At 33.6% G+C, this 63,748-nt stretch overlaps 4 protein-coding genes across 8 annotated transcripts in view; 3 read left to right on the top strand and 1 right to left on the bottom strand.

The window, feature by feature from the left end:
* Positions 1-1,911, top strand: part of LOC111391138 (exosome component 10) — an 11,952-nt gene extending 10,041 nt beyond the window's left edge. The window contains exons 9-10 of the mRNA XM_023016288.1: positions 950-992; positions 1,598-1,911. Coding sequence (XP_022872056.1) covers positions 950-992; positions 1,598-1,675 — 121 coding nt within the window. The 3' untranslated portion in view covers positions 1,676-1,911. The remainder of the gene's footprint in view (positions 1-949; positions 993-1,597) is intronic.
* Positions 1,912-13,768: 11,857 nt separating this feature from the next.
* LOC111391139 (RNA polymerase sigma factor sigC) lies at positions 13,769-18,072 on the top strand. The gene is made up of 7 exons (XM_023016289.1): positions 13,769-13,962; positions 14,640-14,800; positions 14,961-15,524; positions 15,612-15,842; positions 16,283-16,423; positions 16,523-16,723; positions 17,601-18,072. The coding sequence occupies exons 1-7, from the start codon at positions 13,869-13,871 to the stop codon at positions 17,883-17,885; spliced, it is 1,677 nt and encodes a 558-aa protein (XP_022872057.1). The 5' UTR covers positions 13,769-13,868; the 3' UTR covers positions 17,886-18,072.
* Positions 18,073-22,940: 4,868 nt separating this feature from the next.
* LOC111391136 (protein YIF1B-like) lies at positions 22,941-31,705 on the top strand. Of its 3 annotated transcripts, none has more exons than XM_023016283.1 (6): positions 22,965-23,040; positions 23,272-23,364; positions 23,719-23,891; positions 24,086-24,184; positions 24,271-24,422; positions 31,089-31,705. In XM_023016283.1, the coding sequence occupies exons 3-6, from the start codon at positions 23,721-23,723 to the stop codon at positions 31,474-31,476; spliced, it is 810 nt and encodes a 269-aa protein (XP_022872051.1). In that variant the 5' UTR covers positions 22,965-23,040; positions 23,272-23,364; positions 23,719-23,720; the 3' UTR covers positions 31,477-31,705. The 3 variants fall into 3 exon arrangements, with proteins under 3 accessions (XP_022872049.1, XP_022872051.1, XP_022872052.1); XM_023016284.1 differs by having other exon boundaries at positions 22,976-23,040; positions 23,245-23,364; XM_023016281.1 differs by lacking the exon at positions 23,272-23,364 and having other exon boundaries at positions 22,941-23,040.
* Positions 31,706-45,063: 13,358 nt separating this feature from the next.
* On the bottom strand, positions 45,064-52,085 carry LOC111391144 (ATP-dependent 6-phosphofructokinase 3-like). 3 transcript variants are annotated; one of them, XR_002702070.1, is made up of 14 exons: positions 51,815-52,085; positions 50,698-50,744; positions 50,540-50,579; positions 49,921-49,983; positions 49,699-49,836; positions 48,506-48,664; positions 48,321-48,374; positions 47,703-47,771; positions 47,126-47,255; positions 46,559-46,812; positions 46,132-46,180; positions 45,908-46,062; positions 45,256-45,623; positions 45,064-45,153 (listed from the first exon to the last, which is right to left on the bottom strand). XR_002702070.1 is itself a non-coding variant. In XM_023016296.1 (14 exons), exons 1-13 carry the CDS (start codon positions 51,914-51,916, stop codon positions 45,453-45,455), a joined length of 1,431 nt encoding a protein of 476 aa, XP_022872064.1. In that variant the 5' UTR covers positions 51,917-52,085; the 3' UTR covers positions 45,182-45,361; positions 45,446-45,452. The 3 variants fall into 3 exon arrangements, 2 of the variants coding, with proteins under 2 accessions (XP_022872064.1, XP_022872063.1); XM_023016296.1 differs by lacking the exon at positions 45,064-45,153 and having other exon boundaries at positions 45,182-45,361; positions 45,446-45,623; XM_023016295.1 differs by lacking the exon at positions 45,064-45,153 and having other exon boundaries at positions 45,182-45,623.
* Positions 52,086-63,748: the final 11,663 nt, after the last annotated feature.

Consider the following 63,748-nt stretch of genomic DNA (forward strand, 5'->3'; position numbering starts at 1 on the left):
ACCCCAAAAAAAAAAATTTCCAGATGAATGGTAACTTGTGAAAAATACTGATGACCAGGTGCTCATGAAAAGTACCTATGAACAATATAATTTTTAGAGTATAGAAGAAGCAACAAACACAGAGAACAACAGTAAGGTAGTATAACAGTTCCGCTTGTTTTTTCCCTTTTTGCGAATAAGAATAAACTAAAACAACAAAGAAGCTTGATGAAGGCAGAATTTGATGTTGGTTGTTGCTGCCCTTTGGGCTAGGTGTTTAATGGTAGATTGGTGGTGTATTTGAGGGTGCTTATGGATGTGGAGAATAGTAGAGGCAGTGGCTAGGTATTTGTGTGGGCTTTTGGAGGATGACATCACTAAATTTTTGAACTTGACCACTTATCAAAACTTCAAGAACTTGTTTGCCCAAGGGAATAGAACTTGCTCATACCAAATTGTTGTAGAACACAATTGAATATGAACGAGATTGAGAAAAAAAGATGAAGAGAGAGGAGAAAGAGAAGAAGATGGAGAGAATAGAAAGAATTTAGAGGGGAAAAAAAAAGTTATAGGTTTTTCAATATCAAATTCTAAATTATTACAATGCATAAACCCCTTTATATAGGTCTAAACTAGTGGTAAGAAACAACTAAATAATTCTAGAGAATCTATTTAATATAACCCTAATTACATTGCCTAAAATAATTATCCAATTTGGAAAGTATTCCATATAATATATCTTTTAGGATTCCAAATAACTTCCTAAAGCCACAAATTTGACTTCCAATTTTTTCAAGTTCTACTTTTAAGGTCAAAGTACAGGAGGTCAAATATAGGGTTTAATGTCACTACAGTAATAAAATAATCAATGTGTATTGCTGTTTCTATATATATTGTTTGCATCTGTTTCTTTCTGTTGTGACTGGTTTTCTTTTGATCTTTTCCTTACTTGAGATATATATATTTACAGTGCTGAAATATTCTTTGGTGGCGACAAAGGTCCTCCTGACAAGGTAAGCTTTCACTGTTACTGAAGAGTCTACTAATGCTATCACTCATTAATTCAAACCTTTTTTTTTTGTCGATCCAGTGTTGAACCCCAACTTTTTAAATGAATATCCTAGCATAAAGTTTCTTGTTATGGGTCCCTCGATGCAAGTAAATGTGCATGTAGTGTACTGAAAAGTATGGACTAGTCTTAATTTCTTCTTTAATTATAAGATCCTTATTGGATGGCTAATTAAACTATTGCTTTTATCATTAACTAAATTATGTACTTCTGAAAGTAGACAGAAATTTTCTTTATTTTCTGTTATTTTTACATCAAATATTAGTGTTGCTTCGCATTTTGGACAAAGCCACATGTAAATGCATAAAAAAACTAGAATAGCTATAAATTAGATCTTGCGAGTTCTTAGAAGTAGAAATCTTCTTTGCCTAAAATTTGGAAACTTCTGGCAAAATGCTTCAAATTAGCAAGTGTATGTGAAGTTTATTTCATTTACTTTTGTTTGTATAAGAATTTCCCCTGCCTATATGGATAACTATTATCCCGTCCAAAAATGTTACTTTTTTCCGGAGTACTATAGATCATTATAATTTCATGGGTCACACGCAGGTTTTCATCATTGGGCCAGCGAAGCAGGTTAGGAAAGCAGAAGCAATGCTAAGGGGAAGAATGCTGGAAATGTACTAGACATCATAATACACTGCTGCTCCATCCAGATGTCTTTACAGTAGCACCACCCTAAAAAGATGGATTTAATTGGCTTTGCACTCGTTGCCATATGAATATGTGCATAAATAAATTCTAAGCTATAAAAACTAAAAAGTGACAGATGAAAATTTGCTCATGTTAACTGTTCAGGTTTGGAATAGGTGATTTCCAATTATCAGAACCAAGTTAATTTGAATACAATTACTGCTATATCACTTGATTGTCCTGTACACTATAACCCTACACTTGCACTGGACCGAAATACTTGTCTGCCTGTCAAGGTGGCGGCTATTGCTCAATTGAGGGGTGGGAAATGATCTACAATGCCGTTGTATGATCTTGGGTTACTCAGTATTCCTCCAGGCAACTTCTTGGCAGGCAAGTTGGGAACATTTGCCTCTAGACAAGGTTCTTTAAGAGCATTTCTATTTCATTATGGATTGCATTCTAAGTGACATTTAAATAGAAATATTTCTGATCTACTTATTTTCCTAATGGATAAACAACTTAGTACGAATAGCATCTTCTAAAAAGAAAGAAACAAGAGAGAAATATTAAATTATGGCGATTCATTCCGTCTAGAAGTCTTCACATCTAGATTATTCATTTGATCATGTCTTATATTTTGTTGCTACGCTATTTGAAAATAGTCATGGACATGTTGCATTGAGAAAATAACCTTTTCTACGAAGTCAATTTTAACTTCTATTCGACCACCTTTTTAGTGCAATTAATGTTAGCTTTGGATATGCTTTAAGTAGTCATTTGTGTTTCAGTGTGTCTGCATGTGTTTTTTACAGTGGACAATATTAAAAAATAAAATGTATTCGTTACATTTAATACAGTTCAATTTCCAAGATGAAAAAAACAGTAAAAGATGAGTTTTAGTTTTCGAAACCATACCGCATCCAGTACAGACATCATGAATTCAAGGTTAAACTCTCAACTTTTTAGGTTGGGTTATGCAATTTTTTGCCCTTTTGCTCGTTGGAGGCCTAAGAAAAGCAAGTGGCGCTAGAATCAATGACCCTGTCCACGCCCTGTCACAGGGGCATGTGACAAGCCCCTGTTTGTTTGTGTAGCATTTCCCATTCCGATCACGACAAGCATATTGTTGCTTTTAGTACACAATGTACTTCATTTCGATCACTACAAGCATATTGTTGCTTTTTGTACTCAATGTACTTCTCAACGGCTATAGTTTGTAACGAATTTTTTTGGGGGAAAAGAGAGTTTTTATTCAAATTTTGGTCGTTCATTTTCAAATACACGATCTGTTTTCATTTAATTTTTCGTCATCCATTTCCAAATGATTGATCTCTGTAGAAGAATTTGCTCCCAAAAAAAAAATAAAAAAAAATGTCAATGTTGTGCATAGCACACTAGCACATTTTCGTAGTTTCTTGCAACAATGATATATATACACTAACAAGCTGATAGCTCTTGCTTCTGCCAAAAGTAGCCCTCGTGGTTCCAAGAATTCCTTAGTTCTAGTATGCCTCACGATTCGCTATAAGATTTCTTTCCAAAAGTATAAAATGAAATTTTAATATTTAATTAACTTATGCAAATGCCAATGTTATAAGGCACAAATTATGTACTTCCAGTCATGTTATTCAAGATCTAATTGAAAATCTGAAATTTGCAATAGAAATGAGTTTTCAGAACAATGAAAGACTTCCAACCAATACCCACTCAATAACCCATTTTAACCTGATAGAAATAAACATAAAACTTTCAATTTTTAAGAGAAAAATTCTACAGGAATTTTGTATGAGTTTGGTTAGGAGCCCTTTGATATATATAGAAAGACAATTGCCATACAACTTCCATCCATTATGAAAGTGGGTGGTTTTCTCCTAAAATAACTTCCTCGTATAATCAAATTTGAAGTTATTTAGACAGTTAACTAACCCACCATTTAAACTTTAAATTAATTTAACTTTATATTGTCAATGTGGGCCACAAACGATTTATATTCTTTTACTTCGTCCACATGTTCAATGGTTAACTTTAAAGTGGATACTTAATATGATCATATACTAAATTGCCAATAACCAACTCATATAGAAATTTATAATACTTGAATCATGGAGGTTGTGTTCTAATAATCAAATATTTCCTTCCATGCATTTTAAGTATGTTTACTTCTAAATGAGTACTTTACTTATGAACGAACTTCCTATAAATCAGTCAGGGTCCATACTTTAATAACAATGAATATCCATTACAAAATTTAAGTGCACTTATAGAACGATTTCAAATACAAAAAACGTCAATTTTGAACTAAAATCAAAGTATTATAATGAGCACACAAATCCCATATTCTCAACATGAGCTTTATAAACTTGAGTCGGCAAGCCCTTAGTTATGGGATTTATAACCATAAAATCTATCTTGATATACTCAATGACAACTTCATTTTCTTTATATGATCTCTAACAACTAGATACTTTATGTCGATATGTTTTCGACTTCCAGTTTTGTTATTTCTTGAAAAAAAAATTGCAACCAAATTATCGAAATAAATCTTTAAAGGTTTCTCTCTATTATCGATAACTCTTAAGCCTTTGACGAAATTTCTCAACCATAATACTTGTATTATAGCTTCATAGCAACCAATGAATTTTGCCTCCGTGGTAAACAATGCAATTATAGTTTGATTGTTGCTTCTCCAAGATCCAACTCATCCAATTAGACGAAAAATGTATTCTGAAGCAGACTTCCTTATGTCTACACATCCAACAAAATCTAAATTCGTATATCCAACAACTGCAAGATTGTCGGAATGCTTGTACGTGAGTTTGTAGCCTTTGGTTCCCTGTAGATATCTCATCACTTTCTTAGCAACTTTCCAACGTTTTATACCCAGATTACTTTGATGTTTGCCTAGCACCCTTACTACAAATGCAATGTCGAGTCTCGTATACATCAAATTGACAACAGAAGCATAGGGTATAGAAGCCATGTACTATTTTTTCAATTCATTTAATGCATAATAATTCTGACTAAATTTATCACCTTTGACAATGAGTTCTATGCTTGATGTACAATCATTCATCCTATATCTTTCCAAAACTTTTTCAATGTAGACCTTTTGAGACAATCTTAATGACCTTTCAAATCTATCTTTATGAATCTCTATGCCAATGACAAAAGGGGTTTCACCTATATCCTTCATTTCAATGTTTTGGCTAAAAAATTGATTTGTGTCATGTAGCAATCCCAAATTACTACTTGCAAGTAAAATATCATCTACGTATAGGTTAGAAAAATGTATTTGCTCCCACTAGTTTTAAAATATATGCACTGATTAACGATATTTTTCGTAAAAACATATGAAGTAACAACATTATGAAACTTCAGATATCATTGACGGGAAGCTTGTTGTAGCCTATATATAGATTTTTGCAATTTGCAAATCATGTGATTTTTTTTATTACTTGCAAATCCTTCAGGTTGTTTCATGTATACTTTTTTTTTTTTTTTAAATCCCCATTCAAGAATATTGTTTTCACATTCATCTGATATAACTCCAATCAGAATGAAATACTAAAGCCATNATTTCATTTATTTTCTAGATTAAATGTAAATTTTACTTCAATACATTTATTTCCTACATTCAATTTGATTTACTCGCCATTAGTTCAACATCTATAAATGAGATGACAAAAAAAACTATACAAGTAGCAAAATCCATTCAACGATATTGATAATTATACAATTACAAGACATTTTCAAGGTATCAAAATGCGTATTAACTTATTTTCATTAATATTATTTTGTTTTAAAAATTATACATTAATTTTTGAACCCACAACACAAAAAGTTTGGGTCCGCCCCTGACTAAAGCCGCTATAATTCTAAACGAATGTTTCTTAGAAATCAGAGGAAATGTTTCATGGCAATCTATACCTTCATTTTCAGTGAAGCCTTTGGCTACAAGTTTGACCTTATATCGTTCTCTACTATTAAATGCATTTCTTTTTGTCTTATCGATCTATTTACAACCAATGGGTGTATGTCCATCGAGTAATTCAACGAGATCCCGAACTTGGTTTTTAGCCATAGATCACATCTATTCCTTCGTGGTGTCATACCAAAAATTTGAGTTTTTCCCTTCAAAGGCATTTGAAAATGAGCTAGGATCATTTTCAAGTCCAACATATGTATCGAATTCTTGAAGATATATAGCATAATATCTAGAAATTGCTTATTTTCTTATTCTAGAGGATCTCTTTATACCTACTACCTTATCTTGATTTTGCATATTTTGATTAGTAATAGATTCTGCATCAAGGGGGATTCTCTTTCTGCATTTTCCTCATTTAGTAACAGTTGTACTTGAGTTCTTTATTTCGATAGGAACCAATATACCCGGGTTCGAAGATGACCCAACATATTCGTTTATTTTGTGAAAATCAATATTTCTAGGAAATTCACTCCCACTCACTTCATGATCCTCCGGAAATTTTACATTTCTAGCTTCGACAATCCATGTGGCGTATGAAGAACAATAGAATCTATAGCCTTTGGAGTTCACCGAATAGCTTATAAAAAATCTGCTAACTATCTTGGGTCCAACATCTTTATATGAGAATTGTAAACCATCACTTCATCTGGACAACCCCATATGTGTATATATCTTAAACTAAGTTTCAATCCATTCCAAATTTCGAATGGTATTTTAAGAACTGCCTTGGATGGAACTTTGATTAAGATATATATGCTAGTTTTTAAGGCTTCACTCCACACATTTAAAAAGAGACTTGAATTGTTCATCATGACCATAACCATGTCCGTTAAGGTCTTGTTTCTTCTTTCTACTATACTATTTTGCTATCGTGTGCTTGGCATTGTATATTGTACTACAATGCCTTGTTCTGCTAAAAAATTAGCAAATGGACCGTCTATAATATACTCTACAATGTATGACCTTATAATTTTTATTTTTCTTTCCTTTTCTTTCTCTACTTCTATTTTATAAATCTTAAAAGTATCTAGTACTTCATCCTTGTGATTTAGAAGATAGAGATACAAATATCTTGAATCATTATCGATCGTTTGGACAAGAAGTGTGAAAATGTCCACAAATATCTATGTGAATAATCTCAAGAATGTCTAAACTCCTTTTGACACCTTTAGAAGTCTTGTTTGTCTATTTTCCCTTTATGCAATCAGTAGAAGTCCCATAATCAGTCAAATCAAGAGTTGGTAACTTAGATGAGTTTTTTTTTACAATAGAACGCTTATTGCCAATACCATCACCATGCAGTTCAGATAAGTTACACTCATAAGTGGGATTTAAATCAAATTTATATAAATTATCAACCAAAACACCATTTTCAACGATGACTGAATAGTAATTAGGGTAAAGCTTTTGTTTTTGAATACAAACATGAAACCTAAAGGTGCTAGTCTTAAAATAAAAAGTAGATTACGAGAAAAGTCAGGAACATAAAAGGCATTTTTAAGATCCAAATGAAAACCAGAATTTAAAAATAATCCAATGGTTTCCACACCTTCAATAGTTGAATTCAACTGTTTCTAGAATATACTCTTCATTCATTTGGTTGTGGTTTCCTTAAATCCAAAAAGCACTGCGTAGTATTGACATTGTGAATTGTAGTACCTGAATTAATCCATCATGTATTGTTTGGATCATTAGCCAAAAGAGATTCATGACACACTAAATAAATAAAAATTCTTTGTTTTCGAGCCATTTCCTATACTTGAAACAATCATTTTTCATATGCCATTTCTTCTTTCAAAAGAAATAGACAACCTTATTACCTTTTTGCTTCATTGGCATCTTACTCTTCATTTCAGGACCATATTTACCCTCGTTCTCATTTCTTTTATCATGAGTTGTCAGATGAGCAGTTTCCAACTTCTCGTTCTTCAACTTCTTTTTCTCTTGAACGCACATTGTCAGGAGTTCATTCATAGTCCACTTTTCCTTATGTGTATTATACAATATTTTAAATGGACCATACTCCGTAAGAAGAGGGTTCAAAATGGGATGAATAATGAATGATTCGAAAATCTCTATCTCCAGGGATTTAAGATAAGCAGCAATGTCTCTTATTTACATTACGTGCTCACGCATACCTTTAGAATTGTCAAACATCATGCCTGAAAGCCTTTTCATTGAGGTGATGGCCAACATTTTGTTAGAACTTACAAATTACTCTTTAATTGTCTTTGTAAAATCCTTGGTCTTATCACATTGAGGGATTGATCCCCGTATACTTTTACAAACATGAGACTCAAGCTTAAGCAATTGGATCTTTCCCCCTAATCATACAGTAATCTATCCTTTGGCGCACTTGATTCTGTAGGTATGAGTGATTCATCCACACGGAGTGCCAAGTCTAGATCCATACACCACAAAGTAAGGAGAATTTTCTCCTTCCAATAAAAAAAGTTATCATCACATAGAATTGGAATTCAAATAGAGTCATTGAAAAAAACTAGAAACCGCATAAGATAAATATATACATTAATGCTATGAATACTATCTTCATATTGAATTAATCAATGCTAATTCATTATGTAAATTCAAACCTTATTGTGGGCAGAGGTTGTTATTAAAAAAGTAGATTACGAGAAAAGTCAGGAACATAAAAGGCATTTTTAAGATCCAAATGAAAACCAGAATTTAAAAATAATCCAATGGTTTCCACACCTTCAATAGTTGAATTCAACTGTTTCTAGAATATACTCTTCATTCATTTGGTTGTGGTTTCCTTAAATCCAAAAAGCACTGCGTAGTATTGACATTGTGAATTGTAGTACCTGAATTAATCCATCATGTATTGTTTGGATCATTAGCCAAAAGAGATTCATGACACACTAAATAAATAAAAATTCTTTGTTTTCGAGCCATTTCCTATACTTGAAACAATCATTTTTCATATGCCATTTCTTCTTTCAAAAGAAATAGACAACCTTATTACCTTTTTGCTTCATTGGCATCTTACTCTTCATTTCAGGACCATATTTACCCTCGTTCTCATTTCTTTTATCATGAGTTGTCAGATGAGCAGTTTCCAACTTCTCGTTCTTCAACTTCTTTTTCTCTTGAACGCACATTGTCAGGAGTTCATTCATAGTCCACTTTTCCTTATGTGTATTATACAATATTTTAAATGGACCATACTCCGTAAGAAGAGGGTTCAAAATGGGATGAATAATGAATGATTCGAAAATCTCTATCTCCAGGGATTTAAGATAAGCAGCAATGTCTCTTATTTACATTATGTGTTCACGCATACCTTTAAAATTGTCAAACATCATGCCTGAAAGCCTTTTCATTGAGGTGATGGCCAACATTTTGTTAGAACTTACAAATTACTCTTTAATTGTCTTTGTAAAATCCTTGGTCTTATCACATTGAGGGATTGATCCCCGTATACTTTTACAAACATGAGACTCAAGCTTAAGCAATTGGATCTTTCCCCCTAATCATACAGTAATCTATCCTTTGGCGCACTTGATTCTGTAGGTATGAGTGATTCATCCACACGGAGTGCCAAGTCTAGATCCATACACCACAAAGTAAGGAGAATTTTCTCCTTCCAATAAAAAAAGTTATCATCACATAGAATTGGAATTCAAATAGAGTCATTGAAAAAAACTAGAAACCGCATAAGATAAATATATACATTAATGCTATGAATACTATCTTCATATTGAATTAATCAATGCTAATTCATTATGTAAATTCAAACCTTATTGTGGGCAGAGGTTGTTATTACACAATGAATTTACAAAGACTTTAGTAATATCAAATACAAGTATTTTCCATACATGTGGGCCTAGGAAATTTCTTGTTTCGGTAATTAATAATTACTTTATTGCAATTAAATCCTTAAGATAATTATTTTCATGTGTGGTCATATGATCATCATATTAATTAACTACACTTTATGAGATGTCTCATGTATCACAAAATAATCTTTATGTGATTTTATGTTCCATGATATAAAATTATAACTAAAGATACTTTGACTAATCTTAAATTATAATAACATGTCGAAATTCCAAACAAAATATTCAAAATATTTCTCAAATTTTAACAACCACACCATTTATATTCTTAAAATTTCCAATGAAGAAATAGATTGCTGCTTAAGCATAGTAATAAAAATTATGTAATCATTAGTGTTATTCGAAATTAATGCAATTATCATATTATAACTAATTCAAAAGAACAATATGTGTATCACGCTACCACATGTACACTGCCACACATCAAACCATTTTTTTTTAGACAATCCGATTCCATTAAAGAATTAAATGCCATGAAAATTCAAACCAAAGATAACATGGTTGAAATTGCATAATAAAGGCAGAACACAAGCATTTTAATTCCAAATTATGATATGCTACATTGGCAATTATTCCCCCAATGTGCATCAATTTCTTCAAGATGTGATGTGAAAGGATGCATAAATTCTGCAACTAATCCATATTTATTTTAATAAATTAATCATTAATTCCAACTCCTAGCCTTATCATCACATGCACGGAATGGCTAGTATTTGTAGAAGCCAGATCCACTATATATTAGACTATGAAAATATAATTGCATCACTTAAAAACATAAAATATGCCACAAATTTATATTTTAATAGTCGTTATATTCAAAGGTTCTATATGCATTCATATACAAAGGTTTCTCTCTATATATTTTAATTAGAAAATCTGAATAACAAGCATGAATGATGGCTCTAATACCACATGTAAGACATCAATTACGCACCTCTGGCCATGTTATCCAAGATCTAATTGAAATTTTGCAACAGAAGTGAGTATTCACAATACCAAAAGTCTTCAAACCAATACCCATTTATAACCCCCCCCCCCCCCCCCAACTTGATGAAAATAAACACAGGACTTTCAATTTTTAAGAGAGAAATTCTATAGGAATTTGAACGGGTTTGGCTAATGATCCTTTGACATGCATATAAGGACAAACACTATACAACTTACTTCCATCCACTGTGGAAGTGGATGATTTTCTCCTGCAATAACTTCTTTCCGAAAATCAAAAGGAAGTTATCAAGAATTAACCCAACATTTAAACTTTAAATTAATCTAATTTTATATTGACCATGTAGATCACAAACGTTTACAAATGTAATGTCTTCATTAAAGTGAAGACAAGGTTGAGAAGGGCATTCTTAAATTGGCTCAACTTCCACATCACCAGACTAATCTTGTCAACATAACCCCTTTTTCAGATTCTAAGCCCGCCCGACATTATAAATGATCAAAAGTCAAAACAAAACTTGGGAATCCAGAAACCACCTAGATTTCATAATTACAAGTTATTTATAATTTTTTTCCTTAATTTTTCAAAATAAGCACAACAAAATGGAGATTAATTACTTAATCAGTAAAATCTCCCATCCCTCTCATCTCATTTAATTAACAAAAAATTTACACACCTATCACATACAAGTCAAAAGATCCACTAATGAAAATTTGGAATTTGAAATATTCGTGATATAGAAGCGTATAATTTGTTAAAGAACAAATGAAAATTAAGAAAGGAAAGGAGGTTCAAGAAGAAAAGAATAGAAGGCAAAGAGAAATAATCTTTATTCATGATCAGGTAATCTACTTTATTGAATAAGCCCCTCTATTTACAAAATAAATAAACTAGAACAGTTAAAAATGAAGCAAAATTCTAATATACTGTAATTGTATCAAAATATCAAAATTAATTGAAATTAAACTCTATTTTAAACTTCTATTTAGACTATAACTCTATATCTTTATTTGTATCTTAATTTCCATCATTTTTCCCTGGTTGAGAGAACTTGACTCCGACAAGGTGGATTGGAACTTCATACTCTAAGAAGGTCAATCTTTTGTCTTGATCACAGGCATGTGTTGAACCATAGACAACAACATATGGCTAATCTCGTGCAAAGGAGGGTGATCTTTCTTATAAACCAAATATAGAAAAATGATCATGTAACGTCAACTAAAACTGTAAATCATCCCAAAGAATATGATTTGACAAGGGAGACGAGATGGAGCTCCAAATAGCAAACAATCATATGACTCATCTTCAACATCTTCAATCGATTGTGCATAATGAGGAGCTCCCGAAATTAGCATTGTAGATTGGCCTGTAGAAAAAAATGATTGCATTAATCGGTGAAGCCTCCATACCCATAGACAGTTGAGAGACTAGGTAGGCTCGAAGGGACAATTCCTAGAGCTATTCCTAGGCAAAAAGAGTTGTAAGGAGGTCGAATAGCATGTCTTCAAGAATGTTGTTCGCTCCAGACTCGAATGGGCCCAGTTAGGGAAACAATTGATCTATACTGAAAATATAATTTTCATTCAAGTGTGATGGCCAATCAAATTGATTATCTTAATATGAATGTTCAAAAACTCTCTTACAAGTATGTTTAGAAAACCGAGTCAATGAGACATACAATAAAGATTAATAATCACTGTTATAGTCTCCTAACCTATATTGCACATAAAAAGTTCAAAAGTTTAATGACTAAAAATAATTTGTCATTTTAGCATAACATGAAATTTAGGAACATTGACAACAAAAGGATGAGCTAATACCATATTCATGTAATTAGTAGGCAATAACATAATGTCAACAGGAAAAATTTTCAATTGAATAGTGGCTTGAAAAATAATTTGGTAACCCGGAGAGTATTATGTAGTTGAGATAATACTAAAAACAAAGTCAATGCAAAAGTTATATAAAAGAGTAGGCATATGATCTAGGATATATGGAATGTTTGACCTTGTGGGTAATGTTATAAATAATTCCTCAACTATGTTAATGTTAATTTTATCGACTATAGGCGTGATCACAAAAAGAGACATAATAAACCGTTCTGGACTCTCAACTTCTATGCAAAGGGAAGAAACAATTGTACTATAAATATCTAAACAAACCCCTAAAATTTTTAGAAATTGCAACAAGTAAAGTTCGATCATGTTTGCATAATTCAATTTCGTATCAAAGCAAGTCGTCTTCCTTTGGCCGGACAACTACCCTTAAAAATTCTAATAAACTATAATTATATCAAAATATCAAGTAATCCTATCAAATCTAATTGACATTATACTTCTATTTAAACTATAACTCTTTATCTTCATTTGTAACTTGATCTCCATCAATTGGACTTGACTTCATGCAATGTTGTAGATTTTCTTGTACAACTTTCTTTAGGATTCGACTCTACCCATCATTAGCTCCTCTTCACAAGATGTTTCCCGAATGTCAAGTGCAACGAGTTCGGATCAAGTTGGAGCCTGGATCTGAGTTGTCATGAGGCTCATGAATCCGAGTTGGAGAGTTGATGGGCTACGAAGGGATCTATACCCAAAAACCATTTGAGGACCCATTAAGGTGGGTTCCAGCATTATTACTCTTACTAAAACTTGACGTGCTGCGAATCCTCTTAAAAGATATGGTTGCCTTTAAGAATGCGATTGTCGTCAGCTCATGTCGTAAGATGTTGAATTAAGCCCCGCAATGAATGAAATTTCATCTTTGTAGGATTGTCAATATTGTAACAAGGGCATCTTTGAAGTTTGGGTAGGGTTGTTAGCGAGCCGAAACTTGAGGCTTGAGCTCAGCTCAGTTAAAATTGTTGAGTTTTTTTGGGGCCCGAGCAATAGCTCGTCCAAAAATTTTAGGCTCGAACCAAGCTTTCAACTCGAGCCTTTTCGAGCCGAGCCAGGCCGGCTCGGCCCCTTTTTCTCCCTCTCTCTTTTATACATATATTATTATTTTTTTATTTTTTTTATTTTTAATAAGGGCTCGCGGGCTGGCCAGGACAAAGCCCATGTCTCAAAAATGGGGCTCGGCCCGATCTTTAACTCTAGTTTATCGAGCCTTGAGCTGGCTCGAGCTTTTTACGAGCCGAGCGACGAGCAGTCTAAGTCGATGAGCCCGATTTACATCCCTAATTTCGGGCAAAGTGATTGCACAAATAGTTGGAAAACAAAAAAGAGGGGAAAATGAAAAAATCTTTCTTTTCTTGTATGTTGACCACTTAGCTCCAGATGGGGAATAAGTGGCTGAAAGCTGACAAGATTTTCATATCCACCTACAATTACTCATCAATCTTCCATTAAATTTTGATGGGCAATCTGCCTCTGTTTTCTTCCCTTTGGAGATATGGGTTTTAGGTTGGATTTCAAATGGAGGAGTCTCTCAGTCCAGTCCCTTCTCTCCACTAGTTCATCATCATCTTTGCCCTCCTCCTATTCTTGTGAGTAGTCTATTTTTTTCATTCTACTGCATCATTTTATCCTTATGCGAACAAAGAAAGTTGGGTTGTGGTAAAAAAATTTATTATCGTTATGGTAACCCGACTCGTTAATTTATGGTATACTTGCTTTATGATAAGATTTGGGTTCGAAGTTTTCTTGCTCCCTTGACAATTTTTTGCACTTCTATTGATTGCAATTTGCTATATTTTGCAGAGTTTAGTTCAAATTATTGCTACTGTACTAACTACCAAGTTTGATGAGTTTACTACTGGGATTAGAGAAGTGGGCTTTAGTGTTTTTTGAACTGAAGAGGAATGTAATGATTAGAAAACGAAAAGGAAGAAAATGGGAGGTTAATGAATTTTTTCCATGAAACTGAAATTAGAATCAACAGTGAAAAAATGTTACGAAACTATACAATATGTATAAAATCACAGGAAGGTATTGCCGGATGACGGATTTATGTGACACAATTCAATTTAAAATCCCTCTGCATACATTTTGAAGAAACAAATTATGCGTATATTTTTTCCTTTTTCCATTTTTGGGGGCAATTGTCGTGTATGTTGTTTAAGCTGGCCTAAAGTTGGAACTGTGCTGCATGGTCAGTGTTCATATCATTGAAATCCCTCCAAGCACATGCTTTGTAAAATACCCCTTTTTTCATATAATACAGGCAGAGGAAAAGGCAGAGAGAGTACTTACTTAACAAAGTTGCCTATTACATCTGTTGTCTATGGGGAGACTGAAGCTCTAATTGATCCTTTGGGGCCTCGTACTTGTTTGACTAGCCCACAAATTTTGGAGGACAATTACTTCGGAAACAAAGAAATAAAGGTTACTTCTCTTTCTTTAATTATCTTTGCACTGTAAGTAACATATCAGGTGCTTATACTTGCCAATTCTTTTTATTATTATTATTATTATTATTATTATTATTATTATTATTATTATTGGATTCAATATGTTTAACTCACTTGTACTTTTGTTTGTTCAGATGGATCCTGGAAAGCAGTCGCGAAATGGCTTATACAGTTTGAGTGATGATAATATCCAGATGTCCGCTGAAGAGGATAAGCTGCCATTTCTTATAAGCTTACAAGCAACTGAAGCATCACATTTTAGTTTGTTGATGAAAAATCTTGATAAGTTGGAAAAGATGTTTTCCGATTCTGATGTGATAACTTTGGAAAGAGATATTCTGCAACAGCTAAAAAGGCTCGGAGCTCTTAGATTATTCCATACATGTCTATCCCGGGCCCTCAAGTCCTCAACTTTGCTTGACTTGTCTGATGGGCCAATGGAGCTTGTTGAAGAAACAAGGATAAATGAACCAGTGACTGATCATGAGGGCAAAGTAGTTGTTCAATCTGGGAAAAAAGAACAAAGAAGATTAAGGAGAAAGAGAGCATTGGAAAAGGGCAATGATAGTTCTATGCTGGAATTTTCTTCCAAAACCATTCCAGGGAATAAAATTTCCTCTCGAAGAAGACACTTGATAACTAGAAAGAAAAAATTGAAAATTACCAAGAACGAGGCAGAAATGTCAAGTGGGGTTAAGGTTGTTTCGGTTTCTCTTAAATAAGCACTTGTTTCTACTGGACATTGTCCTAAGCCTGTCTCACGGTTAACTATCGTAACATGACAGTTGGTTGCAGATCTGGAAAAGGTCAGGACTATGCTGGAAGAAGAAACGGGTCAAGTGGGTAGCTTGAATAGCTGGGCAGAAGCTGCTCGAGTTGAAAAGAAGACACTGCAGCAACGTTTGCATCATGGTTGGCAGTGCAGGGACGAGCTTCTTAGAAGTACACGTTCCTTGGTTGTGTTCATTGCAAAAAATTACCGCGGACTTGGAGTGGCCTTTGAAGATTTGATTCAGGTATCCTGTGTGCATCTTTTGGTTTGTGCTCTGTTCTCTCTTTTTTCACCCATCGGAAAGAGGTCCTTGATTAATGCAATCTAAATATAAGGATCATGATTGAACAATGCTAAACACTTGAATTGAAGATTTTATAAATTTGTATCATTTCATACAAAGAGTTTTATTACATGTCAGCATTTCCAAGTAGAACAAGTGAGAAAGGGGAAAGAGAGAGACTCGAAAATTAGCATGGATTTTTGTAGTTGCAATTGACATGATTGCGTTCAATCTTCCAGTAGATGAAGCTATGGATGGAGCATTTCCTAAAAAATAATTCATGTAGATTGACATCAATTATTTGGGAAACAATACTTAGTTGGTTTTTATTTTTTTATTTTTTATCTTTTTTGGTTTTGTATTCCCAAATATATGACCTTGTATATCCCAATGGTCTACAGGCAGGAAATTTTGGTGTCTTGCAAGGTGCGGAAAGGTTTGACCAATCAAGAGGATACAAGTTTTCGACCTATGTTCAATATTGGATTAGGAAGTCAATGTCAATGTTAGTAGCACGACATGCTAGAGGAGTTCGAATACCTGTATGTGATTTTAGTTCTTGTGACATTATTTATTCATTATAGATTCATACACTACACGAAAAAGCTGAGTGTCCATTTTTTTACTCCTGTTTTCCACAGTTCATGTTAAGCAAAGTGATAAATCAAGTACAAAAGGCTCGAAAGTCCCTTCGTAGCAGCCATGGAAAACATCCAGATGATACTGAAATAGCCAAGTTTACAGGTCTATCTATAGCTAAGATTACATCAGCTAGCAAATGTCTCAGAGTTGTAGGTTCAATTGATCAAAAATTGGGAGAAGGTATTAGTGCAAAATATCTGGTACGTCAAATTTAAGTTTCTTCTTTCATCATGGTTCCCTACTGTCTTGTTAAGAGTTAATGAATTTTTTATCTGAGATACATGGAGCGCTAAGTTTATTTATTGCTTTGTAGAATTCTTGTCTTCAAATTTGCACCAAATGTATGCATCCGTACATGTTTTGAAGCACACGAATCATCCATGTTATATTGTAAGCCATGAAAATTGTGAGTCTGGTCTGTATATTACTCATTTTGAAAGAAAAAATATGGGGAGTTCATCCATCATATTTGTTGGCCATGAAATGTCACCATTCTTCTCCATGGCTCCTAAGCCTATTAGTGTATTAATTGTTTCTATTTATCGTTTTTTATCCTCGTGACATGTTTGGGGTGAATGATAAAAGAAAAACGTCTAAGAAGTTCTCAATCTATCATTGGATTCTAATTTGTAAACAGCTCTCTCTCTCTCTCTCTCATCATACATTTAAAAGGAGTATTTTTTGGTTTGATTATGAAGACGTGTGTTTCATAATATGCTTGTCTCAAGCTAAGACGTACCTTTTCTGATGCATCCTGGGTCTCGTGTCCCCCTTGTGGCATGTTTGGCAGGGAGGATTGGGTACTATTAGACATGGAAGAATGAAAAGCTTAAATCTTGTTCATTAACTGCATACCAAACAGGGACCTGGTGCATGATGCTATATTAATGCATCAATCTTGAAACCCCAGTCTGATCAAGCTTTGTGTTTTTGCGTCTAGAATTGTGATTCTGCTGACAATTCATTTTGCTAGCTATGTTGAAACTTGGATAACAAATTTCTTCAACAATTCACAGACAGGCATGTTTGAATAATGGATTTTTTTGTCTGACATGGTATTTTGCAATTGTCATGCAGGAAGTTATGCCCGATACCTCAATAATGAGCCCTGAAGAAACTGTAATGAGGCAGCAAATGATAGAGGGTGTTTATACACTTCTCAATGGGTTGGAAACAAGAGAGAGGCAAGTAGTAATCCTAAGATTTGGAGTGGGAAATTATCAGAGAAAGTCACTCGAGGAAATTGGGAGGCTTTTTTGTGTAAGCAAAGAGTGGATAAGAAAAATAGAAAGGACAGCTCTCACTAAACTAAGAAAAAATGGAAATTCTCTCCAAAATTTAAGCCATTATTTGTATATGTAGTTGTACACATTATTAAATTGAACTCAAAAGTATAATAGATAAGATTTTAGCCTCTTTTTTTTCCCCGCTCTTTAATACCATCTGGTATTGTGTAGTCCACCTTGCTAGATTTATCAGTTGCAAGACAGTGTATTTGTTGGGATTTTGACTTAGTATTTTCTAATTAAAATAGGATTATGTTTGTATATCCCATAGATAATTTAATTTTTATTTTTCTGATTCCAATGGGATTGTAATGGGACTGTTTAAAATCCCACATTGATTAGAAACAAAAATCCAATTCTTTTGTATCCCTACGATAGAGACTTACGTTGCACGTAGGATCCGTTTGATAGCATTAAATATCATGAAAAATGTTACATTCGAGGAATTTGTTTTCTACTTAACTGTTTGATACGAATGTGAAAATGAAGTTCGACTTTCAAGGTATAAACACTTAAAGCATGTTTTTGGCCAATTGAGTGGAAATCGACATCTTATGGTTTTTATGATTTTTTCTTTTCCAACTTACATAAAATTGGTTTGCCCTTTTCACCATAGCAATCAATTAAACGAACCCTTAGATTTATCAAAATCTCCCAAATGAGCAAAGGCAGGATATTGCAACCGTTTTCAATTCTAATACCGTTATTTGACCTAAACTTAAGATGCTCGATTTGATTTGATTCAATTGAGTACTTTTCCCGATCCATAATCAAGACAATGTGTAAATTTCAAAGAGGTAATTCTATTTTACTCTAGTGTCAATTTATTAATTATTCTTTAATTTTATTTAATTGTGTATCCAATTTCATCTCTTGAAGTAATGAAAATTAATGACATATTAGTGTATGCATTTTTATAATGGATAATTATATTGTCAATATAATTTTTATTTGATACACTACATTTTTAATTACAATTAAGCTCTTCAATCTTTGTTCATAGCAACAATTATTTTATTAACTTTTTTTTAGTTGAATTCTTATATTCAACTATATATTAATTATTACGTCTCATTATTGATGATGATTTATATTAAAAAAATTATTTTCATGCTTTCAAATAAGGAAAAAAAATATTTTTCGCACTTTTATTTATTTATTTTTAAAAATACGATGAAAAAATAAATTATTTTACATCATTTCAACGAATTTTTGGACATAAAACCATTATTAAATACTAAATGTGTTAACTAATGATAAGTTTGAGTATAAATATGACATTAAAAATCGTTAGGGACATAAGTGCTATTAATAAAGATTAAGAACTTCAATTATAATTTTTTGTTGGTTTTTTTTTAACAGTGCACACAAATAAGAAAAAAAAAAACACAAACCACACATTGTCTCTAACATTAAATTAAAAGAAAAGGATGAGAACTTCCTTGAATTGCCTGAATTGTCAATAATGGTCTGGTGCTATGATGTTGGACTTGATTGATACTCCTTCTAGTTTCTTCGCCAAACTTGATATTTATCCAGTTACTCCTCATCAATGTTGGTTTGATTGTTTCGCGACATCATATTCCTGAAAAATCAAATTTTAGATATTAAATACATGGAACAAGTGTTATTTATCTTAAACATCTAATAACCAACTTGACTACTCAAAGACCCAAGGGAAAACGAGATATGGCTGATGGTTCCTAAATAAATTGTAAAAATAAACTAAACTATCCTATAAGTAAAAAATAGAGTAAGTAAAAAAAAAAAAAAAGTCTTGGGTTGCCTCCCAACTTATTTATAGTCATTAGCTTGACTTTGGTAATTGCATCATGGAACTTTAAGGAATGCTTTGGATGCCCTGCCCATTTTTCTTCTCTTGGCTTTGCTCCACTTTTCGTTATTTTTCCAAACCTCGTCATTGTTATTTTCAATGTAATAGGATCTTTTCATACCATCCAATTCAAACTCAACAGTGTAGATTTCAACCTCCTCATTGGACTTAATCACAAATTCAATCTCTATACAATCAATGAATTCGGAGGAATGTACGTTGCTTTCATCTTCATTAATTTCTACATCTTCGTTTGGTTCCTTTGTGATCAAGTTGTCATTCACTTCAAGCTCTTTTATCATTGAAATTTCTTTGGATTGAGTGATTGATCCACATTCAAGATCCACGGACAATGAGAAGTCTTTCTTTTCAACCCCTTCGAGTGGATTGTATTTCCACCTTTTGAATTCACTCTAGTACTTCCAATCCCCAATAGGTCCGTTGCGCTCTTCACCTTTAACAAGTGTATTATAGTACTTTACAATTACCCTCTCATTCAACAGAGGCGGACCATTTCCCATAAGTATGATGTCCTCATCCTATTTAACAGGCACATAATCTCCCAAAGGCATGTAGTTTTCATCAAATTTGTGAATCGCTTCTTTTCGATATCTTAAATAATGTATGAACCCTAGAAGCTTTACTGTTCGAGGGTTGGTGGATGTATGCCAACAGTGCTCAGTGTAATGCACCCCATAGCAAATTTAACAGAAGAGATTCTCATCATGCACATAGTTTGTATACATGTTGAGATTACTTGTTTCAACTGCTCTGCTCTTTTGCCAATGTTGGAATCATGCATATACTATTGAGTAGTACCTAGAAAGAATACCAAAAAGATCAAGGTGGGTAACCAAAATAGACAAACTAGAAAAAAAAGAAAAAAAATCTAAATTAAAATAGAAATTACTTGGTAATAATATTAGTAAAAATCAAATTAACAATTCCCGACAACGGCGCCAAAAACTTGCCACGTGTTTTATGCAATGTGATTTATACCGCAAGTATACAGTGTCAAGTTTTGTAATATAGTTTTGAAGTAAAAGTGTCAAACCCACAAGGATTGTAATTTAATTTCTACCAAATACTATAATTGGGTAGCTTCTATTTCATCTAGACGAATGGAATTTGAAATCAATATTGTTAACTAATCTGACGATGATTTTGGTGATGACTTTAAGGGATGCAAATTATACGAATAAATCAAGATGGAAAAACCTAGGGAATGATTTCACCTAACTATCAATTACAATTCATTTATGTCTAGTTATTTTAATCAATTTTTCATGTTTAAAAGCAAGAATCCTAATATATTTCTCAGCCCCTCTCTCGAGCTCCGACTATAAATTAATCTTAAATTTCAATTCCAATATCTCAATTCCAAATCAAAATCAAGAATTTATTGAAGTCTCGATTTTTTTATGGAGTAAGCTTCATAGATTCTATATTTTCTACTAAAACACATAAAACCTATGTTGTGTCAATCCTATGATCATGCCTGAATTTGATCCATTTGACATCTTTCTTCATCCAATTGACTCTTAACACTCTTGGATCTTTTTCGTGAGATTCGACACAACTTTTGAATATTTGTACTTTAGTCCCCAAACTGTGAATTTCTTACAATTTGGCATTTTTCCCAATTTCGCCAACTTTTGCTTATTTTATTCAATTTCATCAACTTATATCACAACATCAAAACATACATTAAAATGTTCTAAAGCACTCTTCATGGTATCAAAATAATGAATTAAGTGGTACAAATATAATGATTATCGAGCATTCATCGGTCGCTAATGAATAGTCTTTTTTATCCAAGAGAGACAAGGATATCCTTGGAAAAGGATACCGTATGACATCTCGTTAGTCAATAAGTTTTTATGACAAAGGGTGTGTTATTGTTAGTGGATCCACGATCCAATGCTGGGGTGTGCTTGAAGTTTTTTGGTATATGTAGTGATGTTAATGAGTCGAGCCGAATTGGCTCGCGAGCTAAAACTCGAGCCTCGTGTTTGGCTCGAGTAAAATGATCCAAACTTTTTTGAAAGCCTGAGCTGAGCTGAGCTTTTACCTGGTCAAGAAATCTAGGCTCGGCCCTAAAGTTTAGGCCTTAGAGCCGAGCAGGCTCAATTTCTTTTATATATAATTAAATGGTAGCATCGTGCTGCTTTTTTTTAATAGGCAGCAACATGTTGCCTTTAACCCTTCTTTGTTATAAGGTCCGTGAGCTCGAGCCTGCAAACCACACGGGCCGACTTTAGGTTTTTTCGGGTTGTGTAACGGGCGGTTCGAATCGATGAGTCTGATTGCCATCCTTAGGTGTATGAAAAATTCTGTATAATTGTACAAAATTTTCAAATAGTTGAATATTTTTCCATTTATTAGCACGTGATATTTCTTCAATTTTGGAGTTTTTAAGTTAACTTTGTTACTTCATACATTTTATCTGTTGTGTGTTTCAAATAAACTCTCTAAATAAGGATACCATAAATAAATCTAAAAGGGATTTGCCCTTTGAAATTATCAAGGTTTCGACCCGATTAATATCTAGAAAAGGATGAATAGGTGTATAAGATATTGCAAGCTCTTGATTAGAAACAATAAACAGGACAGCACTTCTCATGTTAGGTCCTTAATTAATCATGTCAGTCCCTTGATTGAAATGATAAGTTACTTGAATAAGATAACCCCTTCTTCTTAGAAGAATCGCGTTAAAAATAGTAAACTCTTCGATCAAAGTGATGTAGTGAATTACGATGTTGCTCTTAAAGGTAAAAGCTTTTATTTTTCTCATTTAATTGGTCTCTTGGTGCATGCATTTGCAAATCACTAATGTTAATCAAACAGGGTTGCTGACACGATTTTTATAGTCTTGTCAAATACTCTTGTTTGGGTAACACATCTCTTTTGCAAATTCATTGTGTCTACATATTCATGCGTCCACTCTAATTATTTTTTATCTCATTTTTTTGCAGTTTCTTTTTAAAATAAAATAAAAAAGAAAAAGATTTTTTTATGACAACACTTTAAAGTGATTGAACATGTTATTTTGTGATTGAGTACTAGTAAAACAAATGGACATGAATAAAGTTTTCATTGACTTAATTTAGAATTTGTTTGAAGTACTTGATATAAGTTTTCGTATGCATCATCTGCTCTATACACACTGAGTTCTTGCGAGTGAGTCTAGACCAAATGCAACACTTCTAAAATTTTAGGGTCAAAATGCAAATCACTCGAAAATCAAAGGGCACATGTAGTTCATTCAACTCAAGTTAATGCCGCGTACATATAAAAGTGAAAAGGAAAGAAATGGAAAACAATCAAATACAGTGCGGACAACCGAGTCCCAATTTCCAGGACAGATCTCTCCATTTTTCTCTCCAATTCTCGCCCGGTATGGATTTTCAACTTACCAATTAGTCCATTTTTCTTCTGCTCTGAATCATGGATATAATTATTGTAATAATTCTGGAAAATAAATACCAAGTATCCAGCAATCTACAGTGATTTTTCTGAATCATTTTCGATTGATGTAATGTTTGAAGGACGGAATTTTTTGACGTTTTGTTGACTGTAAGAAATTTTTAAATTCTTAAAGATCCCTTTGGGTTTGAATGATTTTCAGAATATTTTGGGGGGAGACACATCAAATTTGGAGTTTGCTTTTTCGAGAAGAAAACCACTGATTCAATATCTGGGCGTTTTAATTGATTATTAGGTAAATCGCAGAACTCAAAAGGGAGATTAGAAAATTTTCTGTATGTTTTATGTGTTTTGGTAGTGCAAATCGATATAGCATACATGGTTATTATAAATCTCGAATTTATTTGCTATTCACTTGATAGACGAGAAATAAGCTACGTTTTTTTACCATGTAACAATTCTTCTTTTTAACTTGTGTGGGTGGAATATTGGTGATATAGAGGCTTATATGCCCACACACATATAATATGTTCATTTATTTGAGTTTTAGTTCGTTTTTTTTTTAGATTGTTCTGTATAATATGCCAGTATAACTTCTTTCTTGTTTGGGTTTTCTCTTTCAAATTCTCTTATTCATGTCCTATTGTAGAAATGTATGATAATCTTGGAGCACAACCTGGGGTGCGGTTACCATCATCGAACACACAGCCAAATCCGTTTGGGGATACATTCTATGGTGCTAGTTCTGGATTTATTAGAGGTGGACTGGGTGCTTACGGAGAGAAAATCTTAGGATCCAGCTCTGAATACGTGCAAAGCAATGTAAGAGCTCACAGGGCTTGTGATTTGAAATTACGGTGTAGTTTTGAAGGGTGTTGGATAACTTCCAGTGTTCAACTTTGTATAGCTTTGATAATGCTGATAAATGTGATCTTGTTTTTTTATTATTTATGCCTCGCGGAGTTGGAATTTTATTATAATATTTCCTCCTTCTTTTTTGTTTATTTGAATAACAGATTAGCAGGTATTTCTCTGACCCTCAATACTATTTCCAAGTGAACGACCATTATGTAAGGAATAAATTGAAGGTTGTTCTTTTCCCATTCCTTCACAGGGTAAGAATTTCTTCCTCCACATATTTACCTTGTACTTGTTCTGCTCCATTTCGGAAGCAATTCTATCGTTTCATTGATTTATTCAGGGCCATTGGACAAGAATCACTGAGCCTGTGAGTGGTAGGCTCTCCTACAAGCCCCCAATTTATGATATCAATGCTCCAGATTTGTACATTCCATTCATGGCATTTGGTACCTATGTTGTCCTTGCTGGCTTGTTATTGGGTTTTCATGGAAAGTAAGTCAGTCAAGCCATCTCATTTTTCTTTTCTATAGACTGTTATCGTTCTTTGTGAAGTAAACCTCTTGCTTTATAGCTTGGAGAGAATACGAGTAGTGTAGTTGAGAAATGAATTCAAAATATCTAGATTTGATGTATTCCTCTTTCGTAGGGCCATCTTGAAATGGCCACCTTGGTGTCGTAGATAATAAGAATATTATCCTGCCTTCCCATCTCTTTCTGCCTATGTCAGTCTGTCCTATTGTCGAGTATTCACGGAAAGTAAATTTGGACAAGCTACCCTCAATTTCTATTGTTGGTATTCTTAACAGTTCCTCCTATCTTCCCCTGAAGCCAGGTTCCTTTTCATGAGAAAATGCACAGCATACTTTAAAATCGAGTTGATTCATCAGTGTTTTGGCTATTCCAAACTTCACTTGGAAGTTTCAAATTTTATTGAGAAGACAAATGCACATTTTTTAATATCTTTTGCTTGTAGGTGAATACTCACCGATGAAACTATGCCCTCGTTTGGCTCCCATTCTCTTTTTCTCTCTTGTTTTCAACCATACAATCTTCCATAAAATAATATTACACGTGAATTGAAAACTTTTCATTCTTTTTCAACCACACATTTGTTAAAAAACCACTATTTTTACCATTAAATTTTGAAAAGAATGGGGGCCAAATAGGGGCTATATTTAACATTATTGCCTTATGCTACTATATCAAACTTCTTGTTAAACAAGGTTAAAGAATTATAATTTTTGTGCCACCAGGGGTGGTACTACATTTTTTTTCCTTTTCTCGCTCTCTTTTTCTCTAATGGTTGGTTCAGCATTTAATTTGCCATACTAAAACGTTTACAAGTTATATAAAATAAATGGGAATAATTCCTCAATGCCGCCCGTCCCCGTCCCTGTCCCCATTCCCCATTCCCATCCTCATCCCCATCTCCATCTAGGAGTGGGCGGTTTGATATAAAATCAAACCAACCCAACCCAATTAAATATTGGAACCCAACCCAACTCAACCGAATCAAGTCTCGGTCGGGTTGGGTTGATCGGTTTGCACAAAGTGTAATAAAATATACTCAAATAAAACCGATACGTCATCCAAATAAGATTAATATTTAATAAAGGTACAACCATCCAAATAAATATTCACCCAACTACAACATACAGTTTACCAATGTCATATTAACAAGGCTTTGCAGTCATTGTGCAACTAGTTATTATAAGGATAGTTATAATAAGATTATTATAAGTATTATAATCTACATGCTCAGATTGGCATAAGTTACATGTTCATGGAAAGGTACAACATTCTTGACCAAAATGCCCCCTTCATCCTCCAAAACTCCTTCCAATAGATCAAAAGGTTAGCCGTTGCCTTTTGGTACTTCCCTTTGTGGTACCATGATCTCTACGTAATTTTTCCATCTCAAGTTGCTGTATCCTCCTCAAAATCCCTTCCACCTGTTGAACTGGTATCTACCTAGGAATTCTTGATTGCTGCATTACCACGATAAATTTAGATTGATGGCTGCTCTAATTCCAAAATTGAAGAGGAAACAAGCTTAAACCAACAAATGATAGAAAATAATGAAGAAATAAAGGGACAATAGCAGAGATCGAAGTAAATACTAGAGAATTAGCGCTTTAGACTTAAATCACAACAAATTAAAATTTCTGTACTAGAGAATAAAGTTCTTCAATCAATGTTTTTGTTGAATTTTCACCTATACCTAGGCTTTAGAAACCTAAGACTTCAGAACAATTCTAACTAGGAAACTTGTATCAATAGGAAAGTCCAAAACCCAACGTAACTCGAAAAGTTAAACCTGTAGGAAAATTCTAGAACCTACTATAATTAGGAAGTTTAAATCAGTAGAAACTTATTCTAGCTAAAACTTAAAAGAAAAGGAACAAACAAATTTAATGTGTCAAAACTAATCCAAGAAGGATTAGGGAAAAAATCCTACCCTACATAGCTTCATGAACAATACATAATTTCTTCAGATAGGATTTTGAAGATGGTTTGCAACTGTACCTTCAGATGACCAAGAGCATTTTGGGCTCTTTGGTCAGCCGTGGATGCTTCGAAATCAACATAGAAAAGATATGGGAAATACCTGGAAGAATGTGATGTCTGATTAGAAATAAATGCTTGCAAAGTAATAAAATAGCCAGATGTTTAGAGATGTGATTGGTAATCAAGCGTCTATTGGAACCAAGTATGTGTCTACTATAACAAAATGCAGTACACTCATATGTAGACATGTTTTTGCGACTTCATTTACAAGATTAATAACAAAAGATCAACAGTTTGGTGAGCATTTACTTGGGAAATCCATTGGTACCGTCATCAAGTGTTGGCAAAGTTTGCTTCTGCAGTGGACGGCTTTCAATCTACATAGGCAGAAAATTAACACTGAATTTGAGACATGGACAATAATTGACCAGAGACGATGCTTGCAGGATCAAAGGAAAGAAAAACTCACCTTTGTAAGGTTAATATTCCTCATGGCGAAAACGGCAAGTGCTTTGAAAAGCATCCCTGGACCTTCCTCGAGTGAGAAGACTATACTTGTCTGATAAATGAATAATATGACAAATAACTAGTTGCACAATGATTGCAAAGAGGGTTGTAGTTACACAATGACTGCAACTAAATATCCAAATAAAATCGATACGTCATCCAAATAAGATTAATATTATAAGAATTTTAACAAGGCTAGAGACATAAATTTTACTTACAAACAGCAGGAATAACAAAACCAAGCTCAATTACATTAATATATAGCAAAAGTAATTCTGTAATACTAGAGCTCTGCAGTATTAAGTGTCCTGTTAGCATAAAAACTGTAAGTCAGTTCTACAAAGATAAAAAAACTGATGGAAACATACAAATCATGAAATTATTGTCAGATTAATATGGCTACCTCAAAAGTGAAAACATGTAAAATGAATGAATCATTTAGCATTGGACCCTTGGTCATCTTCAGTTGAATTTGAATTCATTGATTCTAAAAGTTCATCCATTTGGTTGTAATGCTCAACATCTTCCATACAAAAACCATCCAAGTTCGGAGAAGCTTTCAACCAATTTTGAGTGCATACTAAGACCTCGACCATTCTAGGACTCAAGGAACTACGAAAAGGATCAAGTATCCTTCCTCCAGTACTAAATGCACTTTCTGATGCAACAGTTGAAACTTGAATAGCCAACACATCTTTGGCCAAATTCGACAAGACACCATACTTATTTCCGTTCACCTTCCACCAATCTAGAACTTCAAAATCCTTATTCTCTATGCTTTCACGAGCATCCAATAAGTATCGTTCAACATCACTTTTTATCTCAACCTTATCCTTAATTGCTTGTTTTTCCATAAATCTAGAAAGACGAGCATCACTCATAGAAGAACATCCTTTATAAGTATTGATAGAACTTGAAGACTCCTCAGTTGATGCTTGACTACTTCCATGAATACCTTCATGACTCACATACCACTCATAAATAGCCATCAAATTTGCTTTCAAAGATTTCATCATGTTACTAACAACTTCCCAATCCATATATAGATCATTCAAACAATATTCAACATAATCCATTTTGTATCTTGGATCAAGAATAGTAGCAAAAAGCAATAATTGATTCACATTTTCCATTTTACCCCAATACTTATCAAACTTCTTCTTCATGTTAGTTGCCATTTCACCCAACGAAAAATTTCCACTTTATATCCATTCATCCAATTCGATTACAAGATTACAAATTTCATGAAGATAAGCACAAGCACTCACTTGCAATGAAGCACTAAACTTCAAAGTCATGTTGAAGAAATTTTTAAGAAATTTAACAAACACGGATGCGCTTTCCCAATCTAAATTTGACGGAAGTCCACCCCTTTTTCTACCACTATAATCTTCTTGAAAGTAATGCAAATACTGATCATCCTCTTCTTCTAACCTATCGAAAGTTTTTTCAAATTTCAATGCCGTTTCCAACATCAAATAGGTAGAATTCCACCTAGTTGGAACATCCAAAAACACAATAGACTTGCAATCAATTTTCTCTTTTCTTGCACACTCCTTCAATTTTTCATACCTAGAGGGAAAAGATTTCACATATTTGATTGCATTGCGAATATTCACAATAGAGTCATGTGCTTCCCTTAACCCTTCACTAACAATCAAATTGATGATGTGTGCACAACATCTCAAGTGCAAATATTTCCTATCTAGAATACATCCACTACTACCCCAAGAAACTACCTTTCGCCTAAGATAAGAAATGGCTGTGTCATTGGAGCTTGCATTATCAACAGTGATTGCAAAAATTTTCTCTACCCCCCAATCATGCAAACAAGACTCAATCATTTTTCCAATTGTTTCTCCCTTATGATTTGGAACAACACAAAAACTCAAAATACGCTTATTAAGCGTCCAATCAAGATCAATGTAGTGTGCTGTAAGAGACATGTAATTAACATTCTGAATAGAAGTCCAAGTATCAGTTGTAATGGAAATCCTTTGACGATGAAAAGAAAAGGCATCTTTCAATTTCAATTTTTCATCTAAATACAACTGATAAATATCTCTAACAAGAGTCCTACGAGATGGAGCCTTAAATTGAGGACATGCTACACTACAAAAGAGCCTAAAACCACGAGCTTCAACAAACTTAAAAGGTAATTCATCCAAAACTATTATTGTAGCACATGCAACTCTACACTCTTCTTTGCTTCGACCAACAGCAATAAGATTGCTACTTCCACCCTCTTTCTTGTTCTCAAATGATAATGTTTTTTGCTTCTTATCCACTAATCTACCAAGATATTTCTTATATTGATTTGTCAAATGATTACTCAATGTACTAGTACCACACTTCTTAGTACCACAAGCATAATCTACTCCACAATAATTACACTTGCACCTAACATCTGGATCATCCCTTGAGCCCAATAGAGCGAAGTGATCCGAAACATAAGAAGCTAATCTATTAGGTTTTCGTTTACCTAATGTTGATGGTGCACGTGGAGGAAGACCAAATTGCAAATTTATGTCATTTGATTGAGCTTGTGTGCCACGTTCTTCACATACATCCATATCTACCAACATATTCCACAAAAATTATGAATACACCAAATACATCTATTTAATTACAATTATTAAAGCACTACAAGAAAGGAAGAATATTGCACCTGAGTCCATTACTTAAGGACAATGCAAGTCATTCTGACTCCAATTTCCAAAAGATCCACAATTACAGAGACTGAAGAAGGTCTAGCTGCTTCTCTAAAATACTGTAAGAAAGAAGCAATTCCAATTTTACTTAATATACTATTAAAAAAGGAGATGCTTGCTGAAACAAAATCAATATTAAACCTACATTTTCGTTTGTATAAATCATGCTGGGAAGTGTACATAAATAGTTTGAATTATAGATAGATAGATGTGAGTAGTAGATAAGTGGACTAATTAATGGCGAAATGAATTCTGCCATATATTTCCGATTAGTTATGTCACAAATTAAGGGACCACTTGAGGAAAATGGTGCAAACTAAAATGAGCCGCCATATTTTGTGCATCTTTTAGCAACTCCTCTCTACTCCCACCCGAACCAAATTTCAGACACAACCTCAGCAAAAACACTTCATGCAAGACAATCCTAGCTAATGCCCCAATCCCACACCTCGTGTTCATCTGATTCCAAACATCATCACTCAAAATGGGGAAAAAAGCCCTCAAATCTTCCCTATTTGTACAACTCCCTCCACCTCGGTCAACAGTCCAAACCCTAACCAAATCCTCAAAACACAGCACTGATTTATCAATATCAACAATTCCATTTGCATAATCATCGACCCCACAGTATACCATAATATAGCTAACCATTTTCTCTACCAAATCTCCAACCTCCATTCTCAAACTAAACCCATGTTTCAAAAAATCATACAAAAAATTATACAGCTCGTATACAACAGGTGCAAGCAGCACAATTTTTTTCGATGCGCTACTCAAGTTAGAACACGAAATTAGTAAATTCAACAGGTCACTAGCTACAAGAATTCGAGTGGAAGGATTGTGGTTCATGGTGTGTGTGAGTTTGTGATTGTGGTTGGTTGTGTGCTAAAAAGGTAAAAATGACAAGAAAGTTGGTTATTGACCTTTGTTGAGCCGGCGACAACTGAAAAATGTAGCTCTCCGACGATTTTGAGAGAAAATGACGGGAGATACCGAGAGAAATTAGGGCTTGGGTCTTGCGGCTGTGATTGTGGTGAAGAAGTAAAGTGAAATTTTAGGTTTCTTTTCCTTTTATAGTAGGTCATTTTTTTCACTTAATTTTGCGGGTTGAGTCGGTTTGGGTTCTTTCGGTTTTTTTGGTTTAACCCACCACCCGACCCAAACCGACCCAACATCATAACCCATTACCCGAAACCCGCCAAAAACACAAAAAAAGCGACCCAAACCAATCGGTTTGGGTCGGTTCGGGTGGTTTTCGTGGGTTGGCTTGGGTTTTTCCCACCCCTATCCCCATCCCCATTCCCGTTTCAACGTTTTCCTTTACCTCACCATCTCTGAATTCTGAATGTAGTATGCTTCCTACCTTCTCTCTCTACATTTACCCACTGTCAAATGTTAAAAAAGCTCTGGTGTCTTTTCTATTGCTTCCCAGGTTTAGCCCAGAAGCTCTGAACTGGCTGTTCGCCAAGGGCTTGGTAGGCTGGTGTTTGCAAGTTATCCTTCTGAAAGCAACATTGTTTACATTGGGTAGTGGCAAGGCGCCTTTGCTTGATATGGTGGCATACGCTGGATACACTTTCACGGGACTGTCTCTGGCTATCTTGGGGAAGATTGTCTGGAACTATTCGTACTACTTTCTGATGCCGTGGACGTGCCTTTGTATGGGGATTTTCTTGGTGAAGACAATGAAGAGAGTTCTTTTTGCTGAAGTGAGGAGTTATGATTCGAGCAGGCATCATTATCTTCTATTGCTCATCGCCTTGGCACAGTTCCCACTATTCATATGGCTGGGAAACATTAGTCTCAACTGGCTTTTTTGAGATGCATGCCTTCAAGAAGTTGTTGTGAATAGTTCATCTGTGTAATGACAGTAAAGATTTTTTTCCAGGCGATTTTATTAATAGATTGTTTGATCTCTTGGGTTCTTGCTTGATATTACGGATTGAGGGCTAAGGGCATGTTCGATTTTTTTTCCCCTCCTCAAAGACTGTTTAATTCGTGGATTGAACCATTAGTAAGAAAATGAAGTAAAATCTTATACGTTGGATCTTTGGTCCTGTTTAGTAGCAAGCACTAATTGATGAACATTTCTGACCATTCGTAGTTAATTTTAACAAGTAACTTCTTTTTTTTCTTCCTCTCTTTTTCTTCATTTTGAATCTTGAGACATATTGTCTGTACACTGAAGTTAACTCTCGTGAGGGGTCTGTACCCCCGTGTACAAATAGAAAAATCCTTGAATCTTAAAGGATTTTATTTTGGCAAGGACAATTTTATTTTGCTCTTGATATAGGTATTAATTATAGTATTAATTCCCTCCTACTTTATCATTATGAGAACTTCTAATTTACCACTCTTTCTAAAATTGGATCTCTAAATTTTAATTTGTCTCGATAGGTGTGAGGAGTTAATTTCAAAACCAAAATAAAGTTCAGTGACTCAATTATGACAAATTAAAGTTTTGTATTCAATTGAAATAATTTTCTAAGTTGAGTGATTTGAGCTTAAAACTTCATCAATTCCAAGTGTATTCTCCTATTTTAACACCTGTAATTCGGAGAAATTGACAAGGCATCGATTAAAAAAAAAAAAATACGAATTTTTTTGAATAAGCTTTGGAGGGAATTTGAAAACCCACCCAAACAACCCTGCAAACAACATAGCCAAATTATATGCAATTTCAGATCTTAAAAGTTAGTCAGTTTTCTGCTAAATATAAAGCAGTGTGTTCATAGGAATACAGGATACGGATACCAAGGCTCTATACGTCTACATTTGTGTCGTGCTCCATCTCCACAATGTAATTTCTTATTATAGTATTGCTCAGTAATATGAATGTTTGATATGCAGTATTAGATCGTCCGTGACTATATAATTAACAGAATATGAATACTCATTTCATGGGGAAGATAGTCTAATGTGCCGTACATAGTCCGATTGCGGTTAATCGTGTGCCACATAGAAACACTAGGAAACATTAGTAAATTGATTTTGTGCTACATTTTTTTTTTTCAAAAATAAGCACAACTGGAAAATGGAAACGCATCTACATATATATGGTATGATCAGAAGATACTCCAGTTTGAAATCTATATGTATATGCTCTTGTGTGATAATTACAAGCGTACGATAGGAATCGAAAGAGTCTGAATTATCATTCCCACGACAATTTTCTATCTAACTATTGGCTTAACTATACCTAACTTCTATTTGAATAAAAACATTTCAAAGTGATTTTAATTATGATTCTAATAATTATTAATCTTTGAAAACAACTCAAATGTGCCGGAAAAATAATTTTGAGTTTTTTTACTAATGTATGAAAAGTGGTAGAATTCACGAATTCAACATAGTTACTCTCTTAATCTTAATCACCGAACTTTGACAATAATCTATTGAGTTCAAATAAATCATATTCAATTAAGTCAACTTCTTCAAACATAGCTCTATTTTTCTCCATTTAAATATATGTTTGTGTCCCTCGTGTCTCTCTTGTGCCTATCCACTAAGAGGGATAAAAAAAAGGTCTGGTCTTCCTCAGTATTCATCTAATCTATAAAGACAGTAAGAGCCCTTTACAAAATTTCTCTTAAGCCAATGATCCAATCAGAGAAATAATTGGAACAAGCGTATCGAACTTCTGTTTTTATGGCGTCAAATTTCTCTTTATGATATTCTATTATGTGGTATAAAATCCCCTTAATATGTATGTCCTACAATCGGTCTTTGTATAGACCACAAACCACCTTGAAAATCGTGCCACCAAAAGGACCAATATACCCTACATATTATTTGTATACAAAACCTAAAATTCTCGGTCGGGCCATAGTGAGGCTACAATTCGAACCACGACAAAACCAAGAGTAATTAATTGTCGCAATTAGCCCCAACTTGCCTACTGCGGTTGTATCACAACGTTGGTAAAGTGTAAATCTATTTTTTTTTTTTTTAATTCAAATTTCAATTTTTACTATGTGGTCTAAATATATAATTCAACTATATCAATGAAATAATGGCCAGTTACTTCAAACATAAAGAATAATACTAATAACCATTCACTTTTAAAAGCATCCAAATTGGTCTTGAAACTCCATAATCATTCAAAATTGATCCTTCTCAATTTTCAAAAGTGTGACAAAATAAAATTAGAGCCGTACATTCTACAACCAAATGTTCGAACATCAAATTTTGATTTTGAAAAGAAAATGAAGGTGAAATTTGAGTTTTAGAAGTTAGATGTATAACTTTGAGAGTATATACAGATGAGAAGACAAGCAGAGAAGGAGGAAAAAAAAAAAAGGAATAGACAAAAAATAGTTATTTGAGCCAATGAGGTTGTAATCTAAATTTTTGTTCATTATGAATTATCGAGTGCTCTAAATGGTGTAAGCTGTGAGCAGATTGCGCAAATCAGTTCCCAAACTTTAGATAAATTAAATTTCACTCACAAAACTTATGACTTTCCTTCAATTGCTCTCTTAATGCTTCATATCAATCCTATGTAATCAAGTTAGTCTTCAGTTATTTGGAACCAACTCAAATTATGGTCAAAATCCTCCTTTTTGCTCTAGTATCTCCAAATATGGATTTAAAGTATGAAGACAAAACTTACGTCAAAATAAGTAGAAATTCGCTCAATTTGTATGTGTGTGTGTCTATATATATATATACAAAGTGCTTATGGAATCTACAAGACAGACTTCTACAAATGATACAAAATAAAATTAGTCTTACATTCTACAAACAAATGTTCGAACATCAAATTTTGATTTTGAAAAGAAAATGAAGGTGAAAATTGAGTTTTATAGGTTAGATGTATAACTTTGAGAGTATATACAGATGAGAAGACAAGTAGCAAAGGAGGAAAAAAATAAAAAAAAATAAAATAAATCAATAGACAAAAAAAATTTAGTTGAGCCAATGAGGTTGTAATCTAAATTTTTGTTCATTATGAATTATCGAGTGCTCTAAATGGTGTAAGCTGTGAGCAGATTGCAAAAGGTCGAGTGTGATGTTGTAGTATGTTCCAAAGGTTAGGCTGTTCGTCCATTAAAGCTATTTGTGAGCTGGTCAAAATATCTTGATACAGTTCGATCTATATTCGATGTAGACTTTAGAACATAAAGAAGATCTTTCTCTAATATGAGATGATAGGGAAAGACGCATCTATGGTATACCAATTATTGAGCCCAAGTAAAATGCTACATATCCAAGTGTGAAATGTAATCTCAAACTTCACAAGTCTACATGTAAAAATGTGTTTCTTATTAATAATGTTTATTTAACTATTTCATGACTATTAAATAAATAAAATAATGCACACCAAACTACTACAATCATAAATACTATAATTAATTAACAATTCCTACGACTACACAATTTCCCAATTTTCAAAAATTAGACAATAAAAAATTGAAAGCACAGTACCCATTTTCAGGTAAATGGCCCAATGAACCATCCACACTAATTTAGTGCCTAAATCCACATTATTTATTAGGTCCAAAAAAAATAAAAATTTATTATTTTTTAATTTAAAAAGACGCTAGCCTTAATGGGGGCGGTCAAAAAATAAATTTAAGGCAATTTTTTACGCTTTGTTCGTATGCATGAACATACTTTCACACCTTTTAGAACATTGAAATTATGTGTTTCGGCATCCAAACATTAAAAATTGAGTTAATATTAACAAATACACTACACCAAAAATTGCTTTTTGCAGCGGTCAAAAAAGTTGCCATTGATCTTTTGCAAATTCGGGCGCATGTTGCAGGCTTTGATGTTGCCGTAGAGTGGAAGGTTTTCACAACGTTCAATGCGTGTTGTCTTAAGTTTTTGGCAACGTTCAATGCATGTTGTCTTAAGGTCTTTCATAACGTTCAATGCGTATAGTCTTAAGGTCTTTTGCAAAGTTCAATACGTATTGTCTCAAGGTTTTAGCAATGTTCAATGCGTGTTGTCTTAAGATATTTCGCAACGTTAAGTGCATGTTGTCTAAGGTTTTTTACAATGTTCACTGCGTGTTATCTTCAGGTTTTTGCAACGTTCAATGCGTGTTATCTTAAGTTTTTTGCCACATTTATTGCGTGTTGTCGTTTCTTTAATTTCACTTACGTTTTTATGGCGTCAAATCTCTCTTTATGATATTCTATTATGTGGTATAAAATCCCCTTAATATATGTATGTCCTACAATCGGTCTTTGTATAGACCACAAACCACCTTCAAAATCGTGCCACCAAAAGGACCAATATACCCTACATATTATTTGTATACAAAACCTAAAATTCTCGGTCGGGCCATAGTGAGGCTACAATTCGAACCACGACAAAACCAAGAGTAATTAATTGTCGCAATTAGCCCCAACTTGCCTACTGCGGTTGTATCACAACGTTGGTAAAGTGTAAATCTATTTTTTTTTTTTTTAATTCAAATTTCAATTTTTACTATGTGGTCTAAATATATAATTCAACTATATCAATGAAATAATGGCCAGTTACTTCAAACATAAAGAATAATACTAATAACCATTCACTTTTAAAAGCATCCAAATTGGTCTTGAAACTCCATAATCATTCAAAATTGATCCTTCTCAATTTTCAAAAGTGTGCAAATCAGTTCCCAAACTTTAGATAAATTAAATTTCACTCACAAAACTTATGACTTTCCTTCAATTGCTCTCTTAATGCTTCATATCAATCCTATGTAATCAAGTTAGTCTTCAGTTATTTGGAACCAACTCAAATTATGGTCAAAATCCTCCTTTTTGCTCTAGTATCTCCAAATATGGATTTAAAGTATGAAGACAAAACTTACGTCAAAATAAGTAGAAATTCGCTCAATTTGTATGTGTGTGTGTCTATATATATATATACAAAGTGCTTATGGAATCTACAAGACAGACTTCTACAAATGATACAAAATAAAATTAGTCTTACATTCTACAAACAAATGTTCGAACATCAAATTTTGATTTTGAAAAGAAAATGAAGGTGAAAATTGAGTTTTATAGGTTAGATGTATAACTTTGAGAGTATATACAGATGAGAAGACAAGTAGCAAAGGAGGAAAAAAATAAAAAAAAATAAAATAAATCAATAGACAAAAAAAATTTAGTTGAGCCAATGAGGTTGTAATCTAAATTTTTGTTCATTATGAATTATCGAGTGCTCTAAATGGTGTAAGCTGTGAGCAGATTGCAAAAGGTCGAGTGTGATGTTGTAGTATGTTCCAAAGGTTAGGCTGTTCGTCCATTAAAGCTATTTGTGAGCTGGTCAAAATATCTTGATACAGTTCGATCCATATTCGATGTAGACTTTAGAACATAAAGAAGATCTTTCTCTAATATGAGATGATAGGGAAAGACGCATCTATGGTATACCGATTATTGAGCCCAAGTAAAATGCTACATATCCAAGTGTGAAATGTAATCTCAAACTTCACAAGTCTACATGTAAAAATGTGTTTCTTATTAATAATGTTTATTTAACTATTTCATGACTATTAAATAAATAAAATAATGCACACCAAACTACTACAATCATAAATACTATAATTAATTAACAATTCCTACGACTACACAATTTCCCAATTTTCAAAAATTAGACAATAAAAAATTGAAAGCACAGTACCCATTTTCAGGTAAATGGCCCAATGAACCATCCACACTAATTTAGTGCCTAAATCCACATTATTTATTAGGTCCAAAAAAAATAAAAATTTATTATTTTTTAATTTAAAAAGACGCTAGCCTTAATGGGGGCGGTCAAAAAAAAAAAATTTTACGGCATTTTTTCACGCTTTGTTCGTATGCATGAACAGACTTTCACACCTTTTAGAACATTGAAATTATGTGTTTCCGCATCCAAACATTAAAAATTGAGTTAATATCAACAAATACACTACACCAAAAATTGCTTTTTGCAGCGGTAAAAAAAGTTGCCATTGATCTTTCGCAGATTCGGGCGCATGTTGCAGGCTTTGATGTTGCCGTAGAGTGGAAGGTTTTCACAACGTTCAATGCGTGTTGTCTTAAGTTTTTGGCAACGTTCAATGCATGTTGTCTTAAGGTCTTTCATAACGTTCAATGCGTATAGTCTTAAGGTCTTTTGCAAAGTTCAATACGTATTGTCTCAAGGTTTTAGCAATGTTCAATGCGTGTTGTCTTAAGATATTTCGCAACGTTAAGTGCATGTTGTCTAAGGTTTTTTACAATGTTCACTGCGTGTTATCTTCAGGTTTTTGCAACGTTCAATGCGTGTTATCTTAAGTATTGGTACCTCCTCCTCTTGCTCATGCATAAAATTTTAAACTGTCGACAGCATAACTTAAAAAATTATCTTCAAAATATGTCAAATGCAGGAAATTTAAGATCCTGCTAATTAATTAATTTAATTACTGCCCACATTTCCATATAAGAAAACCCATAAACTATAACAGTATAACCGCTCAAATGCAAATTCAGGAAGTATAAAGCAATTTCTTTCCAAGCCCAGACAGCGTTGACAAGAACTTGAAGTACAAAACAAAAATATAAAAATGAAATTTCATAAAGACAACGATAGTAGTACAATTAGTCTTGAAATGTTATCATAATTATTCTTTATATCATCGGCCATTCTAGTTGTATCAATGTTCTTTTTTGCATTTTAACTCGACCGCTTTTTAATTAATAGCGAGCTATCAGTTCTCAAACAACAGCAAAACATGGATTATCAGTTTGAAATTGAAGTTGAAAGTTCAAATACCAATGCCAACGTACGAATCTGACTGTTTATCAAAGTAAGTTTTTGAATTTTGTTTTTCACTTCATGAGTTGAGCAAACTAAATACATGTGTATATTTTTATTTATTTTTCTAAACAAATGCAAATACTTTCATTAGCTTTCTTTCAAGTAGCAGTGGTACAATTTCACATCTTATATTCTAGAAAATGGAGACTTCAATTCTTGATTTACTAACCATGGCTTTTCTCTCAGTTCCAAGTATTATCTCCATAAGATATGACATCCCTACTCAGCGCGTATTTTTGTCTAAAGCGCGACTTTTTAATCCTCACATTGAAGAGAAAAATAGAGATGGCAAAAATGCTATTTATTATCGTTGTGTACAAAAATGCTATTTTAGATAAATACTATCCACAAGCATGCATCTACTAAATTGGATGAAGGTAATGTAAATTGTAATAAATCTATAGTAAGACGACATCTTAACCATATTCACATCACAGGCATAGCAATGATTTTGTTTTAAATTTCTCTTTGTCAAGCAAACAAGCAATTTAATTTGAAAATACATCAAAAACCGCCCCCAACCCGAGCGTTTACACTCCTCATGCGGTCATGCTAGCAACATTTTTGGAAAAACCTTCCTCAGTGACACCGAAAAGCATTAACATAAAAAGAATGATACATATGACCATATTGAACGTGGACAAAGAAAAATAGTTGTCATAAGAGCATATTTGAGATTCTATGCTGCATTGAAACTGAAGACCGTGTCACACAATTCCCTTTGTTCCGTGTAGGCTAATAACCGACAATGTCATATCAGTTTTTGAGCTTCTGCATTTGATGGGGAAAAGAACAAATGTACGTAAATGGGTTTATGATACTCAAACTAGACATCATCAAAACTTACGAACAGGTTGAATGGTCCTTCTTAAGCACTATATATGATGAATGAGATTATGTATTATATATCTACAGCCACATTCTCATTCTGCGTTAATTATCGCCCAGCAGAGGTCTCAGACATGGTTGTCCATTATCTCCATACCTATTTCTATTATGTGCTGAGGGATAATTCTCCCTATTCAGCAGGCTGAATTTCAGGTTTCTCTCATGGGCACAGGATCGAGGATAAGTCAGCTATTCTTCGCAGATGACTCACTTCTGTTCTTCTGAGCTACACTGTTTGACTTCCTTACTATATATACTATCCTCGAAACCTATGGCAATGCATCGATTTTGATAAGTCCATGGTATTTTTGAATTTTGTTTTTCACTTCATGAGTTGAGCAAACTAAATACATGTGTATATTTTTATTTATTTTTCTAAACAAATGCAAATACTTTCATTGGCTTTCTTTCAAGTAGCAGTGGTACAATTTCACATCTTATATTCTAGAAAATGGAGACTTCAATTCTTGATTTACTAACCATGGCTTTTCTCTCAGTTCCAAGTATTATCTCCATAAGATATGACATCCCTACTCAGCGCGTATTTTTGTCTAAAGCGCGACTTTTTAATCCTCACATTGAAGAGAAAAATAGAGATGGCAAAAATGCTATTTATTATCGTTGTGTACAAAAATGCTATTTTAGATAAATACTATCCACAAGCATGCATCTACTAAATTGGATGAAGGTAATGTAAATTGTAATAAATCTATAGTAAGACGACATCTTAACCATATTCACATCACAGGCATAGCAATGATTTTGTTTTAAATTTCTCTTTGTCAAGCAAACAAGCAATTTAATTTGAAAATACATCAAAAACCGCCCCCAACCTGAGTGTTTACACTCCTCATGTGGTCATGCTAGCAACATTTTTTGAAAAACCTTCCTCAGTGACACCAAAAAGCATTAACATAAAACGAAGAAGAGCAAAATTTTTGCTCTGCTGTATAATGCTAAAATTATGCCAAATTTTACTTCTATGAATGAAGAGCAAATTTTTTCTATGTACAATGCTAAAATAATGGGGAAAAGAACAAATGTACGTAAATGGGTTTATGATACTCAAACTAGACATCATCAAAACTTACGAACAGGTTGAATGGTCCTTCTTAAGCACTATATATGATGAATGAGATTATGTATTATATATCTACAGCCACATTCTCATTCTGCGTTAATTATCGCCCAGCAGAGGTCTCAGACATGGTTGTCCATTATCTCCATACCTATTTCTATTATGTGCTGAGGGATAATTCTCCCTTATTCAGCAGGCTGAATTTCAGGTTTCTCTCATGGGCACAGGATCGAGGATAAGTCAGCTATTCTTCGCAGATGACTCACTTCTGTTCTTCTGAGCTACACTGTTTGACTTCCTTACTATATATACTATCCTCGAAACCTATGGCAATGCATCGATTTTGATAAGTCCATGGTTACTTTTAGCCTTAATGTGAGTTCTCCTGATAGGAGTTTATTGCAGGACTGAATAATAGTGTTGCACATAATATATATTTGGGCTTCCATCTGTGGTGGATCGGAATAAAACCCAAAGTTTTACTGCAACAAAAGATAAGCTCTGAAACAAGGTTAGAGGTGTTAAAAAGTTCTAAGAGTAATTTGTAATCTTCATCTAGTCCAAATCCAAATTGGAAACTTCAACAACAAAAGAAGATTCAAAGAGTTCAAATCCAAATTGAACACTTCAACTAACAAAGGCTTTATTCATTGAATGGTCAAAGGATAAGATTTTCAATTCAAGTTGTATACTGAACTTATGCAAGCTGGAAATTAACATAGACGACAATCAATTCATATTCTGACGTTCTGCAATTTGGAAATTACATCAGGCAGCAGCCATTTGACACTTATAATGTTCAAACACAGCTACAAATGCATATATTCCAACTGTAAATGATGATGAAAAAACAGTTTTTACCTATTTGTAATTGTATAGAATTAGTAAGACTAGTTTACTCAATGTTTTCTATAAATAGAGAGGATTTCATCTAGTGTGATGTATGTAGAAGAAGTGAGAAAAACCTCTCAAAAAAATAGAGAAAGAGTGTGCTGTAGCAACTCCTTTGTAATTCCTCAAATTTCATAAGAAAAATTTCATATTTCTGTTATCTATTTCCGTCTACACCCAACAAGAGGTTGGAAGTATGGATTATTTTCAGCAGGCGGAAGATAGAGGTGCTGATAAAAGAAGTCCTGCTAGCAGTGCCTTCTTGTGTTGTGAACATGTTTAAAATGTTAAAAGTTCTAAATTAATTTGTAATCTTTAAAGAATTCAAATCCAATTCAACGACTTTGAAGATTCAAAAAATGGTCAAATGGATAAGATTTACAGTTCAATTTATATACTTGATTTGAATATTCAAAGATGCAATCTAGAACTTTGAAAATCAGTTATAGCTGACAGCGGCATTGAACATTCTGGAGAATATACATGCTGTGAATAAAGATGAAGACAGCTGCAAGTAGGTATAAACTATAGATGTTATCTTCTTGTTATGGTAGATAATTCTTCGGATTAGATTACTTCTTTTTCTCTATAGAAGGAAGACATGTATCTAACATTGATGAGATAAGAGAAGCGTAAAAAATCTCCGGAAAAAAATAGAGAAATGAGTATACTGGAACAACTCATTTGTAAAACTCTCAAATTCCATAAATAGAATCTTCTATTTTTCATAACCACTTTTCTACAATGGTATGAGAGCATACGAAAGAAAATAAAAACCATAACCAACCAAAGCCAAAACACAAAACAAAATCAGATTCAAAAACCGACCATAGGAGCAAAAATTTAATTCCAATAGTCAACCAAAGCCTATTGAAGGTATGCACCTGAAGTTGTTTGTAATTTCAGCAACAATTAAACTTTATTCACTACCACGAGAAGTGAATTAAAGTGCTGATTTTCTAAATTGCAGCCCATTATCTTAAGCAGCGGATTTTATTTCTTTCAACAAAAACAGATTAGTGTACAGTACCAATCTTTGAAGGTGAACGTTATGAATATTGGAGCAAGCAAATGCAAACATACTTGCTTTCTCTCTTTGGATTTATGGGATGTCATTGAAAATGCAGAGGTAGTAGAAGATTCGTCCAAAGATGATGAAGAAGACCCGAAGTTACAAAAGCAATATAAAAAGAAAGATGCAATGGCGTTTGCGATATATTCGACAAGGAATTGGAAACTCAAATTTTCCCCATATTTTTTGTGTTAAAAAAGCCAAAGATGTATAAAAAATTTTAAATCAAGAATTTTAAGGCTATGAGATAACCATCGCCTTGAAACTTAAATCTTTATGAAAGGATTTTGACAATCTAAAAATGGAGAACGATAAACCATCCAAGATTTCTCTTCTCGAGTTTCAGAGATATTAAATCAAATAAAAGGATGTGGAGATAACATCAATGACAAAAGAGTTGTCGAAAAAGTTCTAAGGAGCCTCCCTCCGAAGTTCGACCATGCAGCCGCTATTGAAGAATTAAAAGATTTGTCAAAAATGACTGTACGAATTGACCGGACCTCTTCTTGCACATGGACAAAAACTATGCCATGAACCAGGTCCCTCATTTTCAAGTTGTGGTGGGGTTCATTGGATGGTCAGAAGAAGATGGTGTGGGTAAAGGGAGCAACCTGTGCAAACCAAAGGGAATGGAGGGCCTCGAATTCAGAGACCTACGACTATTCAACCAATCCCTGGTATCAAGATATGCATGGCGTCTGTTGACTGACGACAAGAGCTTGGGAGCATAGATTCTAAAATGGAAGTATTTCAGATCCAGTGATTTTATGTCAGCCAGGGACAAACCTGGTTCATCATCTCTGAAGAGTGGAGAGGGACTACGCTGGAGAGTGGGAAATGGCACTTCCATTCAGGTCTTGGCTGACCCTTGGCTGCCTAGCTAGGCTGGACTCCTTTCCGCCGGTTTCGGCTCCCCTTGGGAATGTAGAGGTTGGGATGACACGTTGATGAGTGACAATTATATGCAAGTGCATACGGAGCTGATAAAATCCATCCCCCTAAGCCTCACCGACCGACCAGAAATATTAATTTATCACTACGAGGCGAAGGGGGATTATTCTGTGAAGAGTGCGTATCACCTTCTACCGCGTGGATTTCGAAGTGATGATGGGACGAGTAGGGTTTCCGGCGGTGGTGGAAGGAGTTGTGGGGTTTAGGCTTGCCACCCATAATCAAATATTTCTATGGCCACCGGTGCAAACCTTACGCAAGGTTCCCGTATCCCCGACATGTCCGAATCAAACACTCAAAATTTCTTCACTTGTTCGGCAACGTGAGAGTCTGGAAGTTGGCAGGATTTGCAGATCAGATATGGTTAAATTTGGAGCGGGTGGATGACTCCATTATAAACATATTTCACCACATTAATCGGTTGGAGTTCACCATCTTTCCTGCCATCATCTGGGCTATATGGGGAGATAGAAATTAAGTTGTTCATGGCCGCGTATATGTTTTGCTGAGGCTAATGGACTTTGGGTTGGTATTGCAGAATGTGATTCACAGAGTGGTTCATTACATTCGGTCCTCCGTTTGGTTGCCATCTGCTTTAATGTTGTAATGAATAATTCTATTTGCAGTCATTCACTGTCGCAATCGTCCTATGTGACATACATGTAACGATTAATGATTTAATATATTAGGCAAGAAAAAACTACCACATCAATACATCAAATCACAAATCTTCATGTACAATGCCACGTAGGGTGACTACTGTAATAAGCGACTATGAATAGCATTATTATTTTGCAATATCACTGATGAAATAAGTAGATATTGGTACATGTCAGTTTATCCTCAAGAGGGAATTAGTGAGATCCATAGTCTTGCCTCATTTGCTTTTTTTTTTTTGATAACCCAGGTGTCCCAACTTAGCCGGACTAAATCCTGGACCTCTAGCCCCCGGTCCCTCAGTGACTAGTGGAGGTAAATCGCAGGTTGTGCCCTTGTTGATTCCCAGGTTCCCACATGGCTTTTACTCCTTCCCCAAAGGGACCCTCCTCCATGATTATTACATCACCAAGCTGTTCCAACCCTTCCTCTGGTTATTACATCACTTGGCTGCTCCAACCAGGAATCGAACTCCCCACACTTGGTTCCAGAGTCCCCCAATGTGATTGTTATCACCAGTTGTTTGTAGTTGAGTTGATTGTATTCCAAATTTTATCACACCTGCTGTTTTGGGTGATATTGTTGAATGAAAGCTTATTTAGATTAAAAAAAATAAAAAACCCATGTTTTCTTTTATTGATTATTAAAATTGTTTATTTTAGCAATCTATTTACAATGAGTGGGTGCATATGTCTGCGTCATTTTTCCTCATCACGTTCACACTTCACACTCGTTCTATTGTGATCCCATAAATCTTGTAAACCCGGACTTCAAGATAAAATGCAATAGGCCCCTTTACATGAAATTTCAAGGATCATATTCTAAGTAGGAAAATCAAATCAAATAAATTAAATCAAACCTAACCATATTTTCTAAAATAAGCATCAAAATTGAAAATTTTGAAAACTAAATTGAGCCCTTGTTTGATATGGATAAAATCTAAGTCAAAGTTGATAATTAATTTTAACTATATATTTTATGGGACCTACAAATTTTCATTCACATATTTCATAAACTTTTATCAAAAATGTACTAAAAGTCTAATTTTTAGCTACACCAAATAGGGGATAAATAATGTCTCCATTAATTTCCCATCATATCTATTTATTGCATGGATAAAAAGTGTCACTGAAAGGAAGATGCAAATAATAATCCCTCTCAACCCTATCAAATCTGCAAACAAAAAATAAGAATAAAATGTAAAAAAAAAAAAAAGTTACTAGATATCATCGTGTATTGGGTTAGGCTAACTGGCCAATGTAAAAACACACTTACACATTAAACATTTTAGGTTGCACATCTCTTATTCAAAAAACTTGAAATTAAAGTCATTGCACGCAGCTGAGGCATCTAATCAGACTGGTAACCTTGAAGGATGTTCCTACATAACCGGGTTAATCCGACATTATGGTAGATATCCGAGATTAAGCGCTTTTATTTCATGTCGTGCTGGTTTCTGTATTACCTGCCCTCTAGTCAGTGCAATCCTCCCCGTCATCCAGTAACTGGGTTGCAGGTGTTTTCTGTTTTCTGATCTCAGACGCTTCTTTAGGGCCGATGAAGCTTGGTTGATTGGTCGATGAAAGAAGCCTTGCCCACATCCTGTCAGTTGTGACAACCTCGTTTTGCCTTTCAGTAATTCGCTGCATATAAAAAGTACTGAGAATTAGAAAGTGGATCCAAATAGTTATCCTGTGCTTAAACAATGGCTACGTGGAATTCTTGTCACAAATTTTCCATTTCGTTCTTTCAGGCATCACGACTTACCTAAAGTACTTAAAAAAAGGGGCACGAAAAGCCCAGTGGTATCCGACTGGGAAGAAATTAATATCATACGAATATAGATTTTCTATAAAAGGGACCTAAGTCGCCAAAGGGAATGAAATCTCATGATCTAGATTCTACTTATATTACAAATAAAACTTACATTAAAGGGAATAAATGTATGCCGGCCATTGACAAGTCCGGTAGTGAAGCCTGTGTAACCTGCCATTGCTCCATGAACAGCACTTTGAGCAAGGAGAGTGCAGTATACATTATCAGATGCATTACTTGGAATAGCACGAATCATATAAGTCGGATCTGCCAAACAATTTGGTCAGCACCATTTTTACTTCATGGATAAAAGAACGCGAGTACGAGGATACTTACCTATATATTTTAGTGTAAGGAGCATCTTAAGTTCGTTGGCAAAATGATCCTGTAAAAAGTGAAAAGTGAATTAACAAAGAAATCGGTCAACATGATGCTCCTTTCAATAAATTCACAGTTTTGTAACTTCAATCTGCATGTCGGGCTTTGTTGTTTCAGACATGAGAAAACAGAAAAATGTGAAAAGCAAGATGACTCATAGGACTCAAAACACATGTTGATGCCTATATCCATTTTAGGCATACAGGAAAGAGCATGTTATTCTTTTCAAAACACCTCAGAAAGGCCTGTTTCGTACACCATTTTTAATCCCATGTTTTTGAAATGTTTCCCTTTCATTTACCAGTACCTTTTCATGTTTTCTTAAATCTTCCCCAAAAGAACATGTTACAAACAGCCATGAAGCTCTATCTAGATCATGCTGTACCTTGATTTTTTGAGAAATCCACAAACCAACGTCTTGAAGTAGCCTGTTCCCTGAAGCATCCTCTTCATTTTTTGCTGCAAGTAGCTCCTGTCCTGCTCCTTCAGCTATCACAATCACCATGTGCCCATTTTCTTTGAGACATCTCTCTATGTATTCAAAAAGTCCACCTTCTCCTTCAAGATAGAAGGGTGATTCCGGAATCAAACAGCAGTCAACATCTCGGCTAGCCAGAGTAGCATACATTGCAATAAATCCTGCATCAATAATTCCAAGAAAGTTGGATGAACATATTGATAATCATACCACTAATTATAGAACCAGAATGAGGGGCAATCCATTCTTTTCCAGGTCTGCACAAGTTTCTTTGGTTTTATAATGTGAATATTGCTAGCAAAACCTGTGCTCTATAAACAGGGAGGATGGGATAAGTTTCTCAGATGCTACATAGCTTGAATTGATGCAGAAATGCCATGACCACTCCAAACAACACTTGAAAAGCAAGTCTAATATAGTAGTGTTCCGCATATTACTGCCTAGTGTATTGCGGTGCAAGTAAATATATCTTACCACTGTAGCGACCCATTAGCTTCACCACACCAATGCCATTATCTGCACTCTCAGCTTCAACATGTGCAGCATTGATGGCACGTTGAGCCTCCTCTACAGCAGTATCAAAACCAAATGACTTGTCAATGACCTAATTACACAAGCCAATGCAAAATTGAAGCTCTTCAGAAAGTGAAGGGAAAATAATTTCATTTGTAGAGAACAGCAGCAGAAATTTAAAGGTAGTAAGAACTCCCAAATACTAATAAAAGGAAAATAATATCACAAGACAGTTTTTAGAATGGAGTTCTGCAACAACCATGAGGTATGCTACAAGATGAAATTATATTATATATATATAACTGACATGCTAATTTTGTTGGACAGTACTCATCTGTAAAATACAGTTTTCATATCAAAGAAATTATTCTTAGTAACACTAAATTAAGATCTGTGGAACGATCAATGTGAAGAGCTAATGACTATTCTTTCCCTTCAAGTCAACTACTAGATTAACCACCAAGAAGAATGATTACAATTAGCGCAGGGAACATGTGCAAAGAACAAGACAATCAAATATGTGAAGGATGACTGGTACCGGAATGTCATTGTCAATTGTCTTGGGGATACCAGCAACGACAACCTTTAGACCACGCTTTCTGATTTCCTGTACAATGAAAGAGATTATTACTATGGCGGCTCACCATCTCCTCAGAAGTCGAGGATATGCAGTTATGCACATCAACATGTCAGGCCTATGTATCTTTGTTGGAAAAAAGTCCCTTATGTTCCCCATACGATAGCAACAGGAAGAATCTTTAACTACCCAAAGCAGCCAAAAACAGCTAGAACTATATTAGAAACTACCGCAACTAATGAAATAATTGCACCAAACAGGTCAAAAAATTGCTCTACTAGAAGCAGGACTTGAGAAAGTTGATTGAGAATCATGTAATCTAATACAAGGGGTTCAAAATCGTATATAATACAGAAAATCAGGGATAAAAAGTTGGAAAACCTCCAACAGTTTCTTTACAAAAAATTAAACTGATTCCATGTGTCAAAAAATTAAGCTGTTTGGCACATGGTCGGCCAAGAAAGGTCCGAAAGGCCAGCATAAAACTGCCCTTCAATGAAAAAAAAGCTGATGAAAATTGTTTATTTTCAATGCATCCTCAAGTCAGTATCAGATTGTTTATTTCATTAACAAGAATACCTCATAGATTACAGCAGCTCCTTTCTGAGTTCCATCTCCACCAATTATATAAACCTGAACACGGTAATATCGTATCAGAGCCAACCTACAGCTTATTACATGCCAATGGAGTAGCACTATAAAAGAACAAATAACATCCAAAACAGTGCATTTTGGCAATATAAGAGTAAAATTCCACACTTGACCTGATTAATTCCACGATCCTGAATGCTGTCAACAATCTTCATGGTATCATGGCCACCTCGAGATGTTCCCAGGATTGTCCCACCACGTTTATGTATGTCATTAACAGACTTTGGAGTTAAAGTAATGGTATTTTTTGAATAAAAGCCCCTATAGCCTCCCTAAAAGGAGATGCCCGCATTAAAGTATGATATGATAACAAAATATTACCATTCCAGTTGGAATTTAAAAATCGCACAACACAATAATAGAAGCTTAAAAAACAGAGGGGCAAAAAACCACATCAGCCGGTAAATAAGAAAACATGTAACAACAATGCCTCACATCCATACCTCCCTTACCATTAATTTTCAAGAAAGTGACACATACTAGATCTAAATAAATAGTCTCATGAATCCAGGGTATGAATCATACATATATATTATGCTTGAATTAGAGTTTTACAAGACCAGCCCTCACTACCTTCCATAGAAATCAAAAAAGGGTGCATATATATATGTATAATTGCATCCTCATTATGCAGCAAACATTGTCAATGAACAAAAACCTTAACAAGAACAATCAAATTATAGTATTAAGATTGCTTTGCATGTATTGTTGAATTTCTGGACTTTGTAAATGAGTGATAACAGAACAGATACCATGATTATTTTCTGTACCACATAAAATTCTGTGACTAAAAAAGTTATATTAAGCTATGGAGCCAACACAATGTTTTAATTGTTAGTTTGTTATCAATTGTGTTCATAGTATTTGAACAACTTACATCATATATTATGTGAATAAATCAAAGAACCATAACATAACTTGAGATTTCAATTGAAGTAACATATGCACGACTTATCACCCATATGAGGTAATCATTTTGAATGTAAAGATATACAGTGCCATTTTTTATCTACACTTGATAATCATCTCTTTTATTTTGCAGTAGCCAAAACCATTCTCTTGGCTTAAGGGCCGCCACATTAATGATCACAACTCTCAACTCTAGATAATATGCAAAATACAAATTCCAACACCCAAAAAAAAAAAAAAAAAAAAAAACGGAAAAAAAAAAAATATCGCTCTAATAAATCAGTGGTGACAGAAACTTTGATTTCTGAAGCCAAATGTCAAATCTTCATTTTTGGTAACAAAAGCTAACATCAAAATTTTCTGAGGATATCAATTAGTTAACAATCAGACAACTTACATCAATTCCAAGGACTTTGTTGACACCATACATGCAATCAAGGCTATGTACAATTTCCCTGATTACTGTGTTTAGCCCAGGACATAAACCACCACATGTCACAATACAAGCTTGCACCTCATCTGATGCAAAATATACCTGCGCAACACTGATGCCTTTCAACGAAATTGCACATTGTTGAATTCCCTTTAAGTGTAGAATTCAAAGAACGGAAAGTTGTACCTTTTGGCGAGGTCCAGCTCGTCGAAAATGTACCCCTCTTGGAGTGTCCTTGTGAACAACAATCTGCAAAAAGATCAATGAATAACGTAATACTAGAGTACAGTTAAAAATCACTTATAAGGTCCATGAAATTGCTTTTTCAAATTTTCACGAAGCCTGAATGGAAAGCGGGAATTATCAATTATATAATATGCAGCATGGGCATGCAGCATCAAGAATATCACGTTCTAAAAGTTAAGAAACATCATTAGAACTTAGATACAGGAGAAAAATTGATTATGCACTTCTACACAAGAGGACCATACAACCCAATATGCAACGTGAACATGCCATAAGCCCATCAAATTTATTTAATTAATCTTTATTTGTTTTAGAAGTAATGTACAGCAATCCTCATTGTTTACTCCCATGATCTTTACATCGGCATTGTCATTCCAAACATGCAACCTTATCATTGATAACCCTTTCAAGCTCCCAATCAGTACATACATGCACGCATCTGTCAAAGTGTATCATCAGGAGAGATAAAGACTCCTCAAAACTAAGAAAGAACAAGATAATAAAGATCTTATGACTAGCAATCCTGGTTGAACAGAACAAGTTGAAGAGTTGAATTCACCTTTTGGGGGACAGTGTCATCCATGTCAACGAAGTACTGCCTGAAAATATAAGATACATCAACTCATTTATATTCATTAAGATTTCAAAAGCAATAAGAGGAGTCTAATAAGAAAAGAATTCCAATAATAGCATGAGAGCAAGATAGGTTCAACTTACTTAACAACTGAATATGCAGGATTGGATCGTAGTGGATTAGGATAAGTCTGCCAGTAAACCAAGCACCAATATGAACAAGTAAACTCTTAACAAATAATAGAACTATCAAATCATTTAGTCTGCAAACCACAAAAAACAGAGATCAACTATAGCTTATTCAGGATATGGAATACCTCATCCCTTCAACTTCAGCATTTACTCAAGAAGATCTTTGACCAATGACAGTAGTGAAATAACAAGAATCGCTGTTTTAGTTAACTTTATTTTATGGTTATTCTGGCACTTCTAAGCTCTAACATTTGGTTATGTCAACATCAGTTGAGGACCTGATTGAAACGTGCTGATGAAACATTCATTTTTCTCAATGAACTCAAATTTTCATTCAAAAGCAATGATAAGCATCTGACCAATATATATACATATACAATGCATCAAACCATCTCCACAACATTACGAGTGTTTTAACTATTCGGTCATGAACTGTACAACAACAATTAAGTCTAGTTTGTCATTCAACGTATCAAAAAAAAAAAAAAAAAGGAGATCAAGTGAATGAATAAGATAGATTTTCCTTCTCTAACTCAACAGTAATAACAATATCCCATCTCACCCATCAACATTCTAATTAGAATGTCGCATGAACCAATGTTCTTCAAAAAACTCTTTTAACTACTTAATGATGTAGATTAACTAGAAAGTATACTCAGTAAGACAAACTTATAATCTACAACGATTCCAACTCGTATCTATTTCTTTACTTGGCATGTGTAATTACCGTTTTATTAATGTGTATAAACGAAAAAAAAAAATTAAATAAATTCTCGTACATCCTTAAACAATAAAAAAATTCAAGGCAGTGACCTCACCCCAAATCACTCCTTGCATTCTCACATTTTATTCCACAAGATTCCAAAAATTAATTTCAGAATCGCACGAAATGAGTGGCACTACCAAAATCACCGAACTCACTCTCAAAAATAAAGTGCGCCAAACTTCAAAGGAATCAAACGCGTGCATTCCAATAACAGAAATGCAAATACAGAATGTCACGAATACACGCATATGTATACACACACACATTATATACGCATGACATTTGATGGAGAGAAAAATATACAGGGAGATCGGGGATGTAATCGGCGAAATGAGGGACATCTTCGAGTACGTATCCGAACTCCCCCTTCACCACATTCATCTGATAATCATTCTCCGACCCCATTTTCGGCACTGCCCTATCTCTGTAATCAAATTCTGGTTCTTCTTCAAATTAATGGTGCAAAATGGGAAGGAAAAAAAAAAATTACACATACGTACATATGTACGGATACAGATTTTATAGATTCGTGTGTACATCCACTTGATAATGAAACCGAGGTTCCCGTGAACCATTGATTTTAGGGCTAGTTGTGGTGCATACTACAAGTGGTGTAGCGCCAGGTACACCGTACATAGGGTGTTTTTGTTTAGTTACCGCCGTTTGAAATGTGACATTAGGGGTCAAAAAAAATAAATAATAATAATAATAAAAAAAAACATAGTACCCTTGTTCATTTTTATTTTTATTTATTTTTTATTTATGACGGGAGATCTCATAGTCGTTACCCTTCGAGTGCGCACCGGGTAAATTTTTGGGTTGACGCAATAGCGTGCAAACCACACCAACCAAATAAATCGCACTAAGTAAAGTCTTGTGCGACAGGTTCGACCAAAAAAGTGTTGATAGGGAGAATTAAACTCGTGACCAAAGATTTCCGCGCTTACCTACTCCACCAACTCGACCACCCTATAAGGGGCATTTTTTATTCATTCTTTTACATATATATCAAGTTTTATATAATGAGTTACATAATGTTATATGTCATTTTATCATTTGTCAATTTAAAATACAGTCAACCTTTTTATCAAATTTTTTTTTTCATTCATATCATTTTATGGCATTCCTTATGTTCTATTTTTATATACAAGTAACATAATCCAATGTTTAGATTTGAATTTTGCACCGAACTTAAACTAATGGTTTACATATTTTTTTAAGGGAAGGATCGAGGTTGGCTATGCGTGAGGGACTAGGGAATTACATGGAGTGAGGGATTTGAAGTATTAAAAAAAAAAAATTGAAAACGAAAAATAAATTGGTGAAGACAATGGTGAGAGATGAAAACAAGGGCACTAAAAGTACAATATTTATCGAAATTACTCAACTTTATAATCACTTAAATTCCTTTTCAATTAAAGAGATGGTTAAATAGCCAAATTATGATAATATATGATATGTCCATTTTTATAATAATTGTAATTATGGATGACAAAATACTCTTTCCTTACTCAACTCGTGTTGCCCTGTCCTAACGGGATGAGGAATCCTCGCCCCATTAGGAAATTTGGGACAGGGACAACAACTTGGTCTTCGTCCTTAATTCTTTCAACTCATCTTGAATCATTTTACATTATTTTGTTTTCATGTTTTTGAATTTTGATCGTATTTTAGAATATAACATAATATTTAAAAATAATGATTAAGGAGATTTGCACTTTCTGTCACCAACTTTTGCAAACTGTTGCTAATTAACCCTCAACATTTTTTTAGCATCAGACATCTAAACCATTTCACTTAATTACAAACCAAGTCCTTCAGTCCATTTTTTCATTAAATCCGCATAAATTGATGAATTGAACCTCCTCTTTAAATAAATAAAAATAAAAGAAATCAACAATAAGTGAGGAGAAAATTGTAAAAGGATTCCTAATTTTATTTTTGGAAAATATAAATAGAACTCACTTAAATAATAATAATAATAATAATAATAATAATAATAATAATAATAATAATAATAATAATAATAGTGGCGCTATCATCTTCCCACTTCACCTCCCCATACCCACCTCAACCTAACCCACCTTTGGGTCTGCAAATTCATCTACGAACTACAACCTTAATTTCATCGAAAATGTTTCATTTTCAGTGATGCAAGTTGGGTTTTATTCCAACCTCTTGTTTGGGCTCCATTTTAATGTGATTTTGGGAGAAATGTATTTTTAAATAGTGATTTTTTGAATAATGTATTGTTAAAAGCTAAGAAAAAATTTTGAATTTCTGTGTAATAATATTTTATTTAAGAATTCATGGTTGAAAATAAAAAAGAAAAAAAATATTTTTTTTGAATAATGGAGCCCAAAGAGGGGCCAAATTTCATTCACTTTTATTTGTTAACGCTAGCTTCACTTGAGAATGACTATAGATGTCAAAATTGAAACCCATTTTCTACCCCTTTCAAAAACATGCAACACAATTGACCTCAAAATTTGGCTTGTAAAGTCCCAAATTTTATATTCTTAAATTGGTAGGAATAACATATTTAAGAAACGAGTTCTAGAGGCTGGACTTATTCAAAATAATGAAAAGTCCAAGACGTACGTTATTTAAAAGTCCATAGATTTAAAATATTAAATTTAAATAAATTTTAGTATAAAAATTAGTGAATAACTCGGTTGTCACAATGATAATTTGTATAGTATTTCACATAGACAACTCAAGTTCGAGTCACCATGCAAATATTCTAAATATTATTATAAAAATATTTTTTTGGAGTGAAAAACTCATCATTTTCCAACAACTATTCAAGTTAATTAGAGGGAATAAGTTTCTTGTTTGTTAATAAACATCCGTGGAGTTGTTGCAAATTGCTTAATCATTCATTTTCTTTCATTTGTCATCATGTAGAAGCTTTTATAATTTTTTTTTTTTTTTTGAGACTTAGTTTGGACTTGAAACTCTTCAAAATTTTAGTTGAATGCTCAATTCAATAAGGTTTATTATTACACAACTTTTCCATTTAGTTTCACTAAAAATGGAGATTAGCAAAAGAGGAATGTAACTTTCCTACTACACCTTCGTTCAAATTTGAATTTCACTTCACTTCCTCTCAAAATTTGTGTCAATTTTAGATTATTTTCAAGAAAGTATTATTATAAGTTTGATAATTCAACAAAAAAGGATTTCTCATTTCATATCAAGAATTAATGTAGGTGGTGCTAATTATTTATTCTTTGTCTTTTTGATGTGTATATATATTTGAAGATATATTACGTGCTTGTGAATTGAATTTAGAAGAAAATTGGGAGTCGTACTTGCCTTGGGTAAAGTAGGAATATAACAACGGTTTTCAGTCTATCATTTGTATGGCACCATATGAGACTTTCTATAACAGAAAATGTAGATACTCAATTCATTCGAAAGAAGCTAGTGAGAAGAAAAAATTTGGGTCCAAAAATCGTAGATCAAATAGTTTATGCATCAATATGATCAGAAACTGCATAAAATTAACTCAAGATCGACAAAAGAGTTATGTAAACAATTAAAAAAAAAATCTGAATTTTGAAGTACGTAAAAATATCTTCTCGAAATGGCACCTATTAAGGGTGCACTAAAATATAGTAAGAAAGGCAAGCTAAGACCACGTTATATAAGACCTTTTGAAATTTTTGACAAGATTGTTAACGTAATGTATCGGTTAGCTCTATAGCTAGAAGTTTTTTTCGTGCATATGTGTCTATGAGAAGAAAGTATGTGCATGATCTAGATAATGTGGTGAATTATATCAAATATTGAATGTTTAGAAAGACCTATCTTATGAATAAGTTTTGGTTGCTATTTTGGACGAAAAAGTAGAAAATTTAAAGACTAAGAAAATTCCACCGATCAAGGTTCAATGATGACATCACGGGATAGAGGAAGTTAGTTGGGAAACAGATGCAGAAATCAAAGTCAAGTATCTAACAATGTTTGTTTAGGGTAATTTCGACGACGAAATTTTTTTCAGGTGTGAGGGATGTAAAGTCCCAAATTTTATATTATTAAGTTGGTTAGGGTGACCCATTTTAAAAAACGAGTTCTAGAAGCTTGACATATTCAAGGTAATGAAAGTCGAAGATATAAGTTATTTAAAAACCCAGAGATTTAGACCTTGATTGAACCTCATTATTTTGGACTAATAGATTTTGAAATAGTAATTTTTTGGAGAATGTATGATTAAAAATGAGTTTTAGAAAAAATGAGTTTTGGAAAAATGAGGCTCGAACAACGGCTTAAGACACTAAGTTTAAATAATTTTGAGTACAATAATTTAATGAATAATCGTCTTGTCACAATGGTTAATTGCATGATATTTTGCATAGACAATTTAGATTCAAATCATCATGCAGATATTTTTATAAAATATTTTATGAAAATGTTTTCGGGAGTTAAAAACTCATTATTTTCACATTAAGGCATAATTATTCAAGTGATTTGAAAGGAATAAGTTTCTTGTTAATAGGCATTGATGGAAATATGTTATGAGTTGCACAAATCATTCATTTTCGTTCACCTTTCACCATGGAGATATTTTTATAAAAATCATTTTTTAGAATTATTTTGGACTTGAAATTCGTCAAATTCCCATTTGAAGGCTTCATTTAACAAGGTTTATTATTGCACCTCTCCCATTTAGTTTTTGACTAAAATAAGTGACAAGAAGAGAGAAGTAACCTTTTAACCCCACCTCTCTTCAAATTCAAATTTCATTTTCTTCCACTCAAATTTTGTATTAGTTTAGATTATTTACAAGTAGATGAATGTAACTTTTTTACCCCAATCCAATTGATCATCAATGTCGAGTCAATCAATGTGGGATCCCCTTTGATACATGGATGCCATGTCATTTATACATGTAACATTAGTCCCCTAAGTCTGAGTCATACATTTATGTGCTGGACGAACTTTAAAATATAAGTTTTAAACTATGCGAGGGCTCACGAATTGCTTAGAAATATATGAGTTATTATGAGCAAATGAATACTTTAAAATAGTCTTCAAGATATGAGGACTTACAAATAGCTTGTAAAATATGAGTCGCTCCCATGAATGAGGGCTCATTAATTGTCTTGAAGAGATGAAGCTTTATAGGTAGTCTCGGAAGATAGCTACTACACAATGATTTAACAAAATTTTCAATCATATCTACCTATATAATTTGGGTTAAACCAACTTGAAATACAATACAATATCTCCAATGAACGTATACAAATCGATTGGGGCCATTTGATCCCTCCAAATACTCGTGACGATAAAGTAAAATAATAATAATATCAAGCTTAATAGCCTTAAATGAATAACATGCTGCCGTTAATAAAATTATAATACAGATAAGTTAGCATGCGTAACAGTAATAGTATAATGCATATGTTAGCAACAATGCTACATTAATGCTGCTACGATAGTCATATCACAATAGTAATTGATTATCTATGTGAGTTGACCAATGTGGGAACCCCTTTCCTACATGCATAACACGTAATTTATAGATATAATATAAATTTTAGCATATTAATTACAAATCCTCTCTCTCTCTCTCTCTCAAGAACAAGAGTTAGGTGAGAGCACTTGAATGGTAGCGACTGCAGATTTTCCAGTCATAAAAAAAAAAAAAAAAGTTAGGTGAGAGCAAAAGCAAAAAGAATCAGCATTAGAAGCAATTAAATCAAGAAATTGACAACAATTTCTCTATCAAATACTCAATTCTTTATCCGACAACAATTTCTCTATCAAATACTCAATTCTTTATCCTCCAAATTTGTCCTTCAATCCCAGGCTCTCTTCCCCGTATTTCAATCCCATCAACATTCCACATTGTCGGTTAACCCCAATACTTCCATTTGTCATCCCATCTATGTCGTGCATGCAGCATAGTTTGCCAAAACACCTCTCATCACCACCAAGAAGCCAACCGTTTCACCGACTCACCACTGTCTTCCGCCGTTAAGTGGGTTCTGGAGAGCTAGCATAAACATACGAAAAGATTGATATCTCGAGACAAACCCAAAAATATTTGAGGATTGGATTGAGAATCCATTTTGGAAAAATGCAAATTTGTAAGAAGCTATAGAAGAAGAATAAATGAGAACCTTTTTTCTTTTCTTTTTCTTCTTTTTTTTCCCCACATGTGCGAGTTTGACAAATCTTTAGGGGAGGTGGTGATGGGTTGTAGTCTTGCAGATTGTGGGAGCAATGGCGGTTGCAACAATGGGTAGGTGGTGGTGGTTTGCACAGATTATTGACGAAAAATGCAGATTCTCCTAATAATTAAAATCAGCAATAAATTGAAATATTTTAATTTCCGTTCCACCCAATTTCTATTATGAATTGGATCAGATTTGAAACTATTTTATTGAAAGGGGAACAATTCTGATGCTAATTTGTTGAGAATCCGGCCAAATAATTAAAAATGAGAAAATATGTACAATATAAAAATAATGAATCAAAAAAAAAAATTGATTTACGTGGAAACTCAAAGTCGGGAAAACCACATGTAAGATGGAGAATTCACTACAATTAATAGTAAGGAGTTACAAAGAATCTTTTTGGATGAATAATTTCTAATAGTAGGTCGTATTTTTAAATTCAGAACTATTACCAAAATCTATTTAATTTGAATAGATCCATTTGTAGCTGTGTAACCAGTCATTTTTGCTTACCAAATAGAATAATAATGTTATCTACATTGCAGCCTAAAAGTGAAAAGAAAAATGCTGAGTGTACACTCCGCATGATAGTCTAATCACACAAGTGAACCCCGTGATTCAAATAATTGCAGGATCCACTCATATAATGTAAGAGAGCTGTCAGAAATGATGTGAAAAATGCTGTATATGAAGCATGCTCGAAAGTAAAAATATTACTTTTGAATAACAATGGCCTAAAAAATAGCTTAACCTGATCCCAGTGGGCCCCGCTAGAATTTTGTGTTGGGGCAAGACACAGAACACAATTCTTGCACCAAACATGCACGGCTTATGTAATGAATAAAAAATATTATAACAAAATTGATAAATATTTGCCCTGGGCCCCTTTTCCATTTATTTTAAATTTGTGCATCTATCTTGTGAAGACTTCGTTTTGGAAAGCACAATTCCATGGGGAAAAAAAATGTCAATGGAAGTAAATTTATGTCTTTCACGTCATTGACAAACGCAATAATCAACTTTTAGGGAAGTTATTTTATGTCTATTTGCATGTGGTAAATGAAGATTTCAAGAATGATATGTAAATTGAAGACGACAATTTTGAAGATGGTAATCATTATTTTAGTAGATGGAGCACAAAAGTTCTTCTGGTGGTGGGGAAATGAGTGGGCCTCCTCAATTCTGGCTCGTTGTCATCACTACTTTTTAGAGTCCATATATATTTAATTAATGCTAAAAAAGTACCCCAATTGACGACCAAAAAAGGCCCTTGGTACAGGGGCTATAATACAGGCACAGCCCCCAACCTATCACAAGGGAGCAAGCTCGGCCCCCTGTATTATAGCCCCCGTACATGAAGCAGGGGCCTTCACGACCTTAGCTATTGTATTTGAATCTCGAAGAACTTCTATGCATCCAACAAGTACTAATATGAGCTAGTCAAAACATCGTTATGTATTTGCTACAACTACTTTATAAAATAGAAAATTAATATTTATTCCTTATGAAAAGACAAATAGAGGAAAAACAAATTCATACTATATTTTATTTGCACAATATTGTCATTGTCATCATTTATGATACTATTCATATTGTAGAATCCAGTAGTGATACCTTTTGGACCACTAAATTCAAGTCCCGAATTGGGTGCCTCGATTTTCAATTTTACGCAACCAATGTCTTTTATGGGTACAAAGTTGCAGATTAGTATGCATCTTGAATTTGTTGTCTGTTTATTAATTTGTCCCCTCAAAAATTGTTAGTGAGGTTGAAAATATAGTCTCATGGTAACATTTCAAATTCATCCCCAAATTAAAATCAAAGGTATTGAAAAATAATGTAATGAAGATATAATAAATTAGTTTTGGACGAATAGAATAGACAATATATAATAAGGTTGTCACAACTAATATAGTTACTTTTACCTCATTTACAACACTTAATACTTTTTGAGTAAATAGAATCACGTCTTAAGTGTGGCACCTCATTTTAAAGACCCTAAGAGTTGGCAAATCCTAGAACAAGCGCGAGCTCGAGTTCTACATTTGAAAATTCAAGTCTTGTGTCAACCTAATGCATTAACTACATGGTATGATGGGCATTCAAAGACCTAACAACGATGGCCCACCACACCCAAGAGCTCTTATGTTATAGCCTTATGGGGAACTTATGAGTGGAAACAATAGTATGTTTTGTTTTGATATCGGGTATGAATAAGAAAAATCAAAATTTAGCTTGGTTGGTGGATATGTATATAAGCACGCATTCTCGTCTTGATGAATAAGTGCCAATAAATATCTTTAATATTTCTATGATATAATATTAAAGTAATGACACGTGAAACAATATATATTTAGCTATCCAGAGAGTTCCTCAATTTTTGACCTTCCATATAAATGTACCAGCTCTTATTGTCACGCATTAATTCTTTGCAACTTTACAAAATGGAGAATCAAATTTATTCCTTACGATAAAGCAGATTACAACGCATCCATTTATTTGCACAATCATCGCTGTCATTATTTATGACGATTTAAATGTCCGCTTTTAATAAGAGAATAGCCAGATAATACCTCATAAATTAAATTTAACTCACACATTGGCACCTCTACACGAAATCTTACATGTCTAATGCACGTTATTAACGTCGTCCATCAGAATTGATTTTTATAATTAAATCAAAAATAGAAAAAAGCTTCTTTACCACAAAATAAAATACAAATTAAACAAATTTCATGCTATGACACACCATGCCATGCAAACATCTAACACATATTATTATTATTATTATTATCATCATCATTATTATTGCCTAATTTATTTATTTTTTCCTTTTTTTTCTTTGGTAATTAATAGAACTAACGGTTGTTCATAACGGAATTAGGTTTTCTAGGGTTATCTCCACTTTATTTTCTTTATTACCACAAAAACCTTAGGGTTTTCTTTTTCACACAATAATAATAACACACGCATGTTCAACCGGTGAATGCACGCACCAATCATAATCCAGTTTAGTGCATGGGCCCACTTTGACAAGACATTGACTATTAAATTACCTTTAGAACGTGTGGGTCACGATTCGGACTCTCGTTTGACTAGGGTTTCTGTGACGCATATTTGGATGGTAATGAGAATCCAATCCAACTTCGTCGCTGGCATATTCTGATTGGATATGGTTTCTCTTTTAAGTGTGGGTAAATTTTATTGAAGGTCACTGAACTTCCAAATTTAATTCAAATTGGTCACCTAATGTCAATTTTATACTACTCAATTTTTGTCTACACCCGTGATCAAAGCTTACTGCCAGACTGCCAGTCTTACATGGATTAATGAGTAGATAAAGAATTTTAAATTTACTCGAATGATTTCTTTCCAATTTGTTTGGCAAAAATTAAGTGCACATTTCATGCAAATATTGTATCGGCCATAATTAGGGATATGTACCAAGTAGTTCTCGTCTAGTTTGATCTTATTTTTGAGGATTAAAAAATAAATTATAAGAAAGATAGACTGTTACATAAAATTTCTTATTTCACTTTTGCACTTTCCGTTGTTTCTAAACATAAAATTATTGTTTACTAAATACATATTAATTCTGTAAAATCTTATAACTTCTGCTTTAAATGTGGATTAATAAAATAATTTTGAGGCTGAATCAAAATTCAATCACGTAATTAGATTTGAAAATCCAGATGACAAATTTTTATTTCTTGATTTTAAGATTCTAAATAGGATCAATTTTAATTGAAATCGGTCCGATCATCTAATTGATGAAGTTTTAGTGTGGATTGGGTTGTTCTGGGTAAAAATGCCACCCGTAGCCACATGGGAATTGGTTAGGAAAATGGTTTAAATTTTAACAAATATGTAAGCTGAGTGTTCAAATTGAAACAAATATAAATTGAGTGACCTATAGTGATAATTTCCCCATGCATGTGTAGTCAGGAAAAAAATACTATAAATGTTTTGTACGTCCCTATACACACTGTACACACACTAAAAACCTTTTTTCGAGGAAAAGATTAAAAAAAGTACAACGCTCTCTCCCTCCTCTCCTTTGTCTTCTTTTTCACTCTCTCTCTTAAACATTTCTAGTTCTCTCTCCTGAATTTTCAAACCTAAAACATTAGGGTTCTACAATATTTCGCACTCGAATTCCACACAAACAGTTGTAAATCAGTCGCAGAAGATCTTGCATAGAGATTCTCTGGTATGTATTCTAACAAATGATACCCGTTTTGCTGTGAGTGGAAGGAATTTTCTAGGTCCATCGGGGAGGTTTGGATTTGATTTTCAGTTCAACGGAAGGTTTGTTTTCTGATATCCTTTCTTTGTTTGGTGATTCAATTTTGCTTTTGTAGTTTATGAGTGTTATTTCCTGCGTGGATTTGTGTGACGTTTAGCTGACTTTGAGCTCATCTTTGGCCCGTATATATCTCTTTATCTTGAACTGATTGATCTATATTCAATTTTTGCTGGTCCACTTATTTTGTGCCCATTTCTGGGTTTGATTTCTTTTGATTGTTGTTATCATTTTATGGTACTTTTAGTTTATTCCGTAGTGGTTGTCTCAACTGGATCTGTTCATTGGAATCATCGAAAAGTTGTGATTTGATGAACCCTAATTTATGGCATTGGAATTGGTGCTAAAGATTAGAGTACGTGGCTTTCATTCTCAATGTTATAATTGAGTTTTCCTAATGGGTTTTGATTCAATTTTTGAGCCATTGACACATCTTTATTTGTACCTTGTTAAAAGTTAGATCTATTAGCGTTTTTCACCCAAATAAAACCCTAAATCTGGTTTACCTTGCACGGTTAATTTTGCACCTCATTTTGCCGTCAGTTTGGTGCATTTGTCTTTATATTTGTTGTACCATATGCGTATAATTTTTTTTACCAAGATAGATCTATTAACAATTTTTACCTAGAGGAAAACCTAAAGTTGCTTTACCTTCTCACTGTTAATTTCGTGTCTTCCTTCGCTGTCTATTTGGTGCATTTGGCTGTATATTTATTGTATTGCATGCGTACAACAATATTTTATGCAATCCAGCTTTGTCTTTGTCGTCACTTTAAACTAGGGTTTTGATCATATTTGAGTTGCACCACCAATTGGTACTGTCAATTTTAATTGAGTCGTGCTGTTCTCGTGCTCTCTCATATAAATTGTATCCATTTATGTTAATTTTTGCAATTGTGTACATATAATATCTTTTAAATTTATGTAATTTTATTGGATTTGATAGCATTCACTATGAACATTCAAATATATCCATGTTTGGTTCCTTTAACATGTCTGAAGTTTCTCTTTGAACTTTAGGAGAGTAGGCATTGTATATATGGACTGGAAATCCTAATTTATGCACATATATGATCAATTATTTCATTCTTTTGTTTTAGGCCTTATATCTGAAATGGACAAGAGTATTGCGGTTCTTGAAGAAAATCGCGGGAGGAACAACTCTTCTGCTTCCGCATCAAATTCTTTTGGATCATTTGTTCAGATTAACTCAATAGCTGTAGACCTCAGTATTCCTGTGGAAGAAATTGAGATACCAGCACACGGGCATTTTTCAATACGGTGAGCATTTCATTTAGACTTCCAACATCTTGTACCACCCATTTAATTCATTTCAACCTTGATTGTTTTGGTTATTTTAATTTTTTTCCTAGTTAGTGCCCGTTTTCTGCATGATCACGCCTTCTGCACGATTAATTTATGCATATTTTTGTGTGCTCTTATGCATACTTGCAATGTATGACTTTCCATTAATGTAGGTATACGATAGTTGCATCTGCTAGCGTATTTACATTGGAGATACATAATTATTGTGCAATTATCGTGTAATGTTAGGTTAGTTAGACTTGTGCAATTCAGCATTCCTATTTTTTCCCCATTAAGTTTTGTCTCTTTTATGTTTTCTCAAGATTTGATCTGGAATATTCTCTACTTGAATATAGCATCATTTGGCGTTAATTGATCCTGATGGTCAATGAAATTGATTTATGTCTTCTATAGTTGATTATTATAATCCTTTTTTTTTTTTTT

Source organism: Olea europaea, unplaced genomic scaffold (genome assembly GCF_002742605.1).
Source record: "Olea europaea var. sylvestris unplaced genomic scaffold, O_europaea_v1 scaffold759, whole genome shotgun sequence".
NCBI classification, from domain to species: Eukaryota; Viridiplantae; Streptophyta; class Magnoliopsida; order Lamiales; family Oleaceae; genus Olea; species Olea europaea.

Bases quoted from the DNA above. Each gene is read 5' to 3' on its own strand.
- LOC111391136 (XM_023016281.1), top strand. From the start codon at position 22,956: ATGGAAAACAATCAAATACAGTGCGGACAACCGAGTCCCAATTTCCAG. The intron at 23,041-23,718 runs GTATGGATTTTC...GTCCTATTGTAG, and splicing joins TTCTCTCCAATTCTCGCCCG to AAATGTATGATAATCTTGGA. The intron at 23,892-24,085 runs GTAAGAGCTCAC...TTTGAATAACAG, and splicing joins CTGAATACGTGCAAAGCAAT to ATTAGCAGGTATTTCTCTGA.
- LOC111391139 (XM_023016289.1), top strand. From the start codon at position 13,869: ATGGGTTTTAGGTTGGATTTCAAATGGAGGAGTCTCTCAGTCCAGTCC. The intron at 13,963-14,639 runs GTGAGTAGTCTA...CATATAATACAG, and splicing joins TTTGCCCTCCTCCTATTCTT to GCAGAGGAAAAGGCAGAGAG. The intron at 16,424-16,522 runs GTATGTGATTTT...TGTTTTCCACAG, and splicing joins CTAGAGGAGTTCGAATACCT to TTCATGTTAAGCAAAGTGAT.
- LOC111391144 (XM_023016296.1), bottom strand. From the start codon at position 51,916: ATGGGGTCGGAGAATGATTATCAGATGAATGTGGTGAAGGGGGAGTTC. The intron at 46,813-47,125 runs GTAAGATATATT...TTATTGATGCAG, and splicing joins GCTAATGGGTCGCTACAGTG to GATTTATTGCAATGTATGCT. The intron at 45,624-45,907 runs GTAAGTTTTATT...TTTTATATGCAG, and splicing joins ATACATTTATTCCCTTTAAT to CGAATTACTGAAAGGCAAAA.